The sequence below is a fragment of the Podarcis cretensis genome, assembly GCF_951804945.1.
Source record: "Podarcis cretensis genome assembly, chromosome: 17".
Taxonomy (NCBI): Eukaryota; Metazoa; Chordata; class Lepidosauria; order Squamata; family Lacertidae; genus Podarcis; species Podarcis cretensis.
The window spans coordinates 35,904,754-35,975,997 of record NC_137187.1 but is presented as its reverse complement, the minus strand read 5'-3'; the positions used below and the strand labels follow the sequence as shown (position 1 = coordinate 35,975,997).

General features: G+C 47.0%; 2 protein-coding genes across 2 annotated transcripts in view; both read left to right on the top strand.

Annotated features, from left to right (window-relative positions):
* The window catches only part of LOC307206772 (leydig cell tumor 10 kDa protein homolog), a 6,504-nt gene extending 1,604 nt beyond the window's left edge, over positions 1–4,900 (top strand). The window contains exons 2-3 of the mRNA XM_079960184.1: positions 790–845; positions 3,759–4,900. Coding sequence (XP_079816310.1) covers positions 790–845; positions 3,759–3,899 — 197 coding nt within the window. The 3' untranslated portion in view covers positions 3,900–4,900. The remainder of the gene's footprint in view (positions 1–789; positions 846–3,758) is intronic.
* Positions 4,901–14,658: 9,758 nt separating this feature from the next.
* On the top strand, positions 14,659–54,842 carry ZSWIM4 (zinc finger SWIM-type containing 4). The gene is made up of 14 exons (XM_079959990.1): positions 14,659–15,013; positions 23,816–24,017; positions 37,859–38,215; positions 39,472–39,620; positions 40,690–40,840; positions 42,203–42,382; positions 43,477–43,791; positions 44,254–44,391; positions 45,226–45,480; positions 46,797–46,932; positions 49,247–49,404; positions 49,556–49,719; positions 50,942–51,023; positions 52,191–54,842. The coding sequence occupies exons 1-14, from the start codon at positions 14,849–14,851 to the stop codon at positions 53,075–53,077; spliced, it is 3,339 nt and encodes a 1,112-aa protein (XP_079816116.1). The 5' UTR covers positions 14,659–14,848; the 3' UTR covers positions 53,078–54,842.
* Positions 54,843–71,244: the final 16,402 nt, after the last annotated feature.

Sequence of the window (71,244 nt, the reverse complement as noted above, 5' to 3'; positions counted from 1 at the left end):
ACAGTTTGCAACATAGCAAGATACATTAAAATCATATTATTTAAAAAAGCAACTTCTGCAGATGTAAGAAATACAGTTGACAGTCAGGGAAAGCCTCAATAAAGAGGTGTTGTTTTTAACAAATGTTGGAAGCACCCTACAAATGACAGCGAGGAGAGCATTCTCCACCACTGAGAAGACCCTGCCATCAGGTGACACTGGCATGCCATGGCTCTGTTGACAAGGCCTCCGCTGAATATTTAAACCAAGACTGATGCAGGGAAAAGGAATCATTTAGGCACCTCGGTCCCAAATTGTTCAAGGCTCTATATGTTAATAATAAAACACTGAGCTCAGCTCAGTGGCTACTTGGTGGTAAGTGCAGTTCTCTCAATATAGGTGTACTGTAATGTGTGGATGGCCAGACTCTCCATACAGCACTCTGGCTGCAGCATTCTGCGCCTGTGGCAATTTCCAGGCGAGTCTCCAGAGTAGAGCAACAAACACACTGTCCAGTGCAGCTGTACATGATCTTTGTAACTCTCCTGAAACAGCTTCTGCATTATTATTATTATTATTATTATTATTATTATTTTACAAATTATGTACTTTAAATATTTTGAGTAGTGACAGTGGGTTACATACAAATCTAGCCCAAGAGAAGGTTGCCCATCTAGTAAGAAACAATGATATTTGGTAGGCAAATTCTTTTCTGCATATCTGTATATCCTGCATAGCTTCTGCCTAGGAGATGTAGCAGCGTAGAAGTGAAAGATAATTTATTTCCTTTGTGTTGGGTTCCTATCCTAGGCCGCATAATTGCTCCCAAGAAGGCTCGGGTCATCCAGCAGCAGAAACTGAAAAAGGTGAGATGCTCCCACACTCCTCCGTGCCAAAGTGACACTCTGGAAACAGCAACGGCAGAGACCACCTTCTGAGGCTTGTGCTATGTGGGCGCATGTTTTCAACCCACGGACCAATCATCAATTGTCTTCAGTGGCACGGAGCACTTTTCCACTGGCTTAGCCTAAGACATGATGTGTAGCTGCTTCTGGACAGGGGTAGCCTGGCCACCATGCTCTATGCTCAAGTAGCTTCTCGGTTAGACTCCTGCAATACATTGCATTTGGTGTTGCCCCTGGAGACAGTTTATAACTAGTACAGATTCAGCTGCTGTGCTTTTAGCTGAGATGGCTCATCTGAATTTAAAAAACTTCTCTGGTTCTCTGTCTGGTTCTCAGACAGAGGGCCTTCTCGGTAGTGGCACCCGCCCTGTGGAACGCCCTCCCATCACATGTAAAGGAAATAAGCAACTATCCTATTTTAAAAAGACATCTGAAGGCAGCCCTGTTTAGGGAAGTTTTTAATATTTCATAGAATCATAGAATCAGAGTTGGAAGAGACCACAAGGGCCATCGAGTCCAACTCTGCCAAGCAGGAAACACCATCAGAGCACTCCTGACATATGGTTGTCAAGCCTCTGCTTAAAGACCTCCAAAGAAGGAGACTCCACCACACTCCTTGGCAGCAAATTCCACTGTCAAACAGCTCTTACTGTCAGGAAGTTCTTCCTAATGTTTAGGTGGAATCTTCTTTCTTGTAGTTTGGAACCATTGCTCCGTGTCTGCTTCTCTGGAGCAGCAGAAAACAACCTTTCTCCCTCCTCTATGTGACATCCTTTTATATATTTGAACATGGCTATCATATCACCCCTTAACCTCCTCTTCTCCAGGCTAAACATGCCCAGCTCCCTTAGCCGTTCCTCATAAGGCATCGTTTCCAGGCCTTTGACCATTTTGGTTGCCCTCCTCTGGACACGTTCCAGTTTGTCAGTTTCTTTCTTGAACTGTGGTGCCCAGAAGTGGACACAGTACTCCAGGTGAGGTCTGACCAGAGCAGAATACAGCGGCACTATTACTTCCCTTGATCTAGATGCTATACTCCTACTGATGCTGCCCAGAATTGCATTGGCTTTTTTAGCTGCCGCGTCACACTGTTGGCTCATGTCAAGTTTGTGGTCAACCAAGACTCCTAGATCCTTTTCACATGTACTGCTCTCAAGCCAGGTGTCACCCATCTTGTATTTGTGTCTCTCATTTTTTTTGCCCAAGTGCAATACTTTACACTTCTCCCTGTTAAAATTCATCTTGTTTGTTTTGGCCCAGTTCTCTAATCTGTCAAGGTCGTTTTGAAGTGTGATCCTGTCCTCTGGGGTGTTAGCCACCCCTTCCAGTTTGGTGTCATCTGCAAATTTGATCAGGATGCCCTTGAGTCCATCATCCAAGTCGTTGATAAAGATGTTGAATAAGACCGGGCCCAAGACAGAACCCTGTGGCACCCCACTAGTCACTCTTCTCCAGGATGAAGAGGAACCATTGATGAGCACCCTTTGGGTTCGGTCAGTCAGCCAGTTACAAATCCACTTAGTGGTAGCATAGTCAAGACCACATTTTACCAGCTTCTTTACAAGAATATCGTGGGGCACCTTGCTGAAATCAAGGTAGGCTACATCCACTGCGTTCCCTTCATCTACCAAGCTTGTAATTCTGTCAAAAAACGAGATCAGGTTAGTCTGACATGACTTATTTTTCAGAAATCCATGCTGACTATTGGTGATCACAGCATTCCTTTCTAGGTGCTCACAGACTGTTTGCTTAATGATCTGCTCCAGAATCTTCCCTGGTATTGATGTCAGACTGACTGGGCGGTAATTATTTGGGTCCTCTCTTTCCCCCTTTTTGAAAATAGGGACAACATTTGCCCTCCTCCAGTTTGCTGGGACTTCGCCTGTTCTCCAGGATAATTAATGCTGTATTGTTCTCCAGGATATTTAATGCTGTATTGTTTTTAATACTCGATTGGGAGCCGCCCAGAGTGGTTGGGGAAACTCAGCCAGATGGGCGGGGTATAAATAGTAAATTAGTATTACTATTATTGTTATTATTATTATTATTATTATTTGTTTCTGAGCCTAAGTGAAGGCACAATCGCTGACTTTTAAGGCCCTTGGCTCTCATGGGTATCTAAAGGAAGGCCCATTCCCACACTGACCTGCATCTACCAATACTTTCTGTCATGAGTGAGGTTGGTGGTGACCATGGGGAGAGCTTTATGTTTTAGGCTCCAGCCAAAAACGTTTTTTTATTCTCCTAGGCCTTCTACGTATGTTCGAACTCACCTTACTGTTCTTTTCATTAGGATGTTTTTGATCGTTGTTTCATGTGGATTGTATTGTTTGCTTTTATTGTAAACCAGCCTGGAGTCATATCTGATCAAGGGTAGTATAAAAAGGTAAAGGTAAAGGACCCCTGACAGTTACCGTAAGTCCAGTCGCAAACAACTTTGGGGTTGCGGCGCTCATCTCGCTTTACTGGCCGAGGAAGCCAACGTTTGTCCGCAGACAGTTTTTCTGGGTCATGTGGCCAGCATGACTAAGCCGCTTCTAGCGAAGCTAGAGCAGCGCACGGAAATGCTGTTTACCTTCCCTCCGGAGTGGTACCTATTTATCTACTTGCACTTTGACGTGCTTTCGAACTGCTAGGTTTGCAGGAGCTGGGACCGAGCAACGGGAGCTCACCCCATCACGGAGAATCGAACTGCTGACCTTCCGATCAGCAAGCCCAAGAGGCTCAGTGGTTTAGACCACAGCGCCACCCGCTAAAAAACCAGAAATACCTTATACCCACCACCCCATAAGCAAACTTCAATGGCACACCATAACATTGGGACATTTCAGGTACATAGCTGCTTAGTTGTCATATAAACTTCTTTCTCTGCAGAACCTGGAGGTGGGCATCCGTAAGAAGATTGAGCACGAAGTGGTGATGAAGGCCAGCGCTAAACTATCCAAGAAACTGAGTGTGCTGAAGGCCCCCAAAGCGGACACCACAAAAGAGCCAGGCCACTCCAGCAAGTCTTAGCTATGACCTGTGTACCTGAGTGGGTGGCGGAGAGCAGCCATATATGGCTGGACGACTGTACCCATGACACCCGCCTTGTAGTGTTGGAAGAGCCTACAGATTAATAACGTAGCAACATTTCAGTTGGTGGCGAAAGCTTCCCTTCACACGAGAAACCAGGTGGGCTGTTCTGTGCCTAGGTGAAGAGATGGGCTTTGTTTTTCAGCTCTGTTGTATGTAATATTGGTTCAAGTCCCAGCATTTCCCCTGTTTTATATTTGGATTTGTCTTCTCGTTAACGACCTCCATGGAAGCCATTCTTTCAAAGTTAGCTTGGACTGGGTAGAGTTTGTAGGAGCGACTGGAGCTGTTGCCCATTGGTGTTTCAGCAACATCAAGAATCAGAATCAGACACGGACTTCATGTGTTCATGTGGGTCTGCAGACATGGCATGTGTGACACCTATATCACATTGGTATTCACACATGTGGGTGTCTTTGCAAACATGGGAGTCCAGTGTGTGAATGTTGGGCAGGACCCAGCAGGCTAGGATGAATCTCAACCCACTATTTTCTATAGGGCTTGAATGTCTGCATGAAGAAGCAGAAATTCCCAACTGAGCTTTGAGGTTTTTAGCTGTTCCTGGAAACAAGTGTGATTTACTCACGTGTGTGTTGTGGTTTGAGTAAAAAGGATCCCTTCTGTCATCTGTCCCCTTTCTGCTGCCTTCTGAGGGTCCACACAGTGTTATTTTGCTGCCCATTTCGACCTTGTTCCTTTTGCAAAGTTTCTGAAATGATCTTTATTGATTGCTTTTGGAACCCAGAAGGTCCATTGTGGCTTGCTCATAGTGGCTAATTCTTCTACAGGGAGATAGCATAAAACCAAGGTATATGTTCTCAGATCAGGAATCCCAAATGTAATTTTAAAAGTTGAAATCCCTGTTCCTGTAACTGCTGCAGATGTTTGTTTATCACTATAGTATCTCCACCACATTTAATAAATATATTATCTAAAAAGTGCATTCTTAACTCAGAGCATTTCATCTTGCAGTTTTGTCAGTTGAACAGGTCTAAAAGATTTACAGTGGTACCTCGGGTTACATATGCTTCAGGTTACAGACTCCGCTAACCCAGAAAAGTACCTCGGGTTAAGAACTTTGCTTCAGGATGAGAAGAGAAATCATGCTCCGGCGGCGCAGCGGCAGCAGGAGGCCCCATTAGCTAAAGTGGTGCTTCAGGTTAAGAACAGTTTCATGTTAAGAATGGACCTCCAGAACGAATTAAGTTCTTAACCCGAGGTACCACTGTACTTGGAAATGTCCTGGAGTGGAGGCGAGAAGTTAGTGAACACAGAGGGCACGATCTGGCTAAACACAACCACTTTATCCTTATTTATTGCATTTATATATCCCTCCTTTTCCTCCAATGAGCTCACGGAGGTGTACATGGTGCTTCCCCTCCTCATTTCATTGCCACAGCAGCCCTGTTAGGCTGCAAGGCAGTGACTGGCGCAAGGTCGCCGGCGAGCGTTTTGGAGATGCAGCCCACAATCTGGGAGCAGGCACTGTTCTTTGGGTGAGGGGCAGGATACTTGCAACCACAAATTTTAAGATTTGCCACCTAGACTAGGCAAAATGTGTGGACTCCTTATGGCAACTTGCTTTATTAAATGTGCTAAAATGTAAAATGCATATTTAAAAGATCTAATCAGAAAACAATTGGGAATTCTGAAGTGTATAACAAGAGAAGCTGGATTCTGCAACATGTATAAATTATGCATACTAAGCAAATTTGCATGTTTTCTCTTATTTTGAATACTTTATTTTGCAGTTTTTGCATAATTCTGGTTATGCGGGTCTTTTAGGATAGACAAGGAACTGTGCAGGGCACTTAAACTAGGGTTGCCATATTTCAAAAAGTAAAAACCAGGACACCCTAAAAGTTGTTGAGCATTTTTTAGAAGGACTCAAAATTGTTGAGCTTTTCTTAGGCAAACCCGAAAGTTTTTGAGCATTTACAAAAACACAAACAAACTTGACTTGCCTAAGATCCAGGAAAAGACGCCACATTTCAGAAAATCCCCCCAGATGTCAATTCTGCCTTTCAAATCCCAGTAATGTCCAGGAAAATCTGGACGTATGGCAGCCCTAACTTAAACCCCACTCCCAACCAGTAGAAATCTGACATAGCATCTTCTTTGGGCTTCTGAGATTTCTGCAGGTATTGCTTGCTTACTTTGAAATATATTTATTTTTTATTGTGTTCCATTGTTAGCTGCCCAGAGAATCCTGTTGAGGGGCAGAATTATGCACTCTAAAGATATTGGCAGTCATGTTGAGATTGTCAGGAAGTGCACCTAACACCCCATCCAGCGGATTATCAGTAAAGGTAAAGGTTCCCCTGACCTGCTAGGTGGGCAGGAGCTGGGACCGAACAACGAGAGCTCACCCCGTTGCGAGGATTCGAACCGCCGACCTTCTGATCGGCAAGCCGTAGGCTCAGTGGTTTAGACCACAGTCCCTTTTGGATTATCTGTACTCCTGTTTAATTAAGGCACACGCACAAACACCACATGTTTTGACTAAAAGAGCATTAACAAGACACAGAGGAGGGGATTACGGAACGAGGGAGGAAATGCCACACAACAAAAGCCAGCTTTGATAGAGACATAGTCCACATGCTGACAACAATCTCAACTGTGTTTGTAATGGTGTTGGGGTGTGTGTGGAGGGTAGGGTAAACCTGAGCAGATTCAATGCGCCTTCACTTCTCAAGCTGTACAACATCTCATCTGAACTGGTCCTTTGGTGACAAATAGAACTTGGAAGAAGAAAGAACGGTAAGATCAATACAATATGATAGGGGGTTTGTCCACACTTTTGACTGAGGTGCCAAAAGCAAGAGTGTGGGAAACTCCCATTTGGACATGCTCCAAGTTCAGTGCTCCTATTTCAAAACTGCCCTGCCTCCTCTGGGGAAGCCCTGGCCTGATCAAATCCCATCAAGGAGAGGAAGTATCTAAGGTAAAAGCCTTTTCCTTGAGATTGAGGGATGACCCTCTTTTTTCTTTTTCCTTTCTTTTTTTTTTCTTTTTGAGGCTCCTTATTACCAGTTTTGGGGAGCAGACAGATAGATGAAACAGGAAGATAAGTCTAGTAAACAGCTGCAAGGATTTTTTAAAAGAAAGACTTGAGACTTCAAAAGGGATCTGGTAGCATCGTTTCTGGAGATATGCAGTGGTAACTGAATGTTGGCTTCCCTCTGAGCCTTTAAACCATCCAGTATTCTATTATTACATCCATCAAAACTTATTTACACTGTAATTTTTCTTTTTTAAATTTATTTTTATTAAAGATTTTCTTGATTTACAAAGGTATGTGCAATGTGTCTCGTTTTTTTTATGTACCTTTTTTTTTACAAATTGGTTTCATTTGTACAGACATTAGGAAGAATAGGGGGAAAGAGGTGGAGGGGGGAAAGATGGGTGGGGGTGGGGTCGGGTGGTGATGTTTCTATTTTGCTTAATATATGTGGGGGTTTCGTTGCTTGTGCAGGTTCTCTACACTGTTGAATTTATCTTAATGCTGCCAACATTTTCAAGTGTACTCAATTTCCCCCCATATATTCAATAAACATTTTCTAATCTTCTTTAAACGTATGTTCTTCTTGTTCTCTTATTCTATATGTTAGGTCCGCAAGTTGCGCATATTCCATCAGTTTAAGTTGCCATTCTTCTTTAGTTGGGACCTCGCTCATTTTCCATTTTTGGGCTAAGAAAACGGGCCGCTGTAGTAGCATACATAAATATTTTTTTTTAACACCTAGGAATTTCCATCTGAATTATCCCCAACCCAGAGGATTCTGGGTTTTTTTGGAAAGTACTTTTAAACATTTTTTTCAATTCATTATGAAATATTTCCCAATACTCTTTTACCCCTTTACAGGTCCACCACATATGAAAGAACGTAACCTCAGCCTCATTGCATCTCCAGCACTTACTGATTCAGTCTTATACATCTTAGCAAGTCTAAAGGTAAAGGTAAAGGGACCGCTGACCATTAGGTCCAGTCGTGACCGACTTTGGGGTTGCGGTGCTCATCTCACTTTATTGGCCAAGGGAGCTGGAGTACAGCTTCCGGGTCATGTGGCCAGCATGACTAAGCCGCTTCTGGCGAACCAGAGCAGCACACGGAAACACCGTTTACCTTCTCGCCGGAGCGGTACCTATTTATCTACTTGCACTTTGATGTGCTTTCGAACTGCTAGGTTGGCAGGAGCAGGGACCAAGCAACGGGAGCTCACCCCATCACGGGGATTCGAACCGCTGACGACCTGATCGGCAAGCCCTAGGCTCTGTGGCTTAACCCACAGCGCCACCCACGTCCCTACTGAATGGTTTAGTTTAAACTGAACATAAACATAAACTGAATGGTTTAGTTTATGTAAAGTATGCAGGGATTTATGTTATACAAAATGAACCATGGAAAGTGAAGAAGGGAAGTCATTGATATTTTAAGGTTGTTTAAATGAATATTCTAAAATGTAAAACAGAAAATTTAATAAGAGAGAGAGAGGGAGAGGAACTGAGCATGGAACCTGCAGGCATAGCATTTACACTCCCACTGAGCTATAATGCGTCACACAAGTGCAGGAGTTCAGGAGGAGTAAGAATTAATTGTTTCTCATAAACCTCACCCGATGTGCTTCTTCATGAGTCACTGTTTGGGATATTCCCCCCTATCCCTGATTGGATGGAGGCAGAGGCAGAACAGGGAACCTTCTCTGAACGCAGGTAATTAAGAAATTTCTCTGGTGGTGTGTATGCAGAGACCGGGCAGAATTGCCCATCTTGAGCATGGGCTCAGTGGAAGGAGCCAAGGTCAGAGCACTGTGTCATCCAGTGTAACAGTGGGCTGCCTCGGCTGTGAATGGCTACTTTGGCTCACAGGGGCTTTGAGTCTGTTATCTCTTTTCCTGCGTTCCTGTGTGATCATGCGGCACACAGTTTGGAAATTACTTCCCTTAGCTGTGACTGACAATTGGGAGGCTTTCCTCTATGTTGACCAGGAGAGGTCACTGTTGGAGTCAGAATAGTAGTTTACAAAGATCATAGAATTGCAGAACTGGAAGGGACCCCAGCAGTCATCTGGTCCAAGCTCTGGCAATGCAGGAATCACAGCAAAAGAATTCTTGACAGATGTCCAACCTCTGTTTAAAAACCTACAGCAAAAGAGAGCCCACAATCTCCTGAAGGAATCCATTCCACTGTCAAACAACTCCTACTGTCAGAAAGTTCTTCCTAATGTCAGAATGTTTTCCCCAAATCTCCTTTCTTATAATTTGAATCCATTGATTCAGGTCGTACTCTCTGGAGCAGCCAAAAACTAGCTTGCTCCATCTTCCTTTAAATATATATATATATATATTATTCTTTATTGCTTAAAAATTTACGTATCTATAGCGTGGTACCTCAGGTTAAGTACTTAATTCATTCCGGAGGTCCGTACTTAACCTGAAACTGTTCTTAACCTGAAGCACCACTTTAGCTAATGGGGCCTCCCGCTGCTGCTGCGCCGCCAGAGCACAATTTCTGTTCCCATCCTGAAGCAAAGTTCTTAACCTGAAGCACTATTTCTGGGTTAGCGGAGTCTGTAACCTGAAGTGTATGTAACCTGAAGAATATGTAACCCGAGGTACCACTGTACACACATTGTATGCCAGGCTTCCTCAACCTCGGCCCTCCAGATGTTTTGAGACTACAATTCCCATCATCCCTGACCACTGGTCCTGCTAGCTAGGGATCATGGGAGTTGCAGGCCAAAAACATCTGGAGGGCCGAGGTTGAGGAAGCCTGTTGTATGCTATCTCTTTACATATGAAGAAAAAGGAAATTATGTAAAGAATAGAAAATTTATAAAGGAACGGAAAAGAGGAAAATAAAAAAATAAAGAAATAACAAATATACGAAGTAAAAAAATCAAAAGAGGAAAAGAAAAGACAACATTATTTACACAATAAAAATGTTCATCGACACAATCCTTGCTCCATCTTCCATGTGACCAAAGCAACATATTGGAACTAAAGCAGATTCGAAAAGATAAACAAGTGGACCTTTTGCTCGTAACCCAACTGATTGAGCTTTACCCTCACTGATAAAGATTTGGCCCCTCTGTTTGTTCAGTTAACATTTTAGTTGAACATTCTGCTCACTAAGTCATAACTAAAATATACTGAAAATATCAAGTCCTACAGAACCTTGTGTCTCTGACCTTAGGGTATGACCCAGCCCAATCTAAGGACTTCCAAATCCCATTTGTTTTTGTGGAAGATATTTAAGTGCTCACCTCTGTCACTGAAATCAAGTGTTATTTGCATCTGAAAGTGTGTAACTTTGATCAGATTATGCCCCTGATATTATATTTGAAGCACACAATTCATTTATTATCCTCACTGTTGGTTTTTTTACATTTATTATTAAATAATGTATATTTGTGTATACTTTTTCTTATATTGGTACCCCACATTTCCTTTTTTTAAAGTTTTATTAAATGTTACAAAAAATGAATAGAAAAAAAAGAAATAGAAACAATACATAACCATACATAAATACATTTTGTCTACACAATTTTCCAGAATGCATACTAGAAAAGATGAAAGACAAAAGATAAAAGAAACAAGAAAAAGAATGAAGAGTAAAAATATTTTTTATAATCAATTATTCCAAATTCATACTTCGAACATTACAATATTTAAATCCTAGTTAAAATATTATAAAAGACTTCCACCGCATTCACCACACGTCTCTTGGTTATCTAATTCACCTTTACATCTGTTCTTCAGTCACTTCTTTCCATCTAATCTTTGTATTCTCAATATTCTTCACAAGGTTTGTCTAAGCACAGCCAAACTTTTGTGTTTGATCCCTGTTTGTGTAAATACTCATTTCAGCATTCCCATTGTTTCTGTAGATTTATGCCTTATTATATCCGTCAATTTTGCTAACTCCAGATACTCATATAGTTTACTTAACCGTTCCCTTTTTGTTGGGATGTTATTTCCTTTCCAGTAACTGGAATGAGGACAGCACAGACTTCCAGGCCCTCATATGCGGCTTGGTTCCTAGTGTGGCACATGTCAGATCTCTATGAAGTTGCTCACCCCAAACCATTTCGCTTCCGTGAGGAAAGAAACCTTCAGGGCATTCTTGCCAGAGTTGCAGTCTATTTCAAACGAGGCAGAATAGTATCAACCCGGCCCTGATTACTTCATTGGGTTGTCTTTGGAGGAATGAGCCCTATTGGGTTTCCATGCTGCAATCCATCTTATGACTAGTAGGAATGTTCCTGGAAGCCAGCTTTCCCACTGCCCATGTGCTGAAATGCTTTGGCCTTCATCATGCTTGGTTTCTGTAGAACAGGCTTGATTACACCAGATGCAAGCCATGGGTACTGTGAAGGCTGGTAGAGGGCGGAAGGCGTACCTGTCTGACCCACGGGGCACAATCCATCAGGAAGTTTTCCTGGGCAAGCCCTGCAGAAAAGGACAGGAGCTCTTGTGCAGTTTCCTCCCATTTCACTAAGGAGAACGTTCTGATTATTAATGAGCAGGAGACTAGTTGCCTTAGGCTGCAATCCTAACATACCAGACAGGTCAAACTCCCAGTTGGACTTAACTTTTCAGTCTGCACTATAAATTATGAAGTTATCAAATTCAGTGTGCAGCGCCATGTTGCTTCATCATTGCTGGTGTTTGTATACATTCAAGCTGTGTAAATAAATTCATATAAAGTTCAAGAGTTTAGGGGAAGAGGTTTTGGATGATAAACCTCTAGTGCAATAATCTGTTTTCTTTTCTTTTCTTTTTTTTACTTGTTCCCCAAAAATTTTATTGGTTTTCACAATATTATAAAAACCAAACAAACACACAAGACAAACAAACAAAACAAACATAAATCATAGCCTTATTGAAAATTACAGTTATTAACTTTGTTAAGTGACTTCCTCGCTTTCCCGTTAGTTGAATTTCATTGCATGTCCTTTTAACGGTTTTCCAAATCCCAATTTTTATGAAATTTAACTTAAACATTAACATCCTTAAATCTTCACCATATAGAATTAAACATATTACTTCATCACTTAACATAAATAAAATCCCAAACCCATTAAGTATCTGCAAGCTATTTCCAGTTAATTTAACTTAACAAATTTAACTAAATAATCATTAAATTTATTCATTTCTTCCTGATATCAATAATCTGTTTTCAATTTGCAGGACAGGAACAACCTGGAGCCCCTAGACCAGGGTTTCCTAAACTTGGGTCTCCAGCTGTTTTTAGACTACAATCCCCATCATCCCTGACCACTGGTCCTGCTAGCTAGGGATGATGGGAGTTGTAGCCCAACAACAGCAAAGGACTCAAGTCTGGGAAGTCTTGCCCTATCCCCTCAAGGGAGGGGAGGAGAATGGGAGGAGAAACATACATTAGGAATCTTGTGAAGGTTGTGTTGCAAGGTCCTTGACTTGAGGGGACTGGTATTGGTATAAATTCTGGGCAGTCCTAACTATTATTGCCTTTGCAAAGTTGGGATATCTGCATGGTTGTATTATGATCTCTTTGGCCTTTTTATGTGTGCTGTGGACAAGGTGGTCTCTGGTTCAAATTTCACCTTTGACATAAAGTGCTAAGTATTTATTGTATATTTTCCAGAGTTATAACCATGTTATCAGAAGTTGAATGGTCACTGAAAGCTGCATTTCCCTCACATCACCAGGCATGCATGTCATGTCCTGATCTTGAGATGGCTTCTGTTAGGAGGTTTGGCTTTATAAAGTTTAAAGACCTGCCTGCAGTTAATTTTATCGCGTGATCTATACTGCAATAATTTTTTGTATTGCAATTGCATTTGTATTGTTTATTTTGTATTTCAATGTACTCTTGCCTAGAGACCTTTGGTTATGTAGCAGCACAGAAGCATCAAGAGAAGCTTCTCCCTTCACTGACAGGACTATGGTAGCTAATATCCTGTTCTCTGTGAGTCTGTTACAAGTAAATGAGGGTTATATAGTACACCAATATCAGGGACACATTGTGCCTCTGAATACTAGTGCTCTCATGTCCTGCTTATAGCCTTCCCAAAGACATCTAGTAGGTTACTAGGAGACAGGATGCTAGAACATACCATGCATTTAAAGTACATGCATTTAAAGCTCCAAAACATGAAGGAGACTTGTGGCAATTTGAAGGTTAAACAAATTAATTATGGCATCAACTTTTATGGACCAAAGTCTATTTTATCATATGCACGAAGTGTTGGCAAGTATGTGGATGTAGAGAAATACACACACACACACACACACACAATATGAATTCAGGGGGAAATGAAATGCAAAAACAAATTGGGAGGGGGGAAACACTGATAATTACAGCAACCATTCGCAAAGCAGTGTTGAAGATAGTGAACATCCTGGCATTTGTAAGCTAATTGATACCTGTAGTGAGGTTAAAAACCCATTATGTTGATTCAGACCACAGGTGATAGAACCTAACTTCTTGTTAAGTTGCAACTCATCAGTTTCACACTGAGGATTCCCTTTGAAGTCCTTTTATCCAAGAAGGACAAAGGTCTGTAAAAGAGTATTGTAGGAGGTTGAAATGTTCTCCTGCTGGTTGTTGAATATTGCCCCTTTTGATGTCAGATTTGTGTCCATTATTCTTTTGCACAGAAACTGGCCTGTTTGTCCCTTGTAGATGGCGGAATGACATCGCTGGCAGAAGATGGAATCCCAATGAGATGAGCAGGTGACAGGACCATTCATGTTGTAGCTATCATTATCAGATCCTATTATAGTGCTGCCCTTTATACTGCCTTATTCCCACCCCCTCAGCAATACTTAGTGCTTATTCAGGGGAAGATTTAATATCACAAGCCTTTTTCTTTCAACTGTCGCTTTAAGAATGTCCAGGCTATATGGCAAGTCTGGAGACCGGCAGCTTTTTTGCAAAAGCGTTTGACAGGAATGGTGACGTGTGCGCATTCTTGGAGCAGATACTGAAACGGGATGCTACCTGGAATTGTCCTGTTGCTCTATTTAAAGAGCAAAAACGATTCAGTTAATATGATTAAAATCCCGCCCCCCCCCCGGATTATATGAGGGGGGTTGGGGTGGAGGAAACCCTTGATGTCCTGCTCCTTTAGTCCCAGAGGCAGGGCGGCTGAATTCTTCCACAACAGGCCTAGTTTAAAAGTTTGCTCCTTACGCTTTCACATCGGAAACGACTTTTCTTCCAGGTCCTTTTGTGAATGAAGGTGGTTCGCAGCAGAGCAGCTCGGCGGCTCCCCCGCCTCCCCCGAGTCCGGTGGGGAGGAAGGCGAGGGCGCGGCGGCGATGAGCCCCCGGGGAGTGACGGGCGGCGGAGGAGGCCCCTTCCCGGCTTGGAATGCGCGGCTCGCCACATTGTTGCCATTCCCAGCCGGCTCCAGAATGTTGTGAATGGAAGGCTCGCAGCGCAGGCCACGCCCACATAGAACCCCACCGGCAGGTCTGAGGCCGCCCCCGCCTTGCCTGATTGGCTGGGTGGGCCTCTCGACCTTTGATTGACACCTTTTCCCCCCAGACGGCCCTCCCCTCCCACTTTCCTTTCTTTCCTTTTTTTAATATTTATTTAAACCCCACGACATGGGGGCGTGCATTGTTTCCTCCTTGAGCGGCAGCCGAGCTCGCCCAATCCTCGCCGGTCTCTCCCTCGCCGGCCACCCAATGGGAGGCGAGCAGGTTGAAAAGGGAGGACCGGCGAGGCCGCGGCCGCCGAGCTCATTGTTGTGGGAGCTCCTTAAAGGGGCCGCATCCGACGCCGCCAGCGGAGAGGGAGGAACGGCCGACTGAGCGGGCCAGGCCCGGGCCGCCGCCGCCGCCGCCGCTGGGTTTCCGGGCAAGGCGAGCAGGAGAGGCCGGGGATCGGCCGGGCCTATGGAGCCCCCGCCCGCCAAGCGCAGGTGCGGCGGCTCCGGGGAGCAGCCCGAGCCGGGGCCGGGGCCGGGCGCCTCCGCCGCCGCCACCTCGGCCCCCAGCGCCGTCGAGACGCTTCTGGACCTGAGCGCCCGGCGGGTGGCGGAGACGTGGGCCTTCGAGCAGGTGAGGGCAGCAGCTTCTCCGCTCCCCCCGCTCCGGGCCGCTGCGTGGGCTCCCTTCGCCTCTCTCTCTCCCCAAGAGGTGCCGGGGCTCGCAGCTGCCCGGCAAGCCTTCCTCCGCTGCCCCCGAGGGCGCTGGACGGCGAAGGCACTCTGCACATCCTCAGGAGCGCGTCGCCCACCCCCGGCCGCGTACGAGTCCTTCCCCCTTCTAAAGCCCCCCGCTTTTCCTGCCCCCTCTCTTTTTCTTTTCTCCGACGGCTGCGGCCTGGCGCTGCAAAGCCGATCCCGGTGCCTCCGGCCGTGGAAGTTGGGGCTGCCCGCTCCTTCGAAGCTGCCCTTGTGGGGCTCGGCCCCTTCGAACAATGGCTCGGGGTGCAGGTGGCAGCGTCGTCGAGGGGCTTCCTCGGCCGGGTTTATGCAGGCAGGAGAAGGGAACGCAGGAATTCTGCGCGCCCCTTGAGTTGACAATCCTACTTACTAGCCAGGCTTGAACAAAGCCGAGCCTAATCTGTTTGTTTTTCTCTCCACCAATCTCTACCCTCTGCCATCTCCCTGTAGTCTTCGCTGAGGCCAACTCCTTTCTTCCTTTTAATTCTCCCCCCTCCTGCTGCTGCCACCCTATCATCTTGTCATCCATACTTAGTTTTGTATGCTCTGTCTCCTACCATCTTTTCCTGGGAGGTCAAATTTAGGCTGGCTGGATTATTGGGGGCAGGGTGTCCCCTCTAAGTAGCTTTTGAACCGGGGACAAGACGGCTGGTAGGGGGCTAATGGCCTAAATGTGGCCTTGCTTGGTACATTAACTTGCGATTTAGTAGACTTCCTCTAGGTCTCACCAGAGTGACTGACAATTACATTCCGGATCTCCTTCTTTCTTTAGTCCATACACCTTTGACTTTTTTTAGTTGTTGATTTGAGGAGAAGCTCCAGCATTTTTCTGACATCCCTTTTTGTGTGATCCCACCAGGATTCCAAGGTCCGTTAAGACTGGAAGAAAAACATGATTTTATCTCCTGGCTTTCTTTGCGTACTACTTGCGCATGCTGTGTTTTATCTTCATCTGTTTGTGATTCTCTCTCACCCACAACCCCTGCCCTCTCTTCAAATGATGCCTTTACGCAGCTTGATCTGAAGGATGTGGTTATCCTAGGGTGCCCTGTAAAGGCTTTCTCTGTGTGTGCCTGCTGAGAAATAGGTGGAGTGGGTGTTAATTGGGATAGCTGAAACTAGCTAACTTTGGGTAGCTGAGAGAGCCAGGACTAGTCTGGGCAAAGCCTAGGAGAAGGTAAGGTTGTGATACTGTGGCGTGGAGGGTGCGGGGAGGCTAGGCTCGCTACACACGTTCTTCTCCTCTTTCTGAAATTTGTCAAAGCCACACTTGCTCACAATTCTTGGAGATCAAAGCTCAGCTACTTCCTTCCCTCAAATCTAAGAATTCCTTGTAAGCAGCTGTAGTTCCATCCAGGGAGACGACAGGGTTTGATTTCTGTGTCAGGCTGGGAAACTCGTCAGACAAGAGTCACTTGTCACTGCCATCAATGAGTGAAACTTCCAAGTCCAAGCACTTGCACACCTGAAATAGGAGGGAATGCGGAGGAGCTCTGGGCTGAAAAAGCATATCCCCTCCAATCTCTTTAATTTTCAAGACTGGAAGGTTTCATCAGGGAACGGTAAAAAGGAGAGGGGTGTTGCTAGGGAAAAGGCTGCTGTGTGTGCGAAGAATCCGCTGAAAAATTCTGAATTCTGCTCATTTAATGGGCTAGTCCACAAGGATGACTCTCTGGATTACTGTAAGTGTAGACTGTTTATCAGTCAACCCCCATCTCCTCAATTTGCCTTGGCTTTGAGGCACATTAGAACTCTGGAGCAATGAGAGTATAGAACTGGGTATCCCCCCCAAACCCAACCCCCCCTATTTTGTCATTTGGAGCAGGCATAGTCCTCATCTTGCATGTGAATTTGAACTGAATAGCTGTTGTAAAACACAGCCAAAGTGTTGCCTTTTAACTTGGTACCTCGTCTCAAGTTCGATAAATGGAATTCTCACTGTGAAGGGAATGGTGTTGACTTGAAAGTGACAGGGTTGTAACCATGGTCTATAAATAAGCCTTTGTCTTGATCATTTCACGTAGACCTGTGTCTGGCCTCTTTCACTTAAGGCTGCAGGTGGTGGTGGGTGTATTATTAAATTCCTCTCTAAACAAATCGGTTTATTTCACAAGGAAGAGGAGCACATTTGGGAGAAGGTTTCTAGCCTATCTTTCTCCCAGATATATTCCATGTTCAAGGAAATTTGTGGATGAAGGAGTATTCTATCATAAGAGCTCCCAACTTCAATCTAAATAATAGCAAACAGGACATAGGTTTACTACCTTAGTGAAAACTAAGCTTGGTGCTCACTTAGCTACATGAAGTGGCAGAGTCTATGTAGAAGTTGCAGTCAGTTGTACAGTTGACTGCTTAAATTCCATTGAGGATTTAAGCAGGGTCTGTGAACAGGACTGCAGGTCCACTTGTCTGTAGCATATACCTGGTCAGAATTGGTTTTCTGTAGTTTCATACCTTGATTTTTGCCATAGCACACCATTCCTGACTTACTTTCTCTCATTGCTCTTGGGCTGTGTGTTATGGTTCTCTCCATCAAGTCACTTTATTAAACTCTGTTCCTAGCTGGCTGAAGTACAAACGGGAATAAGTAGAGGAAACCTTCTGGTCAGATGAGGTGATATACCGTAGCTGTTATCAGGTGATGAATTCTCTGGTGCAGTTTTAAGAGCAGTGAAGTTTGATGTGGACGAGTCTGATTCTTTAGGTGAAATCCACTGGGAGGTTTGCTGTGCAAGCCCCATTTATTTATTGAATTAATTATTTATTAAATTGTTAATTATTTATTGAATTTATCATAATCTCAAAGTTGCCCAGGGTGGCAGATGACCAGTGATAAAACATCTTTAAAACAATTCCAGTATAGATACAGACTGTGAAAGAAAAGGCTTGTTGGAAGGTGGAGCCCTTCCATAGGCGCCATAGACGGTGACTGTGCAATATTTAAGGGGAGGGAATTCCTAGGGGGCAGGTGCCACAACACTAAAGGCCTGATTCCTATATTGTGCGGAACAGACCTTCTCATAAGATGGTATCTGCAGGAGGCCCACATCTGCAGAGTCGTATAAGGATATGTAAGGGGCGAGACGATCTGTATAGGGTTGTATACATCAAAACCTTGACCTTAGCCTGGAAATTAATGGCAGTTGCTTTTATGAAGCTTACATTTGTTTCTATGAGGCTTGTGCAGGAGATCTTCCAGTGGGTTAGTGGGACACAATCTCTCCCCCATCTGGATTTCCCTCCCTCCCCCAGTGTTTGATTAAAGAATAGTCAGAAGGAGGGAAGGATACTAGAGGGAAGTTGGCACAGAAGAGATAGAAGCTTATTTATTTATTAAATTGATATACTGCCCTTCATCTGAAGATCACAAGATAAAAATACAAGATAAAAGCACAGACAAATAGTTAGAACAAAAGCAAAACAAGACAATAATTCTCCCCGCTCAAAAAACAACTACACCACATTTAAAAGGCCATAGAATATAAATCAGCTAAAGGCCTGGTTGAAGACAATCGTGTTTTCACCTCGTACCTAAAGATGTATAATGAAGGTGCCAGACAAACCTCCCTGGGGGTGGGGAGGGCATTCCACAAATGGGGAGCCACTGCAGAAGAGGTCTACTCTCTGGACCTCTCATGGAGGAGGCATGTGAAGAAGGGTCTCAGACGATGATCTCGGAGTCTGGGTTGGTTCATATGGGGAGAGGCGGTCGTTCAGGGATTGCAGCCCTAAGCCATTTAAAGCTTTATAGGTCACAACCAGCCCTTTGAATTGTGCCCAGAAACTAATTGGCAGCCAGTGGAGTTGGGCCAGGATCAGTGTAATATGCTAAAACCGTCTTGTCCCCGCGAGCAACCTGGCCACTGAATTCTGCACCAGCTGGTTTCCAAACATTCTTCAGAGGCAGAACTACATATAACGCGTTGCAGTAATCCTGCCTAGAACTCTCTGGTCCTTAGGGAGACTGTGTGTGAGATGAGTTTTGCCAGGAGGACTGGATGAAAGCAGGGCTGAAACTAGGCTTTATTACACCCGGGTCAAAGACCCAGTTTGGCAACCCCCGCGTGCGCATTTGTGTACACACACACACACACACACACACACTGGGAGCCTCAGTGGTCTGCCTCTGGAAGCTTCAACTGGGACAAAATGTCCAGCTAGCGCTCACCCCCTCCCCAGCTATGCCCCTAGCATCTGCTTCCTGTGTCAAGAGCAGTGTGAAAGGGGATGGGGGTGGAATTAAGAAAATGGGGAGTTAAAAAGAGAACCTGCAGCTTTGCGCAGTGGCAGTATCGTAGCCAGTGAGGTTAATCCGAGGCGCGATTATTGCTAAAAAAAGAGAGAGAGAACCTGCATGGAGACACAGGGAAAGCGCTGGAAGAGAACTTTGAACTAGAAGCCCGATGCTGAAAGAGCTGAAAATTTTGGCAAAAAAGGTGGTGTGAGAATAGCAATATGGTGTGTGGGAGATGAATTTAATGAAGGCATCAGAACAGATTAAGTGGGAGAAATTCCAGTAGTTAAGAGGACTGCATGGAGAAGGGGGCCGAAAGGGAATGACATATTAAGACCGTGTGTGTTTGTGTGTGTGTTTGTAAGGAATCTAGTTCTGCCCAAGTTTGGATTGAATCACAAGGTTACTTACAAATTTGGCACAAGAGGAGGATGGTTTAGTGAAATTTTGGAGTCTTACGACCATCCTCCTGTGCCAAAGATTCAGCTGCTGCTTGTGAGACGATTTGAGAATGCTCTGGTACCTGAGGTAACTATTGGGTAGAATTTAGGCAAAGCTTTAGGCTGAAAGATTTGCTCATTCTTTTATCTTTAATTTGAGAAGATTGGGCGAGAGGGCAAGGGGGAAAAGAAGGTTGGATGAGACCTGAGAATATTTGTAAGCAGACCATTGCTTAATATGGGAGAAAACTTCTGCCAGCGAGGAAGCTGCTTGTATTAACATAAATCAGCAAGAAGGGAAATAAGTTAGTTAAGTGGCAACATGTGGACCAGTTTCTGTTTTCTGGACAGAGTTGGAATTGTGTACCTATAAGCTACATAAACTGGACTAGGAGGAAATATCTGCGAGTGGACATTTAGGAGCCTGCCTGATCCTTGCTGGCCATTCTCTGAATACCAAGACTTTGTGTGGCCACCATTTATGCTGAAGTGAAGAAAACGTCTTTTCCTTGTGGCGTCAGTTGGTCGTGGCAACTGTGTGGGAGTCTGGAACCAGAAATAGAAGAGAAGGCCAATTTTGAGTATCCTTTGCATGGAAATTGGTGTATAGATTTAGAAGTTAGTGTGCCTGTTGTGATGCATTTAAGAGATCTGGTTGCAGCAGTGCTGAAACTTCTGGCACCTGTTGGCTGAGCTGTTCTGTGGTGTCTTGAGCGTTCCGAGAAGCGAGAATGAAATGGGCCATGCAGAATGTTTGCGCACAGTATGTCACAGATGTGGGGAAGTGGGAAGTAGGTTTGGCTGGGGCTGAAGTCACCTGCTGTCTCTAGGGCAGGAGGAGGTTTGTGAGGAAGGGAAGCCAGATGAATGAGAATGATCCCAAGAGATGGAGGCTGAAGGGCCAGGAGACTGTGCCCAGGCAGAAAATTCAGACAAAGTGGGAGAATAATCCATAGACTGGAATATGAGTTGGAGCTGGCTCCAGGTTTCGGAGGGTTGTTGGGCAAGATGCCCTCAATGCAACCCTTCCTTGGGAAAGGCCACCTTCTCCTTGCTATCACCTCTGCTTGGTTACACAACTTCTCCTTTTAAGCCCAGTCTGCGCAGCTATCCAGAGAGAGCTATCACTGTTCATTTGCTTGGGGACGGTAGGCAAGAATAGCAAGGAGGAGGAGCAGGAGGCTCCAGAGACTGGCATTTGGCCGCCTGTTGCAGTGTAGTCCATGGCAGGTGCCAACAACATCCCCATTCCCGATGCTGCCATTGGACCTAGAAATCTACTTTCTTGTAACTAGAAACCGTTGGTTCAAGTCCTACCTAACCTTCTGAGCAGGAGAAAACAAGCTTTCTCCATCTTCCATGTAACAGCTCTAAAGATAATTGAAGATGGCTATCATGTCTCCTCTCTCTCCTCTTTTCCAGGCTAAACATATCCAGCTCCCTTAACTGTTCCTCACAGGGCTTGGTTTCCAGACCCCTGATCATTTCGATCACACTCCTCTGAACATGTTCCAGTTTTATCAATATCCTTCTTTAATTTTGGGGCCCAAAACTGGACACACTATTCCAGGTGTGATCTGACCAAGGCAGAATAGAGTGGTTCTATTACTTCCCTTGACTTGAATTCTATACTTCTGTTGGTGCAGCCTAGAATAACCTTAGCTTTTTTTGCTTCTGCATTGAACTATTGACTCATGTTAAGTTTGTGGTTTACTAAGACCCCTAGATCCTTTTCGCATGTACAACTAAGCTAGGTGTCCCCCATTTTATATTTGTACAGCTGGTCATTCCTTCCTAAGTGTAGAACCTGGCATTTGGCCCTGTTGAAATTCATTTTGTTAGTTTGGGCCCAGTTCTCCAATCTGTTAAAACTAATATTGAATCCTAATTCCATCTTCAGTGGCATTAGCTATCCCTCCCAGTTTGGTGGTGGTGCTTTTGTTTTGAGAATGAGTGCTGGACTGAAAGGTTGAAAAACATGGACCTAAGGCATTTGCTCTTTGTCCCAGGGTGTTAGACGGTTTGTGCTCCAACCCTTTGGGGTTCCTTTTACCCAGAAAATCTTCCTGCATCTTCACAGCAGCAGCAATCCCGTTCTCTATTCGTGAATTCCCTTGAAGGAATAAACACCTCACCCGTTCAGTTCTTCTCCAAAGTATTTATTTATGTTACAAGTTGTGTAACACTATATCACTACTGGTCTACATAAAATAAAACACAACTGTATACAGAGATTTCAATCCTTTGCTCTGAGAGACAGGCTCACAGTCTCTCACAAAGGCCAGCACAGGGTATGCTGGGTGACAAGCCCAGCATATATTTCTGAATTCAGGAAATGGAGGAGCAATAAGGAGGTTAAGATATGGCCATTCTTCCATTCATATGCTGCTCTTGGTGTGCTTGGACTTTCCCATTAACATGCTGGGGCCTCCCTGCCTTTGGGGGGTTGTTATCAATGTGAATGTTGTTCAGGCTTGGTCTAAAGGGGGATGAGGCTCCGAGGCTCAGTGACCAAAATGGAGGGCGAGCGAGGGGAGAGAGGAAGGAATTCCAAACTTACTTGCATTAACTAGCCAGATATGCTATGACCAAAGGAAGTCAAGATGATTACGGGACCCAGCTCTCACCGGACAGGAGCTTAGCATGGTGTGTGGTAGTACCTGGCTTCACCCCCCCCTCCATTTTATCTGTGGCAGCAGGAACTCTCTGCTCTCTGGGAGGGATGGGTGCTATTGGCCCAGAGCAGGCTTCTCCATAGCTGCTCTCCTTTTTCTGAGCTACGGGCTACTGACAAGCCACAACAATGGCTTTATGCCTCTGGTTTACGGTAGATGATGCTTGGCGATCGCATCTTTGCGTAAGCATTTGCATTCCTTTCCCAGGCCTGTCACAATTCTGTGGCTTCCAGTATCATGTGGCTTCATGTCGTCTCCACCCTCAACCCCACCAAATACTTAGGAATTCCAATTCACTAGGCACCTTCTTATAGTACATAGAGTTCAGCGGGGTGGGTAGCAGCCCAGATAGCTGGCCATCCATCTGCTTGACCACATTGGTGTCTAGGAATTTGGAAATATTTTTAGTCATACCCTGGTGTCATGAAAATATGGTGTTTGTGCCCAGACAGCCAATGCAGTTTCTCTCCAGATGTTGCTGAACTCCAGCTGCAGTCATCCCTGATCACTGGCCCTGCTGGCTAGGGCTGATGAGAGGGCGTCAAGCGCCAGCTTTCCCATCCCTGCTCCATCAAGGCCGGGTTGGGGAATGCAGCTTTGCCTTGTGATCAAAGTGTATACAGTCGTACCTCCATTTACGTAACCCTCTGGTTATGTAAACTTTGGGATGCGCGCACGGCAAACCCGGAAGTATTTTACTGGGTTTCGCCGTGCACGCATGCGCAGAAGTGGTCCTCAGGTTGCGGAAACCTCAGGATCCGACCAGATCTCCGGAACTGATCCTGTCCGCAACTGGAGGTACCACTGTATCCGTTTATGGCATTCCGGGATGTCAGGCAGAGGGCCTCGCAGACTTGTTTGGGGGTGGCCAGGACTGAAAGATGCACTTATGTATTGTTTTAAACATTTAGATTCTCATCTTCTGTGTTAGGCTTGACAGTTGAATAGCAATAAAAGTAAAGCTCTGAATATAAAACATCAAAGTTTTAACAGGAAAAGGAACCAGGTCAGTCATGAAAAACCCAGTGATTGGCCCAGGGTCACCCAGTGAGCTCCACAGCTGAGTGGGAACTTGAACCTTGCCCCCCTAGCCCAACACTGCTATACCACAGGGCAGTGTAAAAGCTAAGAGTTGGTGCCAGGCAGATATCTAGGCGAGCGAGTTCCATCACTCAGGTGCCACCACAGAAAAGACTTGATCCTTGGGTCTAAAGGTTGGGCTGCAAGGGTGGCACCTGGAGGATGATCTTAAGAGATGAGTGGGTTTATACAGGAGACAGTTGTCATTCAGATCCCTGGTCCCAGGAAGTTATAGTCCTAATGGTGATCTTATTCCTCTCGTCCAGGTAGAAGAGCGTTTCTCCCGCGTCCCGGAACCTGTGCAGAAGCGCATTGTTTTTTGGTCCTTCCCACGGAGTGAGCGAGAAATATGCATGTACTCATCCCTTGGCTATCACCCTCCGGAGGGTGAGCGAGACTCACGTGTGCCCTTTAACCGTGGCCTAAATTTGTTACAGTCGGGTGCTGTTGACCGTGTCCTGCAAGTAGGTAAGTGGCTTTTATGTTGGATGAATCTTGCACACTGCTCCAGAGGGTTGGGGGAACCCCTGGAATAGATTTAGGGGGCATGCAGGGGGAGAGCTTTCTGCTGCACAAGCAGAAATCTTTGTGCTGATGGAGCAATGGGGGGGGGGAGGAGGGGATGTCCCATTGAGCAAAGGAAAATCCTTGTGGCAAAGTTAAAGCAGTGATAAAACTATGCTTGCATGCAGTTGAAAGGTCTGGAATGGCACTTCAGCATATGCATGTATGTGGGAGGAAATACTCTCGATTTCTGAATAAATATGCATTGGACTACGGGACGTGGGTGGCGCTGTGGGTTAAACCACAAAGCCTAGGACTTGCCGATCAGAAGGTCAGCAGTTTGAATCCCCGCGAATCCCCGCAGTGGGGTGAGCTCCCATTTCTCGGTCCCTGCTCCTGCCAACCTAGCAGTTCGAATGCACATCAAAGTGCAAGTAGATAAATAGGTACCACTCCGGCGGGAAGGTAAACGGCGTTTCTGTGCGCTGCTCTGCTGGCCACATGACCTGGAAGCTGTACGCCGGTTCCCTCAGCCTATAAGGCAAGATGAGCGCCACAACCCCAGAGTCAGTCACGACTGGACCTAATGCTCAGGGGTCTCTTTACCTTTACCTTTATGCACTGGACCAAGTGGCCAGTCTTATTTCTCACGTAGACAGGCTGGGGAAGCAAGGGTATGCAATCTTGCCATTTGTCGCAACCGTGAGTGAGGAAGATAGCAGCTCACTGCTACCATAGAGGTTTCCAAGGTAATGGGGCAAGCTAAGTTAACAGCTGCTCATGTAAGATCATGTGGCAGGTTGCTACACTCTTGCCATTCTTGGATTAACATACAAAGGGGATAATGATCAAGGCTATAGTTACTTGATGTCCCAAGTCATGTGCCTTTTTGTTTCTGTTGCTTTAAATATACCTGTGTTGTCTGTATGGGTTCAGAAACTCTGGGTTCAGAAAGTTTTAGGTGGCATGGGTTGAATGATGCAGAGGGAAAGGGGGATGGATTTCAGGACAGCCTGGGAAGGGAATACATCCTTTGTTGTTTGTTCCAAGATCTAGGTTGTAGAGGAAATGTTTTTGAGGCAATCAATACCGGGGTAGGGGATGTTTAAATAAAACAGAGTGTATCTGCCACAAAAATACAACTTTCCCCCCTATTCCAGTGACCCGATTTATGTCCAAATGATCTGTTGGAGCTTTCTGAGAATGCTTTAAGTAACCAAAGGTGGGGAATACTAAAATTGAAGGTCTGCTGTGGAAAGCTGCCTCCTCTATGTCCTTTCTTTTTATGCCCTTTTTGTATGAATTAATGAAGGGTGTGTTTTGGGTAATCATGATGAGGCACTGAGCAGCAGGCAACGCCAGCTTGGCCCTGTCTACTTGTATAGCGTCTTATGGGCAGAATTGGACTCTGGAGCTCTGCATAGCATTTGCTCCTGACAGTTGCAATCTCTGCCTCTTGCTTTGTTGTTGATCATTTCTGCGCAAACATGAGGCTTAGACTTGCTTGAATAAAGAAAAGGCTTCATTAGGTTGCCAAACTGTGGCCTCAGATTCTGTAGTTGGGCAGTAAAGTTGCGGAACTACACGCATCCCTGATGAGACCAGACACTTGTTGATGATCTTGAGCAGAAAAACGTCTCTAATAACAGGATTAGTTGTGGGTGGATCCTTGATGACTGTTGCTGAAATATTAATAGGCTATCTGTGAACTGGGCTGGAAGGGAAGTGACTAGCTCAGCCGACTAACTGGCTTTCTTTTGGCTCAAGAAAATCTCTTCACTTTTTAACTTTACAAAGTCATCAGTTTGATAATGTATTTCTGTTAATACCAGCACTTGCTTCTTGTATACACCCCTCATAAAGGTAAAAGGTAAAGGTACCCCTGCCCGTACGGGCCAGTCTTGACAGACTCTGGGGTTGTGCGCCCATCTTACTTAAGAGGCCAGGGGCCAGCGCTGTCCGGAGACACTTCCGGGTCACGTGGCCAGCGTGACATCGCTGCTCTGGCCAGAGCCAGAGCCAGAGCCAGAGCCGCACACGGAAACGCCGTTTACCTTCCCACTGGTAAGCGGTCCCTATTTATCTACTTGCACCCGGAGGTGCTTTCGAACTGCTAGGTTGGCAGGCGCTGGGACCGAACAACGGGAGCGCACCCCGCCGCAGGGATTCGAACCGCCGACCTTTCGATCGGCAAGCCCTAGGCGCTGAGGCTTTAACCCACAGCGCCACCTGCGTCCCTTTTATATACACCCCTCATAGAATCCTATAATTATTGAGTTGGAAGGAACCCAAGGGTCATCTAGTCCAACCCCCTGCAATGCAGAATTCTGACGCTTGCAGACTTCTATCAGCATCCTGCAGGGGATTGGCCCCATATATGTATGGCCAAAATGGAGCCCTCGGCATTGATAAACATGAAATCCTTGCTATGTTTGTGTTCCCTGAGCCTTGGCTGCTTCCTATCTCTTCCTTGTGTCAGCCCACGATAGAACACACACGCTGCTGACTCTTCCTGCTGCTTCGTTAACAGAAGTGCATTGGGCAATTTCTTAACAGCTGTTTTATTTGAGCTCTGCTTTAGTATCCCAGCACTTATTACTTTACATCTAAAAACAACAACAAACAATAACATTACCTTCTCAAATGTCACATAGTTGAATTTATGACTTGTAGTTCAATCCTATATATGTCCGTTCAGAAGTACCAGTACGTCTTATTGAATTCAGCTGGTCTTACTCCCTGGGATAAGTGGGATGTATGGGGAGGAGTACTACCTCTGGGGGGGGGGAACCACACGTCATGCTCTTTCTGGGTAGTTTGTCCACCCTTGGTCCCTGCACTCAGCTCTCACCTGTGGTTCCTAGAAGCTGTTAGTGTGCGACAGCGGCCACATCCTGCGAATGACTTTGACTGGCTGGCTAAACCAGGTGAGGGTAGCCGATGGGTCTCAAACCGTCAGTGAGTTGGGGACTTCCCCTGCGTGTGAAGACAGGCTCAGTGGATTGAGTGGACGAGACTAATGGTTGGGTCCAGTAGTCAAGAAGGCGGTTGCTGTAGAGGGAAGTGAGGGGCAGATGGGGCTTGTCAACCTCGGAAGGGAGCCCATCTAGGAGAAGGAAAACTGATCCTAAACCTCTGCTGCCTTGTGGGACATGTTTGGGAGAAGAAAAGGCTAAGGACTAAAGCCCTACACAAATCCGGAGTGGAGTCCCTTAGATGGTTGGATGGCGCCTTGTACACCTCCTTCCAGCAACTCTTGCAGCCAAGCTGGTGCCAAACGTATTGTTCTGCTTTCCTTTGGACCACATCAGCGTAGCCGAGAGAGGGGTCTTGTCATCTCCATACACACTGCCTAGGCTTGTGCCCCAGAGAGGTTGCTTCAGTGCTGCTAATGCAGCAGTTTGACTTCACCCCTGGAGGCACACTCCATTGTCTTTTGCGACAGACGGGTGTCAACCAATTCCCTGGTTAGGTGGACCTAGGATTGCAGCCTCATGAGGTGCAATGAATTGGAAATACCACGTTGAAAGTCCTGTTCTAGGTTTTCTCATTGATTTAATTGCATGGAATGCTTTGTGTGTGTGTGTGTGTGTGTGTGTGTGTGTGTGTAAGCCATGAAGTATTTTGATAATCTGTGGCTGTGTCTTTAAGGCAGAGACTGTGGCATGTGGTTGGTGCTGAATATCCTCCAGTCCATGTAATATTCTTGACAACCTCTTGCTCCAACTGCGTTTCAGTAGCCCTTAGTTTATTAGAAGGGTATTTAGAGGACCACAACACTTTCCTGTCTACTTGAGCTTGCACCATATGTTGTGAGTGGCATGCTAGCATTTGAGAATTCATATTCTATGTTCATCTGAATGCTTAGAGAAATAGCATGTTTTACAGTGAATGAACCTCGTGAATGTTACACCCAAAACATGCTGAGAATATAGAACTAACATTAGGACTTGGTCTGTTTTTGTCGTAAGACTTGTTGGCAGCAGCTGTGTTCTGTGTTGGTTCTAGCTCTTCTGGTCCTTTCTTGCCCATCTTCAGTCTGCAGTTGCGGTACTCCTACCACCTGCCTGATAATAATCTGCTGACTGCTGGTCATATAAAAGCAAACAGAACATTAAATATTCTGTAGTGACTAGAACTCGAGATTTTGGCATAATTTAGTATCCCAGTGATGCGACCTTGAAATGCAAGACTGGAGGTCAAGGGGTCAGATGTAACAGGTTCTCTTCCTCCCTCCCCCTTTCTAGTACAGTGGTGCCTCGGGTTAAGTACTTAATTCGTTCCAGAGGTCTGTTCTTAACCTGAAACTGTTCTTAACCTGAAGCACCACTTTAGCTAATGGGGCCTCCTGCTGCCGCCGCACGATTTCCGTTCTCATCCTGAAGCAAAGTTCTTAACCCGAGGTACTATTTCTGGGTTAGCGGAGTCTGTAACCTGAAGCGTATGTAACCTGGGGTACCACTGTACATGTGTGATTTTAAAAAACAAACAAACCACCATGCCCAATAAAGACTGAAAATTATTTTAACATTTCTGTACAAGAGATGTGAAGCTCATCACCACCCACAGGGTCATTCTGCTATGTAACAGTGCTCAGGAGACAGGCTTCCACTTTCAGATTTCTGGCCACCAATACTAGATTTACATTCCTTTCCCCTCTTCCTGCCCTTAGCCTAGCACTGAGTCTTTTGGTAACAAAAAGACCAACATGGTATTGGGTTTCCTGCCTGCAACTCCCCCTAGCCTGTTCAAGGGATCTTGGAAGCTGCCTGAGCTAAGCAGGCTGCCATGTCATCAAGTCCTCAGAGCTGCCCCATATGACTGCTGCAAATGTTACAGACTTGCTAACAATGCTAAGCCAAAAGTAGGACTGATGAGTGGGAGCTGTGTGCCAGGAAATCCCAGTTCAACTTCCACCTCAGCCATAAACTAGCCACCATTCCCTGGGGCTCGGCACCCACAACATAGGCATGATCCTGGCCTGCCTTGCAGGAAAGGCTGTAAATACATCGAGACAGTATGTGCGCTTGGAATACTTGAAATCTGCTCTGTGAATACCATGGGCGGACTTAGTTTGGCTGATTTGCAAAACTCAGTTTACGAACTTGGGACCCAAGTTCAGCTAACTTAGTTTGGATCTAAGCCGTTGCTTTATATAAAAGTAAAAGTGTGAACTGCTTGTTGCAACATTTATCGGACAGAGTTAAAACAGAAGCAAGACTGTCTGGAACTCATGCCCTTCTGGTATGAAAGCCATTCTTAATATTGGATCTGCGTAGTGTATAGTGCTGGCTCAATAAAGGAATGGCATTCTGCACCTACTGTTTTTTAAAGTAAAGCCATGCCACTGGAAACAAGTTCTGGAATCTTAGCTCTGGGTCACATATTAAGTCCTAAAGTTACATCTAAAGCAGGAGTGGTTCTCTATATGTTGAATGATCTGCACTGCTCGTTGGCACTGAAGGGAGTCTAGAACCGTCTGGAGGCCAACCCTGAAGGGAGTCTAGAATCCCCAACCCTGATTTTCCCCTCCTATTCGGTGTTGTTTTGACCAAGCAGTAGGTAAAGTGCTCTCAGTTCTCTGAAAAGAAAGATGAAGTAACTTAAACAGCTGGATCTTGTTTAATAAAAATGACTTAGTGCCGTCTTTCCCATAAAAATCACATTTCCCCCCGAAAGACAACAAATCTGGAACTTATGTACTGGATACAGACCAAACATAACATTTTGTTAAAGTCTTTCTTTTATCTCAAGATTCTTCACACATTTACAGTTCCAAAATAACGTGTTGAGCTCATGTCCAGTTTGCAGGCTTCCCACAGGCCTTTGGTTGGCCACTGTGAGAACAGAATGCTAGATTAGATGGGCCATTGGCCTGATCAGGCGGACTCATTTTATGTTCTTAATCATGCAGGCTGTAAATATGCTTAGTTTTTCAAGCTGGATTTAGTCCTAATGGAGCACAATCTGCTCAGAGTAATCAGTATTTCTCTTGGGAGGGTACTTGCACATGGGATGGGAGTGGGGAGATAACATGAGGGTGGTGGTCAAAATTCAATATTTTAAAACCAGCGTTCAAAACTCCCATTGTTCTAGGCGCGTTTTGTGACAATAAATTTCATAGGCGCAAGCCGTTTCTGAGGTCCAGGCGCAGTGGTGGGCCTGAGATTTCAGATTAAAACTGCAGAGTGGAAGGTAAGGGGGACCTTTTTCTGCCTCCCCACTTCCAGCCACTCTCTGAAGACTGGAGAAGAGACCCTCTTAAGAATATTAGGGGGGTGGGCAGAGGAAGCATGGCTTTATTTTTTGCATGTGTAAAATGAACGTAATATTTTAGCTGCAGTTTATTCATTTTCAGCTTTGTATTCTTGTTATTTAAAAGTGTGCTTAGACATTCCGTTGTTGCGCCAATAACCTAGGTTTAAGGTGTCATTCAGCTCCTAGCTTTCATATCTCGGTTTCTAACACTGTTTAAAATGCTGTGTAAATCTGGGGTAAATAACTAAATGCCCTCCCAATGTTTTGAACTCCCAAATGCCATTGGCCCCAGACAGCATGGCTAATACTGAATGGTGCTAGCATCTGTGTTTCATCAAGATCTGGAGGGCAGCACCTAGCCAAAATGTTCTGGTTGCCTCTTTTCAATTTCTTTTCTAGAACTAAAAGGGTAGTGGGAAAAGAGCAATTAAATAGGGGTAAAGCCTATTACTGGAACAGGTTGAAGTGTTTGGGGCTTTTCATTTAGAATAAAAGACTAATGGGAAAGGTATTTCTGTCAAAATCCTGCATAGCATAGAGTAAAATGCGTCTCATTGTCCTAATATTGGAACTCAGGGCTTGTCCAGTGAAACTGGCTGATAGACATGGTAGACAAGTTTTTCTTTGCATAACGAGAGTTCAGTGAGTAAGCTATGGAATTGTGCCAGTGATCACTTTAAGGAAAGAGATTTCTACTTGAGAATTATTCTTGCGATAGCTGTGAGCTGGATAACTTAATAAAACCTTCATGTTCAGAAGTGTATATGTCTGAGTAGCAAGTGTTGCTACCTGCTGGTAACTGATCCTGACCCCTTGATACAGTTTCTAGCTGCCTGCCCTCTTTAACTGCCCATTTTTATAAAATGGGGGTGAGGGGACTTGAAGCCACCTCCCTGTTCTTTGGTCAGCTCAGCTATGTGTGCTCACTATTCATTGCAAATGAGCACGCATGCTTGCTTCATTTGATAGCATAAAGGTAAAGGTACCCCTGCCCGTACGGGCCAGTCTTGACAGACTCTGGGGTTGTGCGCTCATCTCACTCTAGAGGCCGGGAGCCAGCGCTGTCCGCAGACACTTCCGGGTCACGTGGCCAGCGTGACAAAGCTGCTCCGGCGAACCAGCACCAGAGCAGCACACGGAAACGCCGTTTACCTTCCCGCTATAAAGCGGTACCTATTTATCTACTTGCACTTAAGGGTGCTTTCGAACTGCTAGGTGGGCAGGAGCTGGGACCGAACGACGGGAGCTCACCCCGCCACGGGGATTCGAACCGCCGACCATGCGATCGGCAAGTCCTAGGCGCTGAGGTTTTACCCACAGCGCCACCCGTGTCCCCTATTTGATAGCATGAACAGTGCCTATCTTTGCTCAAATGTTGCCTCAAAGACAGTGCTTATAAATGGAGGCAGTCTGCATGCTCAGTGGAGAGTCGCTGTGTGGTGTGTACGCACGTTTGAATAATTCTGCCTCAAATATGAGTTTGCCTCTCGAGTAGTTGCAGCACATGGATGCCCATTGAGGTGCCCTCTAGATGTTGCTGGAGTAAAACTCGCACCATCCCTGAGCTAGTGTTAGAAATTAGCCAGGCGCCAGGTGCATTTTGTCAGTTGCAACCGCATGGAGATCTCTGGATGCCAGGTTGACAACTCCATCTGACTGGCTCCTCCAGCTTTCTTAAGCAAATAAGCAGATGAGCTTATTTATTGCATTTATCTTTTTCTGCAAGGAGTGTATGGTTCACCCCCCCCCACTTCTCACCCCCTACCCTGTGAGGTAGGTTAGGAGGCTGTGACTGGCCCAAGGTCACCCAGTGAGTTTCATGACTGAGTGGGGATTCGAACCCTGATCTCTCAGTTAATAGTCTGACACTCTAACCACTAGACCACACAGGCTTCCTAGAGTTCTGCTACGGGGCAGCTATATAAATTAAGTAGGTAAATAAATATGGGGTAAGCAAAATGTCACTTAGAGAAGGATCTGAAATATTTCCCCTGAAGCGTGAATTTGTTTTAGTCTGGATTGTTTTATTTGATGTTTTAACTATTTCATTTTTATTTTTTTTTGTAACTTGGGTCCAAGCAGTCTGCTGGGAGTATGACGAATATCTCCCTAAATAAACTTAGATATAAAAGAGAGCAAATGTGCTGAGAGCATGCTGATTAATTTGGATACTACCCCCACACATTATTTGAATACAAAAGTCCTTTCTGTCCTTTGGAGTTACAGCTGTTTTGTTATGCATGCAGCAGGTATTGCTATTCAAGCAAGTTGTTGAGCTGTATGAGAGCAGAGCTTGGCCTTTTAATGAAAATGAGGCTTTGGAGTTGGAGCTGTGCTTGCAGCATAGCGAAAAGGGATCACGGGCTGTACTGCTCTGGTGCAGGTGACTGGAATCCTGCTTCCAAATGCTCCTGTGCGTTATAAACTCTCTGCTAGTTAAAAAAAAGAAAGAAAGCAAAAAAACCTAACACAATAAAGAGAATTCTCGGCAAACAGACACCAAATCAGGTGTAAAGACTTGCCAAGAGAGTTAAGAATAATAAGAATTGGGGGGTCCTTCAAGATGACATCCCCATCCGTGTCTGAAGTGGTACAGTCCACCTTGTCACCTTTTTCTTCTGCACTGGTAGACCTAAGATGAGATTTGCCTTGCCACTAGCATGTTTTAAAGCCTCCAATCAAAACCAGAAAAGTTACCACTTCAGATTAGACTTTGGAGTTGAGTCATACAGAAGCAGAAAGGATAACCTACCCTGCAAGGCTTCAGTTACCGCTTATAGTATAACGGATGTGAAATCTGTGCAAGTCAAAAGGTTGCTAGCTTCAGGTGGGCTGGAGTTTAATGGTTCACTTTAGTAGTTCTCCTGATACAGCAAAAATAGAAAAATGCTTAAACAAAATATGATGAGCAGTGGCATGTTTTTTACCACTGTCATCTTGCAATCACCATACTCCAGGTAGCTAAATAAGCTGTAGTAGTAGTAGTAGTAGTAGTAGTGTTCCATTGTGCCAGAAGCGGTTTAGTCATGTTGGCCACATGACCCAGAAAGCTGTCTGTGGACAAACGCCAGCTCCCTTGGCCTGAAAGTGAGATGAGTGCCGCAACCCCATAGTCACCTTTGACTGGACTTAACTGTCCAGGGGTCCTTTACCTTTATGATAGAGTCCTAGGGCTGGGATGAAGCAAGAAGTCCTTAAGCTCACCCCATAGCTCCAAGCCAGGGTCTTCCATTAATGGCACCATCAGTTAAATGCATGCAGCAAGGCGCAGTAGTTCACTTTGTCGCATTAAACAGTAGCTTAAAGCTGTGGTTTATTGTGAGCGGGCTATTCCCGTGGCATTTCACCCCTGCTCCTGCTTAGCCACAGATTAAAAACAACTCTGAGGCTGGCTTGTGGTCTCGTCTGAACATGGACCCCTTGTCAGTTCCCCCCCCAAATAAACATCGAGCAATAACCATATCCTTGACGTACTGGTTTGGATCACGTGCTGCTCGTTCACGGTCAGTCTTATGCAGGCATCCCCAAAGTTGGCCCTCCAGCTGTTTTGGGACTACAACTCCCATCATCCCTAGCTAACAGGACCAGTCGTCAGGGATGATGGGAATTGTAGTCCCAACAACAGCTGGAGGGCCGACATTGGGGATGCCTGGTCTTGCACAAACCAGGCCAGTGTGTCTTCAGGTGATTCTGGAGCAGATAATTCTAGGCAACTCACAAAAGTGAAGTTAAATATGGGATGCTGGAGAATCCTCTACCTCTTCCCATCTTTCAGCACCATCTCCAAATTGCTGGTCTAGATTTATCAATTATATTTTAACATATTGTTTTATAGTTGCTGTCGCCTTAAAATGAGATAAATAATTATTGATTGACTTCTTCTGTTCCTGTTGGATTTTTTTCCTCCTCGAAAAGAGTGGTCAGGTTCGCCTTCTAGATGACGTCTTGCCAAAGGCTTGTGCAAACTCATTAATGCTTCCTGCTTGAAAGTGCTCCATCTTGTACAGCGAAGAATTACATTTGTCTCCTTTACAGCTGCATCTCATGGGTGGCTCATAGCCTTTTGTGACTGAGCAGGATCTGCCCAGTTCTTTCCTCATTTGTTATTTGCAGCTGATGAGTCCTTTGCTAATAATACAGAAAACTGTGGTAGTTTCAGCGTATGACTCCAACTCTTTCCGCTGTAGGATTTCATTCCATTGCTCTGCTCAGTGAATTAATCCAGTTTGGCCTCCTGGTTCTTTAGAAGCAATGGCTTTTCACCTCCTTTCATTCATAGACTTTATCAATGAACTCCTCCTACCTAATAAAAAAATATTGATTAAAATATGTCCCAAGACCGATTCCTGATGCTTCAACAGGTTTCTGTTTTATCACAACTTTTAATCAAAGCTGCTCCTTTTCCATCTTACTGTAGATGTTTATGCCAATGATGGGGCAACACTCTGATGTACAGAACAGATAAAGATTTTTTGTGGCTATATTTAATACAAGATTCTCAATGCATATCGTTTTTCAGGAGCAAGTGGTAGCACAAACCTATGGAGACTTCTTCAGAAGTAAATACCGCTAAGTTCAATGGGGCTTAATTCCCAGTATTTAGGATTGCAACCTTAAGGCTTGTCTACACTGCCACTTGTCCCGTGGCTACAAGGCATGGCTCTCAGAGGTTTTCCATTTGCCCCGCTGCTTTCTGCTCGAAAACCTGCTCTTTGCCGCTGAATTGGAGCATACGTCAATCCGCGGAAAATCCAATTGATGTTTGCTCCAATTCAGTAGTAAAGAGCAGGTTTTCCCTGGGGGAAAGCAGCTGAACAAGGGGAAGTATAGATGAGCCCTGTGTGTGAGAAAGTTGTTTGAAAATACCACTTAAATGTACTTCTTCTCTTATTTAGCTATTCTAATGTTTTAGAAGGGACGTGGGTGGCACTGTGGTCTAAACCACTGAGCCTCTTGGGCTTGCCAATTGGAAGCTCGGCGGTTCGAATCCCCGTGACGGGGTGAGCTCCCGTTGCTTGGTCCCTGCTCCTGCCAACCTTGCAGTTCGAAAGCACGTCAAAGTGCAAGTAGATAAATAGGTACCATTGCGATGGGAAGGTAAACGGCATTTCCGTGCGTTGCTCTGGTTCACCAGAAGCGGCTTAGTCATGCTGGCCACATGACCCAGAAGCTGCCTGAGGACAACCGATGGCTCCCTCGGCCCATAGAGCGAGATGAGCACGCAACCCCAGAGTTGCTCGCGACTGGACCTAATGGTCAGGGGTACCTTTACCTTTAATGTTTTAGAGCTGATGTTCAAAGAGCTTTGACAGAAGTTCTGTTGTTTGGAAGTTCTGCATTGTCCAGTTTATTAATTTCCTGGGGGCTAGCTATTTTAATTTCGTTCCCTTTTATTATTTGCCCTGAATTTGAGCTTATAGCTCTGAAGTCATCATGACATGTTTCTTGAATATAGGGCTGAAGATGGGCCTACAGGTTACATAGCATTTGGAGTTTCAAGGAAATGATTCCACTGAATTATTATGATGTATTTACTTTGTTCCCTGTTTTTCTAGAATAGGGGTAGCCAAAGGGGTGTCTTCCAGCTGTTGCCAGAGACCCCAGCCCCTATCAGCCCCAGTCAGAATGACTGATGGCCAGGGGCAGTGTTAGAAATTTATATACAGTGGTATCTCAGGTTACATACGCTTCAGGTTACAGACTCCACTAACCCAGAAATAGTGCTTCAGGTTAAGAACTTTGCTTCAGGATGAGAACAGAAATCGGGCTCCGGCGGCGTGGCAGCAGCAGGAGACCCCATTAGCTAAAGTGGTGTTTCAGGTTAAGTACAGACCTCTGGAACAAATTAAGTACTTATCCTGAGGTACCACTGTATATAAGTTTATCACCAAATGGCACCATAAACCTTGGTTGTGGTGGCCACAATGGAATGTCCAGGAGCCTTTGGGGGGATTTTTTATATTTATATTTTTATTATTAGTAGTAGTATTCATTTCATTTCTATGCTTCTTTATATTTTAAGGGGGGGGGATCTCAGAGTGAATTACAACACATGAAAACAAAGATATTTACAAAATTGAGCGTTATCTATTCTGCTGCACCACAGATGTACATATTGGTGTTGTGATACAAACATGCTGTTAACAGGACTGGGAGTACCAAAGTGCCAAATACCAAAACGGGGCTTGTGATCTCTGAAATGTGGGCTTTCTAGTAGTGTCCTTATGAAGCCCTATACCTAAGGCTTTTAGTAACATTTCCCCTGCAGGCGCAGTTTGTTTTTCTACTTTGCCTATTATATTGTGCCTGGGCTGTGCCAGGGTGGAAGTCCAGGTGAATTTGTAGTGCTCTAGGTCTGCTTTCTCTCTCTCTCTCTGTGGTTGAGGACAGGGTTGTGCCTGGCTGCTGTCTGTGTAGCCAGTAGCTTCCCCGTGCCAGAGGGCTGAGGACAAGCTGCAGGGTGTGGGGCCAGTTAGAGTGAGTCACCCTACTGGTCCGTATGGCCTAGCTGGCACTACCGGCAAGGTGTCCTCCTTGTGATGCACCAGGGTCTACAGGTGTGGCCTTGGGCCTCGCCTGCTTTGTCAGTGTGCCTGCTTTCGTCATCTGTGTGTGACTCACCCACTTGGTCAATGCAGCTGAGCTGCACCTCCCAGGACTTCCTCCACCTCGCTCAGGTGTGTGTTACCTGCCTGGTACCACTTCCAGGTTAAGCTGGAGGTGCAGCCAAGATCAGGCAGGTCTGGGCCAAGCTCACCTATTTTTGAGTGGGCGGGATTTCCTCTGGCTTTTCAGCAGCTCCTTATGATCTTTGGATGAAGGACGGCCTGTCCGTTCAATGAATAATAATTTTCAAAAACCACCTGCTTCAAATTATGCACTACGGTCACCCCTGAAGGGGGCTGACTGAACTTTCTGAATAAGGATTGTGCTGTGGGTTGGGCTCTTTAGATTTCTGCATTGCAAAGGGTTGAACTAGATGACCCTCAGGGTCCCTTCCAGCTCTGCATTTCTGTGATTCATATTTGTCCTGTTCCTTTTTCCAGGCATGGCCAAACTTGGCCCTCCAGATGTTTTGGGACTACAACTCCCATCACCCCTAGCTAACAGGACCAGTGGTCAGGGATGATGGGAATTGTAGTCTCAAAACATCTGGAGGGCCAAGTTTGGCCATGCTGTTCTAAGCTAAGAGGACTGTTGCGCCTTGCTCAAACTGAACAGGATGAAAGTTAAGTGGTTGGACTCCTAGCATGTCAGTTTCCCTTAATTTCTGCTCGCTACACAGCTGGTTTCAGGGCAAGGATTTGTGTTCATGGCCAAATGTTAGTCCCCTAAAAATGTCCCCATCAGGCTGGTTTTCCCTAACCCCCTTGTGTAGCTTAATTTGGTCGTGCTTGCTGTCTGCGAGGCCTTTACCTTCCCTGCTGGGGGAAGACAGGGGGAATGGTCCTCGTTTTTTGGTCCTTTAGTCCTCTTGGTCAGGGGCAGACACTTTGTATGTTCACTGACTGTTTGTTTCTTTTTTCCCCTCCTCTTTAAACACACAGGTTTCCACCTTAGCGGGATTGTGACGGAGCCTCCAGGCCCCAGTGAGCCTGAGCACAGTTACCATGTCTCCATCAGTTTTGACCGCTGTAAGATCACGTCAGTGAGCTGTGCCTGCGACAACCGGGACATCTTCTACTGTGCCCACGTGGTGGCCTTGTCCCTGCACCGCATCCGCCAGGCCCGCCAGGTGGAGCTGCGCCTGCCCATCTCTGAAACGCTGTCCCAAATGAACCGGGACCAGCTGCAGAAATTTGTGCAGTACCTGATCAGTGCGCACCACACGGAGGTGCTGCCGACCGCGCAGAGGCTTGCTGATGAGATTCTGCTGCTTGGCTCCGAGATCAACCGAGTTCATGGTATGAAACTCTGTTTGGGTCCCCAGGGGAGGCAGAGGAAGCAGCAGGGAGGGCACAGGACAGCTGCAGATGTGGCAAGGTCTGGACAAGGGATGCATGGCAACATCCCTTGCTTGCCCGTTTCCTCCTTTTGGGCATGGAGTGGGTGGTTGGGTGTTGGGGCTCTTCCATGTCAGCTGCTGAAAAGGAACTGCCTAAATTCTCCTTGACTGCCGAGTGAAGGCCAAAAATCTGATTCACCATGACCGCCACTGTTACAAGGGGACAACACCTCTTACACAGAAAAGAGAGGGTGTAGAGAGAATCTGTATTGTAGACTAGCAGTGCTAGGTAAAGGGACCCCTGACAGTTAAGTCCAGTCGCGGACGACTCTGGGGTTGTGGCGCTCATTTCAATTTATTGGCCAAGGGAGCTGGTGTTTGTCTGCAGTCAGCTTCTGGGTCATGTGGCCAACATGACTTAGCTGCTTCTGGCGAACCAGAGCAGTGTACGGAAACGCCATTTGCCTTACTACCGGAGTGGTACTATTTATCTACTTGCACTTTGACGTGCTTTCGAACTGCTAGGTTGGCAGGAGCAGGGACTGAACAACGGGAGCTCACCATGTCGCAGGGATTCGAACCGCTGGCCTTCTGACTGGCAAGCCCTAGGCTCTGTGCTTGAGACCACAGCGCCACAGTGCTACACTGCTGCAAATGGTGCAACAATTATCTAATGACATATGAATAAGGCTAGTTCCGCATGGGTGATACTCACATTCCGTGAGCATCAGATAAGCTTTGTATTTCTATTCCTTGCGAAGATGCACAAGTAGCTCCTCTGATGGGCCTGTTGTCTTATCTCTTATCATTCCAGCTCTGCTTCCAAGCTCAGCTCCAATGCCAGGACACTGCAACTCTCATAATTCAGCTGCACAGGCGTGTTGACCCATTTCCGTTTCACTCTTGTGCATGAACTTTTATACATGTATATTCACAAACCTTTTATGTTGAGGGGATCAGGGTCTATATATGCAAACGTCCTCTTTTACTTTTGAAGTTCAGAAGAACGATGGTCATACTCTCCCCTCTCCCAACTCCCCAAAGGCACCTTGTTCAGCCGCCGTTTGCCCCATTTCACTTTACTGCACAGGAGGTTGAACTCGACTCACTTTCATTAAACTGGATTCATTTATTGTTACACACAGTCGTGGGTAACGCTGCTGGGTCAGGTCTTGGGTGTGTGTAACAACGGAAGCTTTGGCCGTCTCTTGCCAGGTGCCCCTGACCCCACAGCTGGTGCTGGCATTGAGGATGCAAACTGCTGGCACCTGGATGAGGAGCAGATCCAAGAGCAGGTGAAGCAGCTACTCTCAAATGGCGGCTACTACGGGGCAAGCAAGCAGCTCCAGTCCATGTTCAACAAGGTAAAAGCCTCTTATTTGTGGACCCAGCCCTGCTTCCTCCTCTTACTCATCATTGTGGGCACGATTCGAGCCACATCATCTCTCTGGTCATCCCCTGCCTGGTCGGTGGACTCTGCCCATTCACTTTGTTCTTTAGGGCTGTCTTTTTGCCTGGGGGGGGGGATACAGTGTGTGGCATGGAAAGTTGCCATTGCTTGGGCATAAGAGTTATAATGTTCCTTCAACCTGTTCCTAAAGAGACCAGGTTTCTCGGGAAGCACCCCCCCCCCTGACCTCTGGTTCCTGCTAAGACAAAGCTTTTTAAAAGTGTTGGGTTGCTGACATTTGGCGATATAGAAAGATGTCAGCAGCATGGAGAAGATGCTGATACCATCTTTCCCCGAAAGTAAGACATTCCCCGAAAATAAGACCTCCTTCCAGTTTTGCCTCTCGCTGTAATATAAGGCATCCCCCGAAAATAAGACCTCCCCGATAATACGGCTTCTCCCGAACATAAGGCCTCCCCAGAATATAAGGCCCCCGAAGCTACCATAAGGCGCCTGACTCCTCTGGACCGTAGCGGCAGGCGCCGCCGCGCAGCTCACTGATTGGCCGCAGCGCAGCCGGAGCTGTTCAGGCGGTGCGAGGTCTCTTTAAATCAGAGAGCCAGTGCCACAGCCAGGACAAGCTGCCGCCTGCTGCCTGCTCTGGCTGACTCACAATTAGACAATAAATGTGTACCGTATTCTACTTCATGGAAAAATAAGACATCCCCTAAAAATAAGACCTAGCGCATCTTTGGGAGCAAAAATTAAGATAAGACACTGTCTTATTTTCGGGGAAACAGGGTAACTGATAACTGGGCAAAGTCAACTGGCCGTTTTGACATGCAGGACTCTTGAGTGCTGAGGTGTCAACACAGCCCAGAGGAGGAGGGCAGGGGGCTCAGGGTAGCTGGGCTCAGTCAGTAGGTGGAGAGGTTTGTGACAGTTGTCTGCACATGGCTTTACATCTTTGGGAGAGAAGATGCAGTTTCTTTCTGGTTCCCTTGGCCTTCTCCTTTCCAGTTGTGACCTCTCTCCTTTCCCAGGTGCGGGAAATGCTGCGAATGCGAGACTCCAATGGGGCACGAATGCTCATCCTCATGACCGAGCAGTTCCTGCAGGATCCACGCCTGGCCCTTTGGCGGCAGCAAGGTGCTGGCATGACCGACAAGTGCCGGCAACTCTGGGATGAACTAGGTGAGTTCATCTTACGCGAGGGGTGGGCCTGCCCAGGAGAGTCTATGGCCAGGAGCTGTGTGCTTCATGTCAGTGGAACTATTCAGCTTTCTCTCCTTGCCTTTTTCTTTTTAAAAATGAAGTTTCTAGTCCTTAGGATTGCAAAGAGAAGTTTGGAAATACGGGCAGAGCCCACTGAAATCCCAGGTGTTGGAGGTGGGACTTGGTTTGCCTCATTTGGGGGTTTTTTAAAGCTCATCCCATGCCAAAATGATGTGAGCAGTTTGCAGTGTTGAAATGCGTTAAAGAAGCAATATTTTTTAAAAAAGATAACATCCACTGATTCCACGATTGGCTGAACTCTCAGTTGAAATTGCTCCCCTCACTCTCTCCTTTCCGTCAGTTCCATGTTTTGGGCAGAAAAGAAAATCTGAAGCGGGTTTTTTAGCCTGCAGGCAGAACTTAAGCAAAGATGGTGCCAGAGGTCCTTCACAAGATGATTAACAGCTGACTTCTCAGCTGTTTAAAGACTGACCCATGGCAGAGTGCAACATTATATGGAGAGATTTAAAAGGAACTACACAGTCTGTAGCCGTGTCATTAATACCCCAAGCCTGCCTTCTGATGACTGTGTTGGATTTGGGAGGAAGAGAAGGCAGTTTCTTGGGGTGTGCTGGCCAATACTCCTTGAGCAGAATTCTGCCCTTAGAGGTGCCCCTATATTTGCCTTTAAACTGCCTGGCCTTCTTCTGTATCCCTGCTTTGGTGAATCCTCCCCATTCTGCTGCAACCTGTTTGCTAGATACTCTGATATTTTGTTGTTTGTTGCCGTCTGTCTTTCATACTGGAGCTCAAGGCAGCAATATGTGTGGACCCCAGCGCAATTGCTGCACCCTGTGGCCCCAAGGCAGTGAGCCTGATCCCTGGCTTATCACACAGATTTGTTGCAGTTCATAGACCCAAAATACACCGTTCAACAATAGTATATTATTATTGAGGTATAAAATCAGCCTCCCTAGCCAACAGAGGAGCTTTAGCCTGTACATACCGATTTCTCATTTTTACTGCCTCCGAGAGGAATTTTGCTACAGACAGTGTAATAGTATCAAACTTATCCTCAAGGAGAACCTGGACATTCCAGGTTGTTCTATTAGTATTGGATTGATTAGATGTTGCCTAGCCCTGTTTATACAGACTGCAATGCAATAAAATGTGTTCCATACATTCAACACCCTGGGAACATAGGCACAGCCTATCTTGATATGGGACACCAGCCAATCTTCCCCATAGCACTTCAGAAGGGAAAACATTTAACCCAGCTTTAGAAAACAGACGGAAGTTAACCTGGCTGTTCTCCCTGCCCCCTTTCTCCTTGTGCCCCAGGCGCCTTGTGGGTTTGTGTCGTCCTGAGCCCTCACTGCAAGCTGGAGGAGCGGACTCTGTGGCTGCAGCTTCTGAAGAAGTGGAACAAGCTGGACATCTGTCCCCTGGAGGAGGGAAACTACTCCTGCGACAGCAGCGGAGCCAACAGCACTTTGCCGCCGAACCCAAACCGCAGTGCAGGTAGGGAAGCCCACGCCAGAACGTCAGGGGCTGGGGAGGGGGGGGGGAAGGTCACAGTTCCTGGTCCTGGGCTTGATTGCCTTCCCCTACAATCTCTTGGCGATCATGGCTAGTGGTCAATAAAGTCATTGTCACAGGCAGTATGCTGGGGGAGTGTTTGGGGAGAACGTTATTGCACCCAGGACTCTGCATCTAACACTCATGCAGTCTATCTCCTGTGACCAACAATATAGGATTTATTGCAGTGATCTATGGTACAGTTGCCATAGTCCCAAAAGTGAAAATCTGGACAAAATTGTAGACCTTTTTTTTAAAAAAAAAACCCAGCTTTTTTCTTAAAAAAATCACCCTAGTTGCCATACGTCTGGGTTTCCCCAGACATTTTGTCGATTCGTCAAAAATCTGTCAGGACACCATTTTGACAGTCCAATTCCCGGATGTGTCCAGGAAGATCTGGACATATGGCAGCTCTAATTTATAGAGGTAACATACCTGAAGTGCCATATCACCTTTAAGATCTTACTGAGATATGCAATGACAAGCAAGTTTATGAGAATTTGGTATGCAGCTCTTGCTGACAAAAGAGAGAAAAATAAGGAGGATTGTATCCTTTTTATTTAGGGAAGTTTTTAATGTGTGACATTTTAATGTATTTTTAATCTTTGTTGGAAGCCACCCAAAGTGGCTGGGGAAACCCAGCCAGATAGGCAGGGTACAAACATAATAATAATAATAATAATAATAATAATAATAATAATAATAATAATTTATCTGTGCACATCCATAGAGCTCCTGACCCCATTGTCCAGGTGCTCCTTTTGGAGCACCTGCCCTGTCCTCAAATATATCCCCACTCCAGATTTGTGCAGCCCACATTTCTGTGATGACGAAAGCAAACAAAATTTAGCACAGAGAATAAGTTTCTATTTTAATTTGAAATGTAAATTGTTATTGATTGAAGTTACGTTTTAGAAAAGCGTTCTAGTTAGATTAAAACCAGTGTTCCTGTCGGAGGAGGAGCCTGGTGCTTTTCTGGGCCCAAACTCTTCCATAATTTTCACCTGCCCTGCTCTGGCCTGTTTCCTCCTTGGCAGCTGGTGTTCGGCAGACCGTCTTTGGCCGCGCTATCAAGGCTGCAGAGCTTCGCTGGGGCGATTGTCACCTGCAGAAGATCCTGAGCAGTGACTGCTACGGTGTCTCCTTGAAGAGTGGAAGCGACAAGCTGGGCTTTGACCCCCAGGGCCACCCGCTCTGGCTGGGTGATGCCTTTCCCATGGCCTGCGCACGAGTGGACGCCTTGCGCTCCCACGGTTACCCCCGAGAGGCCCTGCGCCTGGCTGTGGCTGTGGTCAACGCCATGCGCTTGCAGCGACGCCATCAGCTGGAGAGCTACAAGCAGCAGAAGAAAGGTAAGCGGGGCTTAGCACACTGGGATGGGAGGGAGGGAGGGAGGGAGGGAAGGAAGGAGGCAAAGTTTGGCAGCAGAGCCCAGGCCTCACCATCGCGGCATGACTGCAAAAGAGACACTGGAGTTTGGAGAAGGACAGGGGTTCTCTGCTACTTTCAGGGTGCTGCTGAGATCAGGTCCCAGAGTGGGCAATGGAGCAATCCTGGTCCAAAAATGCACTTGCTGGTGAGGAGCTGGCACGTGTCGCAGTGGATTTCTGTTCATTGAAAGCAGCAGAGAACAGTTGAGACACACGGTCTTGTGAGTTTGAGCAGTGATGGTCCTGGAGGAGGCAGCTGCCGGCCTTTTCCACGACTGCTTAAGCACACAGCCTTGTTTTCGGAGACTGACGTTTGGGGTGGGGCTGCTTGGGCTTGGGGCTTGGTGTCTGAAGTATCCCTTCCTCTTCTCTTCCGCCACCCAGAGCTCTTGCACAAAGGCACAACCAGCATCACCAACCTGGAGGGATGGGTAGGGCACCCCCTGGACCCCATCGGTTGTCTCTGCCGCACCTTCCTGGAGGCCTGCCGGATGGATGATGAGGTGCTGGCCCTCTACCCAGGTAATGTGGGCACATGGGGGAAATGAGGGGGGGGGCTGCAATGCCCTTCTTCATAGTTGAGCATCGCTGGAGCCTGGTCTATAGAGCCACCTGAGATTAACTGACCGTAGGTGAGGTTCTGATAGCCAAAAGACCACTTTGGGCAAATGATTTGGGCCATGGTGGTGTGAAAGGGGAGGGATTTAATTAGAAGTCAGACTATCCTCCACCAGGGCCAGGGCCTTTTCAGTGATGGCTCCGACCTGGTAGAATTCTCTGTCCCAGGGCCCTTCAGGATTTAACCTCTTTCCGTCGGGCCTGTAAGACAGAGCTATTCCGCCTGGCCTTTAATTTCAATTCAGCCTGATCTTTTATTTCCCTTCTCTTCCCTCCCCTTTTATGAAGATCACCTGCTCTGAGACCCCACAGCTAATTCTCCCCTGGCCTCCTCGCTGGCCCAAGTAGGACCAATTCAGCCAGCTAGCCCTGGGGATTATCTAATTGATTTTTGATTTTTATTGTTACTCATGTTTTTATACTGTATTTTATGCTGCTTTTATAATTGTTTTAAATTTGTGGTTAGCTGCCCTGAACCCGGTTTTTGAAGGGCGGGGGTATCAATAAAATTTATTATTATTTTTTTATTATTCTGTGGCCATATGAGGAAAGGGCTCTGCACATGTTGGGTTGTGCCTGTGCAGGAGCTTACCCGTGTCTAGCCTGGTTGCGGCATGGCCACATACAGGCTTGCTGCAGCAGTGGGGCAGCTGCCTTATGTGAGCACAGCTGTGCTGGCAGTGGGGGCTGGGGGCTCTGTTCCTGCTCTGTGGTCCTACCTGTGCCACCTCTCCCCAGATTCTGCATCCGAGCCCAAGAAGGCACTCTACCAGCACATTCCAGTGCCCTCAAGTCCTGGTGAGTCGTACTTCATGCTGGCCCTGGAGGTGGCGCTCCTGGGGCTCGGGCAACAGAGGTCCATGCCGGAGGGGCTCTACGCCCAGGACAAAGTGGTGCGGAGTGAGGAGCAGCTGATTGGACTCCTGGACGAGATGGAGCTGGATGAGCGGCTGGTTCCTGTGCTCCGCAAGCAGGTGGCCCTGCTCCTGGATGGTAAGGGGGTGATGGGCTGGGCTGGGGGTTCCATGGGTCCTGTAGACCTGACACTCCCCCACCATGCCTCTGAAGGGAGCGGAGGAGGTAGCGAGGGTCTCCCAGGGTGGCAGCAAGGGAGAAGTGGATGGGGTGAAGGGATCTTGAGCGTCTCTTGAGCTCCTTCAGCACCGGGTGCTTAAGAGAGAGCCCGTGTGGTGCAGTGGGCAATGTGACGTGTTGAACTAGGACCTGGAAGATCGGGTATGAAAGCCCCACTCAGGTGTGGAGGACTCCCTGGTCCTGAATGGGGTAACTGTGCCCCTGAAGGACCAGGTGCACAGCCTGGGAGTCATTTTGGACTCACAGCTGTCCACGGAGGCGCAGGTCAATTCTGTGTCCAGGGCAGCTGTTTATCAGCTCCATCTGGTATGCAGGCTGAGACCCTACCTGCCCGGAGACGGTCTCACCAGAGTGGTGCATGCTCTAGTTATCTCCTGCTTGGACTACTGCAATGCACTCTACGGGGGGCTACCTTTGAAGGTGACCCGGAAACCACAACTAAGCCAGAATGCATCAGCTACACTTGTGACTGGGAGTGGCCACCGAGACTATATAACACCAGTCCTGAAAGACCTACGTTGGCTCCCAATACATTTCCAAGCACAAAATGGTCTTCTGGCGGTTCCCTCACTGCGAGAAGTGAGGTTACCAGGAACCAGGCAGAGGGCCTTCTTGATAGTGTCGCCTGCCCTGTGGAACGCCCTCCCATCAGATGTCAAGGAAATAAACAACTATCTGACTTCTAGAAGACAATCTGAAGGCAGCCCTGCTTAAGGAAGCTTTTAATGTTTGATGTTTTATTGTGTTTTTAATATTCTGCCAGGAGCCACCCAGAGTGGCTGGGGAAACCCAGCGAGATGGGCAGGGTAGTAGTAGTAATAATAATAATAATAATAATAATAATAATAATAATAATAATACTAATACACTCCCTGGGTGACCTTGGGCCAGCCACTATCTGTCCCCATCACTTGCAACATGCTGACATTTGGATGCAGGCTCAGATGTTGAGTCGCTGGCAGAGAGAAGGGTTGGTTGTGTTGGGGATGCTGAGTCCCCTGGGGATTGGGGCCCTGCGTGATGTTACTGCTCTGCGCTGGCGGCCTGGTGGGATACAGAGAAGGGCCAGTGATACCAGCTGGTGCAAACCAGCCCCAGGTGGCTAGCTGTCTGCTTTGGAATGGTTACTTGCCCTTGTTCTCCTCTCTTCTTGGGCAAAGTGCTTTGAGCTGGCTAATCAATCTGTTAATCGCCCGCTTGCCTGTTCCTCTCAGGGGGACCCTTCAGTGGATTTGGGGAGGTCGTCTTCCGCGAAACTGTTCCCATGCACACCTTTGCTCGCTACCTCTTCACGGCCATGCTGCCATATGACCCCGAGCTGGCCTACCGCTTGGCCCTGCGAGCCATGAGGTATGTAGACCCTGCTTCCCCTTCGCTGGGCTTGCTTTATTTGTAGAGCCACACTTCACAACAAAAGTTTTCCGGGTGGCTCACAACCCATTTCTTTTTGAAACATTGAAACGTTGATTAAAACACAGTTTATTGTTGTATTATTTAATTATAGTTTTTATTGGTTTTCAATTACAATCCAATAATAGCCTCATTATAACAATGCCAAATTATAATACACTTTCCAATACCAGTTACAGATAGGTAGCCGTGTTGGTCTGCCATAGTCAAAACAAAATAAAAAAATTCCTTCCAGTAGCACCTTAAAGACCAACTAAGTTAGTTCTTGGTATGAGCTTTCGTGTGCATGCACACTTCTTCAGATACACTGAAACAGAAGTCACCAGACCCTTCTATATACTTATAGAATACTATATACTATATATAGAATTCTATATACTTATAGAAGGGTCTGGTGACTTCTGTTTCAGTGTATCTGAAGAAGTGTAGCACCTTAAAGACCAACTAAGTTAGTTCTTGGTATGAGCTTTCGTGTGCATGCACACTTCTTCAGATACACTGAAACAGAAGTCACCAGACCCTTCTATATACTTATAGAATACTATATACTATATATAGAATTCTATATACTTATAGAAGGGTCTGGTGACTTCTGTTTCAGTGTATCTGAAGAAGTGTAGCACCTTAAAGACCAACTAAGTTAGTTCTTGGTATGAGCTTTCGTGTGCATGCACACTTCTTCAGATACACTGAAACAGAAGTCACCAGACCCTTCTATAAGTATATAGAATTCTATATATAGTATATAGTATTCTATAAGTATATAGAAGGGTCTGGTGACTTCTGTTTCAGTGTATCTGAAGAAGTGTGCATGCACACGAAAGCTCATACCAAGAACTAACTTAGTTGGTCTTTAAGGTGCTACTGGAAGGAATTTTTTTATTTCCCCCCCCCCCAATACCAATCATTCAGATACCAGATTATATAATTTAGGTGCCCCCCTCCCCCCGGTGTGCTAGAATTGATGATTTACTTTATTTCTGCATTCCAAAATCTTATTTATTTCAATTACACTCTGGTCAAAACAACAATCCCTTATCCAACAGCTTCATATTGTCACATTAAATAATTTATAATACAACAAGTGAGGCAATCAAACTATATCCTTGCTCTTCATGTGTGTGGCAGTTATTCTGTCTGTGATGTTTCTTCCTGTTTAAAGCTGAGAAGATGTTTTTAAAAGGTCTGGCTGAGAAGGGTGCTGAAAAGGCCAATAAAGATGGCACCAGTCGAACCTCTCTGGGAAGGCTATTCTATAGCTGGGGAGGGACCAGGACCAATAAGGCCTTCTCCCTAGCGCCTACCTGCCTCACCTTCGTTTGGAGGGGGGCATTCAGAGTCAGGCATCTGAAGAGGATATTGAGGTTCCAGATGGTACATAGGGGAAAGTGCTGTTTTCTAGTGGTGGAGGAAGGGGTTGCGGTGGGGGCTGTCCTACCCAGGTGTCATCCCTGATGGGGGTTGACATTGCCGCGGGCGGCCCCCTGGGATGCTTGCCGCAGGCGGCTAGCCCTGCCCCCCCCCCCAGGTGCACAGCATGTGCGCCGCTCCAGGTGCCAGAGCATCTAGCTCTGTCTCTGCTGTTCTCCTACCTTTTGCTGTTCCTCCTCCTCGTTCTTTGTGGCCAGAATCCAGTCCAACAGGCCTTGTACTGTGTCCTGCTTCGCTGTGTTTCTCCACTTCCAACCCTCTTCCTCTCCCAGGCCATCTCAGGCTCTTTTCCAGCTGCTGCCAAATACCATCAACCGGAATCATTGAAAGTACTGTAGATTCCGGCGTATAAGATGACTTTTTAACCCCCGAAAATCCTCTAAAAAGTCGGGGGTCGTCTTATACGCCGGGCATGGGGGTCATCTTATACGCCTGGCTAAGCTGGCTTCGCTGGGCAGCTTCCTCCCAGCACGGAGCGGAGCCCGCCACTCACTGCCACTGCCCAGCGAAGCTGCTGTGTATAAGACTGGGCGTATAAGTTGACCCCACAAATTGGCAGCTGCCAATTTGGGGGGTCGTCTTATATGCCCAGTTGCCTAAAACGCCAGAATCTTCGGTAGTGCTACCCAAAGGGAAGGGTCCCTTGCCGCTTCCCATTTCTGGCTTCTCCACCCTCTTTCCAAATTCTGTTTCCCCCAAATATCTGCTTGAGCCTGGCCTTCCTTTCCTGGGGTCCTCTGCTTCTGGCAGGCAAGGCTACCGGTAGTCCCCCTTTTTCTGCCACAGCGACAACCTCACCCAGTTTCCCTCTCAATTCCCACAGGCTGCCCGTGTTGGAGACAGTGCTGCCAGCCAGTGACATCTTGCACCAGAACCCCCTGGACTCCATGATGGCCAATCGCTTTCCCCGCTGGTTCACCCTCGGCCACCTAGAGACGCGGCAGTGTGAGCTGGCATCAGCCATGCTTACAGCAGCTAAAGGTAGCCCCAGCTGTGGGTGGAAGTCAGATCTGGGAGCCACAGGTTTTTCTCCTGCTCCAGAAGGGAGAAGAGCGTCCGTGCTCAGAGCAGTGGGGTCTATTCTTGGCTCTGAGAAGAGTATAAACACTTTCCTTTCCTTGGCTCATTCTAGGGGACCCCAACTGGCTGCGCATGGTTCTGGGCTCCATCCAGCAAAATATCCACTCTCCAGCCTTGCTCTTCAAGCTGGCCCAAGATGCCTGCAAGACGGCCACGCCAGCTAACACGCCCCCAGACACCACCTTGCTCAACATCTCCCTGGAGCTTGGCCTGCAGGTGAGGGCGCGTTTGAGCGGATCCTGCCCCCTACTCTCGGTGCAGGGCCATTGCCATAGCCCAGTCCTCTCGGCTCTTCATTTTTGTTTGTTTTTCTAAATAAATGAATGGAAATGTTTTATTGAAGATTTACAAATAAACTGTAAACAGATAAGAACATTGGCAGGATTATTGGAATAACCTGCTGTTTTATAAGAGTATATATTTAAAGTAGATGAATAAATGAGTAAATTAATTTGGAATAGGCAGAAAATATTTTAAAAAAACGCTTTATCAGTACAGAACATAACATTTTACATAAAAATAAAGGATAACCCTGTATCATACAGGACAGGTGGCAACCCTAGCTGAGGCAGACTTATTGAGGAACTGCCCATCAGCCAAGTGCCTAAATGAATAATTTTTCTTTTTATAAATTAATGTTTTGTTTATGAGCTTCAGTTTTATACATTTCAATAATTTATAATATCTTCAACATTTTGAAACTCAACTTCTCCCTCTTTCTGTGGTTCCTTAAATTTGTTTTTTAATATTTTCTGCCTATTCCAAATTAATTTTAGGCTCTTCAGCTTATACTCAGCAGATGGAGGATCCTGAGCGAGAGAGTTCTGCTCATGATTTTTGTGCAGGAAAATAATAGATTCCTTTAGGATGTGGATTCTCACTAACCAGGGACACTGAGCTTTTTTAAAAAAGGAATTTTAAAACAGTATCTTTGTACCATTTGCTCATTTCCCACCCACTATCCTTGCTGAAATCAAGTTCCTGGATGAGCAAGAGGTTTCTGCATTCTTGAAAAACTGTATAATTTTTATGGTAAATGCATGTTGAACTTTGATTGGTAGAGTTGAAAGGGACCCTGGGGTAGAAAGTTAAGCGAAAGTCTCCTGCATTGTCTTTGTGCTGTTCTTTTCTCCCCTGGGAGCCAGCCGTATCACAAGGCGCTTTCTTGGAGTTCTTCCTGTCCTTTGAAGGTCTCCTTTTGCAGGTGGGGAACTTGAGAGGGAATGAATGGTTTCACCCTAGGGGCACGCAGGGTGGAAACTGCCTCTTTCCATGCCTACCACTGGATTGTAGTGCTGGATGCTTGTCTGAGACTTCACTTAATAGTAGGAACAGCCATCCTAGGAAGGGAGGGCATCCCAAGTGGGATTCCTCAGATTCCTCATGGCTCCTTCCGCGCAGTCTTGCAAATGCCTGTTTCCCGCTGCTCTTCCCGTAGGTGATGCGAATGACGCTCAACACCATGACCTGGCGACGAAGGGAAATGGTCCGCTGGCTGGTCAGCTGCGCCACTGAGATTGGTGAGTGCTTGTCATGTGGCTGCTGGGGCAGGCGGTCACTCTGCCGCAAAAATGTCCTTGGTGGCCACAATAAGGAAATTTTGTCCGTGGCATGATTATTTTCCACCTAGTCTTTCTCAAGATTGAATATACTGCCTTCGGCTGCACTTGAGAGTTGGTTTCAAAAAATTCCACTGGAAAAACAGTTATGTCTCTGTGGAGATGGCAGTATGGAGTCAGTGGCTCATGTGCTTCTGGCTTGCACTCTTTATGAAGATTTGCGGTTATTACCCCTCTATTATTGTCCATGCCGGGTCCCTCAACCATTGCCACTGTGTCCTTTCTTCTAGCAGATCAATAATAATAATAATAATAATAATAATAATAATAATAATAATAATAAATTTTATTTATACGTGCCCTCCCCAGCCAGGGCAGCTAACAAGCAATAATAAAAACAAGTTGATTGAAATACAACTTAAAAAACAAGATTAAAATGCAGCATTAAAACATTAAAATGCAGCCTCATCACAGGAGGAGAAAGTAAAAAAGAAAGAGGGGGAGGGAATCAAATTGATTCCAAGCCAAAGGCCAGGCGGAACAACTCTGTCTTACAGGCCCTGCGGAAAGAAATCAGATCCTGCAGGTCCCTGGTCTCATGAGGCAGAGCGTTCCACCAGGCCGGAGCCAGAGTTGAAAAGGCCCTGGCTCTGGTTGAGGCTAATCTAACTTCCTTAGGGCCCGGGACCTCTAGGGTGTTGCTATTTATGGACCTTAAGGTCCTCCGTGGGGCAGACCGGGAGAGGCGGTCCCGTAGGTACGAGGGTCCTAGGCCGTGAAGATGATCAGGTGACAGCAAAAACTGCAAGGGCAGTTAGAATAAGATCTATTATTTGATGATTGATGTAAACCCCGAAAATGTATTTTCTGTAGTTAAGCTTTTACCTCTATCTTCAGTACATTTTTTTTTAATTGCCATGGGCAGTGGCTGATGCAAATAAAGATTTTTCTGATTCCGATTCCTTGATGGGTCCTGCTTCTTTCCCGCCAAAGGGACGGCGACCTCTTGGGAGCTGCACCTTCCCTGCTTCTGCTTTGCCTGCAGGGCTCAGGGTCCATACCTTGGGGGTGGGTGCCCTTTGCTTCGTGACTTTTGCGCTTAACCCCCCCCCGCCCTTTCCCTTTCAGGTGTGCAGGCCTTGATGAACATCATGCAGAACTGGTACACGCTCTTCACGCCTATTGAGGCGACGACCATTGTGGCGGTGACGGGCACCACGCATGCGACGCTGCTGAGGCTGAGCCTGAGCACAGTGCAGCGGGAGGATCTGTGCAGCTGCGCACGGACGCTGGCGCTGCAATGCGCCATGAAGGACCCGCAGAACTGTGCGCTGCCGGCTCTGACGCTTTGCGAGAAGAACCACGCAGCTTTCGAGGCGGCCTACCAGATCGTCCTGGATTCGGCAGCCTCCGCCGGCATGGGCCACTCCCACCTCTTCACCGTGGCCCGGTACATGGAGCACCGCGGGCTTCCCTTGCGTGCCTACAAGCTGGCCACCCTGGCCTTCTCGCACCTCAGCATCGCCTTCAACCAGGACACCCACCCCGCCCTCAACGACGTCCTCTGGGCCTGCTCCCTCAGCCAGTCGCTGGGCAAGAACGAGCTGGCTGCCATTGTCCCGCTGGTCATCAAGAGCGTCCAGTGCGCCCCCATGCTCTCTGACATCTTGCACCGCTGGAGCCTTCCGCCCCCGGGCCTTGCCTCACTGGGTGGGGGGCGCCGCGGGGCGGGGGGCGCCGGTGCCGGAGGGAAGCTCTTTGCGATGGACAAAGCCCCTCTTTGCCAGCTCCTGGAGGCCGCCATGGCTGCCTACATCAGCACCACTCACTCGCGCCTCACCCACATCAGCCCCCGGCACTACGGCGAGTTCATCGAGTTCCTGGGGAAAGCCCGCGAGACGTTCCTGATGGCGCACGAAGGGCACATGCGCTTTAGCCAGTTCCTTGACAACCTCAAACAGACCTACAAGGGCAAAAAGAAACTGATGTTGCTCGTGCGGGAGCGCTTTGGCTAGGGGCTGCTCTGGGGCGCGCATGCTTTGGCTTGGGGGGAGGGTGTTCAGAGGGGCACCTCTCTCCCCTTGATCAGAAGGACTTTAGCTTGGAGGGTGGGGTGGTAAGATCTGTTCCCCTTGGGGCACTAGTGCTTTGGGGGCGGGGTGATGAAGCGGAGCCTGGACTTCTGCCTGGGTTCAGAAAACCTTTTACTTTGGAGGCGGGAGAGCAGCGAGGTCTCTCCTTTCTTCGGCGGAGGTGCTCCGGGGCTGTAGCAGATGGGCCTGCACTTCAGCTGGGGGTCCCATGTGGAGGCCCTTGGGGTGGGGAGGGTTTTTTCCCCCCTGCAACACCTGGGCTGAGCATAGCCTCTGTTTGAAGCCTGAAGCCCCAGCTGCTCCCTCGGCTGCCTCAGTGGGGCAGGAAGGAGTTGGGCTTGTTCTTTGGCTCCAGGAGTTGCCGGTTTTTCAGTATTAACTTGCAGGAATGCAAACAGGAACCCCCCCCCCACTTTGGTTGAAGGGTCCAAGCCCTGGCAGGGTCTTGCAAGTGGTGGGGGGTCCAGTCCCATGGAATTTCACAGCTGCTGTTCTGATGTCATATTTCAAGCCTAGCGAGTCGATTTGGGCTTTGTTTATGCAAGCTCAGGTGGGATGCATGAATGCTGATCATCTTCCCTGCTGAGACCCGCACGGGCTCTCTCGGTCTCCCCCCCCCCCCGATCCCTTTAGGTCTGAAGTCCCAAACCTGTGTGTTGAAGTCTGGAGACTCAAAAGAGGGGCTTGAGTGTCCTTAACAGGGCTGGGGTAGGCGACTCGTCAACTTCTGATACCTCCTTGCACTGATAACATTTAAGTTGCTCTCCCTTCATGTCGAAAGCACCTGGAGCAGAGCCCCTAGTGCCAGAAGAGGGGGGCGAGGAGTGTGCTCGCTGCCGGAGCTGCCTAAGTTTTTCTGGTGCAAATGTTCTCCAAGAAGTTGAGCGACGAGGGGAACAGCTTCCTGCTGGATGAGCCAGTAGAAGAGTTGCTTGCTTTTGGTCTGCTAGTGGTAGGTGGGGCACATTCTGGGGTTCACTCGGCCCGCTCTAATGAAGCAGGTAGTTGCCCACATCCACTGAGGCCAGGAACCCTGCTGCATCCCTTTTGTGGAATTTCACCTTTGCAAGAGACCAGGAAGGCATAAGGCATCTGTCTCGGTCCCCAAAATGGGGTGTCTCGCATACGTTACATTCCCCCACCCCCTACCCTGCTGCCACAGAATGCAACCTGTCACTCCAAGCCAACGGGTTTCTCCAGTCCCTCACCCATTCTTCTAATTCCATTTGTGCATGGGGGGGGCATCCTTCTCCCCCCTGCTCTTTCCTTCCCAAGCATGACTCCCTAACTTCCCCCCACCCCTACCAAATTTGTCAGTATTTCAGCTTTCCCTTCGGCTTTTAGCTTAGCTTGTCGGTTGCAGGTTGGCGCCAGGCCCTACTTGCGGGGGTTGGGGCACTTTAGCCATTTTTGGGGGGGCCCAGTGTCCTCTTCTGTCCCAGTCCCTCTAGAACTACCTTTGTTTCCAGTTAATGGCCCTCAGACTCCTACAACTGAAGGATTCCCATTCTCTGGCTCCTCCAGTCTAGAATTCTGGAGCTGCTGGTGGGTAGACAGTTCATACCTCAAACCTCCTTCCCTGTTTCAGGATGATGCTGTGAAGTGCCAGGCATGCCAGAAATGTTTTGCCCTTCCAGGTGGCTGTGCCACAGTGATCCAATAAACACCCCCCCCCCAAAAAAAAAGCCTTTGGATGCTATTCGGGAAGATCTTGGGGCTCACCCCTTGCGCCACACATGACTTGGTTGGTTGGCGCCTGTTAGATCTTGCCACCTGGGTGTCTTGCGCAGCCGGTCCGGTGTTTCCCGTGGAGGAAGGCGGGGGGGGGTCTCTAAGTGGCCCTAGTGGGGTGCTAAATGGTATTTCCAGAGACATCCCGCTCCAAAATCCCACTTCTTTTTTCTGCTGGATAAAATCTACTCAGGAACAAACCACAACAAGCTCATGCTACTAATTAGATTATTGTGATGACAAGATAATGTTTTAAAAAGTTAATATATATGAAGAGGCCAGGGGTCCCGAAGGGGCTCCTTTTCGTGCGCATGGGGCCAAGGGGGCTGCGTCCTGCGCCCAGCCCCTCTTGGCCCTTAGTGTTGGTGGAGATGTTGGTGTGTTGCACAGCTCCACTTTGGAGCCAGCTAGTCAGTTAGTTTTAAAGTTTCTGGGTTTATTTCTTTGTTTCCCTGTATTAAAAAAAATCCTGTAATTTTGTAATTTTTTTTTCTATTTATTGAATCATTTATTGTATTATTTTGTAAAAGGTTTAACATAAACCGCAACATTTGTTTTTTTGGCTTCTCTTTTGGAGATGGTGTGTGTGTGTTGTTTCTCACTGTTTTCTTGCAAATGATCCTCAAATGAATTGACTCACCTTGGCTAAAAAGGTAAAAGGACCCCTGACCATTAGGTCCAGTAGTGGCCAACTCTGGGGTTGCGGCGCTCATCTCGCTTTATTGGCCGAGGGAGCCGGCGTACAGCTTCCAGATCATGTGGCCAGCATGACTAAGCCGCTTCCGGAGCAGCGCGTGGAAACGCCATTTACCTTCCCTCCGGAGCGGTACCTATTTATCTTCTTGCACTTTGACGTGCTTTCAAACTGCTAGGTTGGCAGGAACAGGGACCGAGCAACAGGAGCTCACTCCATCGCGGGCATTTGAACCACTGACCTTCTGATCAGCAAGTCCTAGGCTCTGTGGTTTAACCCACAGCGCCACCTGCGTCCTACTTTGAACCAAAACCCCCACAAACACTGACTTATATGTGGATGCCCAGGGTGCTGGGGCAACGCTGCTGAAGTTGGTGCTTCACTGCTTCCTTCCACTCTTGCTGCTGCTGCCAAGAAAGACACTGTGTTCTCACTGAGCATTACATCCAGCCTCGGCAAACAAGGTTTGCTTTGGGCTTTCTACCCATGGTTTGTTTAGAGGAAAGAAACCACGAGCCAGGGTTGAGACACGATGCTAAGCAAGACCATGAATTCTTTCCCAGAAGTACAGGGGAGGATCAAAGCACCTGCGATCTCAGCAGCACATGCACTCCTTTAAAGCACAATCTATAGCTATGGCTTAAAGCAATGTGCCAATTAGATCTTATTTGTACCTCCAGGACTAAAATGCACATTAAACCTCCCAGCTTTCATATTTCCCAAATGCGCCAACACCATTCTTTGGTTAAAAGGCATATCAAAAGATGCTTAAAATATTCAGAAATATGTGTGCTCAGAGAAAATACATTTAGAGATACAAGTACAAATGCATACTTTGTGCGGGATGCATGCTGGAAGAGGACAGACCAGACTTTTGAGTAAACATACATGCACATGGGTGACATGGGATTAGGCTGATTTGCCCATCCCTGCCCTTAATCTAGGTTTGTCCCTGTTCCATGCCTTCTTGAGCATTGATGGTTCAAATGAGCTTCTTCTCATGTAACATCCATGTCTTCATTTGGTACAGGATTCCATAATCAGGTTGGGTATAGTGGCTTGTATCACAGTGTGATCATGAAGTGTTCCTTCATGCCCTGAAAGACAGAAGTATAAGGAAAGCATACTGAATTTTTTTTGCACAACCTGTCCCAAAATATTGCTGTGCCTGTGGCAGAAAGTCTAAATAATAGGACTTTGACAAGTATATTCAAAGGTAAATTTGAACACCACTGCTATCAACCTCCAGTCACTGAAATGGTTGCCTAGCTCAAGCTACCTATTTCTCAACAAGTTTTGGGGTGAGGTCCCTGGCAAACCTGCAGGGCAGTTGTAGCACTGAGAACTCTAGTCATAATACAAGCCTTGAGTGAAACCCAACAGTGCTGGTTGGGACATTTACTTCCAGATTACATAATCCTGAGTCACAGGGAGCAAGTAACGACTGGCACACAGCATTTAATTATTAGCAGCATGGTGGCAGTGCCCCTGAGCCCCAGCCTTGATACTGGGTGCCGCATGGGCAGATAAAGAAAGCAGCCTTGCGCTAGATGAGTAGCGGCTGTTTTGTGGGTCTTTGAAAGCTTTCTCTGAAAGCTGATCACCCAAATTTGAAATGCTTCTTGGGGTGTTTTTGCGTGTGAAAGACTGAGAGAGACAGACAGACCCACCTGTTCCCACCTGTTTCCTGATTGGTTAAATGCACAGGTGACACTAGTACAAAAAGCATTTGTTGCATGGCAGCTGTTGGGTTGTGGCTGTTGTTGCACTCTGTGTGTCCGCATATCACCCAATCAAAGCGATGGTACCAACTGACAACATGAAGTGCCAATCAGTCAATGAAACCAAACATGAAAATTAAAACATTCTGCCAAATGTTTGCATAGAAAACAGCAGTGTAATATTTGGCACCTATTTACGCAGGAGAAGAGGGGTGGCAAACTGAGGTCAGCTCTAATTCCTGTAACACAGATTTCACATGGGAGCATTGATGAGGATGTCCTTGTGTCCCTCTGTTAATGGGGCTTCAAGCAATAGTCCTCTCTGGGTATCACTACTAAAAATTTGGAGAAAGACTCCTATGGCACCTTGAAGCTGGGAGCAGAGGAGGCACACCTGTGGCCTTCCAGAAACAGATTGTACCTTTTTGGTACACCACTTAGAGACACTGGTGCTCAATAGTACATAAGTTGTTCAAACAGGAGATTAAAAACCAGCTCATTTTAACCATACAATCAGAACAAGTTTGCTGTTCAAGTGCTGGAAGTGTGATCTCAGCAGTGTCTTGAGTGCCACAGAGTAGGGTCCACTGTTACTGCCCACTGGATGGAGGGGAGTTGGAGCCCAGTGGCCTCTGTAGGGCCACACATTCCCCACTTGGGTCTGAAAGGGGATCAGGTTTTCTTGTGGCGTAAAGGACTCTATGTAGCCTTTAGCCTTCAAAGAGGAGAACCACCAGGAACATAACAGCACTCTGGGGCAACTGGCTATTCCTTCTTGGGTTTATAGCTTTCAGAGCCACAGTGGCATTTCCAGAAGGCGTAAAAACAATAAAACCAAGGACAGTGGCAGAACATCCGAAGAAGTTGGATCCATTAATCTTTGAGGCTCGGTTTCTGCTCTAAAAGACTAACCCTGCCTGCTGTGTAGCAGAAGTTAGACATGCCTGAATTTTAATTAACCTAAAGGTCAACAAAGCCTGACTGACTACAGTGCCACAATAGGTAAAGGTACCCCTGACCGTTAGGTCCAGTCATGGACAACTCTGGGGTTGTGCGCTCATCTCGCTCTATAGGCCAAGGGAGCCAGTGTTTGACCGCAGACAGCTTCCGGGTCATGTGGCCAGTATGACTAAGCCACTTTTGGCAGACCAGAGCAGCGCATGGAAACACCGTTTACCTTTCCACCGAAGTGGTACCTATTTATCTACTTGCACTTTGACGTGCTTTCGAACTGCTAGGTGGGCAGGAGCTGGGACCAAACAACGGGAGCTTTACCTCAGGTTACAGACACTTCAGGTTACAGAGTCCGCTAACCCAGAAATAGTACCTTGGGTTAAGAACTTTGCTTCAGGATGAGAACAGAAATCGGGCGGCGGCAGTGGGAGGCCCCATTAGCTAAAGTGGTGCCTTAGGTTAAGAACAGTTTCAGGTTAAGAATGGACCTCCGGAACGAATTAAGTTCTTAACCCGAGATACAACTGTACTAAGTAAAGCGAGCCACAAATGTGCATGTACTGATTTATATGTATCGGTGCAAAATTATAAATAAATGCTATAATTTAAATATAAATATACGTGCCCACTCAGCCTGCTATTGATGGGCAACTTTATATTTGAACTGGACTTGGATCAGATAGCCCTTCAAATAGAGGAACATCTTCAACTCCTGTCGTTTCTGCGGACACCTGACTATCCTCACAGTCTGTCTTACATCTTTAAACAGAAACACTGTGTTGGAGGGCTGGGCTGGTGGTTCTTCCAGTGGTGCATGGGCTGAGTCAGCTCACCTGGATGCTTAGTGTTTGTTTTCCTCTTGCATGATAGTAAAGGATGACTCCCGTCCAGGTTGGCCAACTCAGGTAGGGCCATGACTGGCGGTTCCGTTTTGCAATCGTAGTTTCTTTCCCTGGAGGTAGTTGCATGGATAGCACACAAACAGCCAGATGCAGCAAATTTAGGAGGAAATAGATACAAGCTAGACCATAAGGAAGGGTGGGGCTGTGGTCTAAACCACAGAGCCTGAAGGTAGGCGGTTCAAATCCCTGTGACGGGGTGAGCTCCCGTTGCTCAGTCCCAGCTCCTGCCAACCTAGCAGTTTGAAAGCACGTTAAAGTTCAAGTAGATAAATAGGTACCGCTCTGGCGGGAAGGTAAACAGCATTTCCATGCACTGCTCTGGTTTCGCCAGAAGTGGCATAGTCATGCTGGCCACATGACTTGGGAAAACTGTCTGTGGAGCAGACAAACACCAGCTCCCCCATCCTGTAAAGCAAGATGAGCACCGCAACCCCAGGGTCGTTCACGACTGGACTTAATTGTCAGGGGTCCTTTACCTTTACCTTTACCTTAGACCATAAGTAAGGGTGCTCAGGCAGGGACAGGTCATGTGCAAAACTCAGCCGGATGAGTCACCCAAATCAGCGCTGCCCACACAGAGGTTGATTAGCTGGGTGGGGTGGCCCTGAGCACCTGTTTCTCAGCACCAGCCTGACTGTACCAGGCCCAAGGGAGGTCGCCTGTATCATGGAGACATGAATGTGGAAGATTCAGGACAGACAAAATAATGTGGAATGTGGAAGATTCAGGACAGACAAAATAATAATAATAATAATAATAATAATAATAATAATAATAATAATAATTTTTATTTATACCCCTGTCCTTCCCAGCCAAGGCTGGGCTCAGGGCGGCTAACAAGCAATAATAAAAACAAGTTGAATGAATACAATTTAAAACAAGATTAAAATACAACAATTAAAATATTAAAATATTAAATGCAGCCTCAGAAGAGAGTACTTTTTCACTAGCAATGGACCAATCCAGCCATGTCAGTTTCTCACTAATTTTTCCAACCACAATTTTAAAATAGTAACTTCGTGAAAATTTGCCAGCATTTTTGTGCAAATCTATCCTACTATAGGGTTGCCATACATCGGGAATTTTCCAGGCATAGCTGGTATTCAGCTCCCTTAAGCAGCATGCAGGCAGAAATCGCTGAAATGCCCAGCAAAATCAGATGTATGGCAGCCCCTGTCGGTAGCGTAGATTTTGGTGATTTTCATTTAAAAAGAGCTCAAAAACTTTTTGTTGTTGAGATTTTGCAAAAAAAGCTGAAAACTAAAAAAAAAACCTCAACAACTTTTGTGTCTGGATTTTCACTTTTTGAAATATAGCCACCCTAATGTACTATATACCTTTTTATATACAATTCTGCCTAATAGACCCATTTTTGCAGAGCGATTTCCCCAAATAGAAAACGCTTTTGTATTTTATTTCACTAATATATGCATTTGTTAAGTACTCTGTTTCTTAATGTATGTGTTACCTGGCTGGCAAACTGCTTTGCAGCATTTGCAGAAGGGGGCATTTCCAAGGATGGCCATGTTTGTTTCCTTATCATTTTAGAAAGTGAATTAGGTAGCTTGACTTTTTAAATGCGAAATGAATCAAGTTTCTGCTCTGGCCCTGTGCAAACTATGAATCTCATTCCCCCAACCGGTAATGATGGCCACCAATCTGGATAGATTCAAAAGAGGCCTAGACAAGTTCATGGAGAACAAGGCTATCAAGGACTCATAGCCATTGTGGCTCCATCCCTTTCCAACTTTTTTGACCAGGAGAGCAAAATCTTACACTAAGCTCCTTGGATCAAAATATAAGCATCACAGTTCCGATTTCATGTGCTGTTGTAGCCATTGGTGTCACAGAATAGTAGAGTTCGAAGGGATACACAATCTCTCTGTTGCCTATTTTGGTGGCGCTGTGGCCTAAACCACTGAGCCTGTTGGGCTTACCAATCAGAAGGTTGGTGATTCGAATCCCCACAATGGGGTGAGCTCCCATGGCTCTGTCCCAGCTTCTGCCAACCTAGCAGTTCGAAAGCATGCCAGTGCAAGTAGATAAATAGGTACCCCTGTGGCGGGAAGGTAAATGGCATTTCCATGCGCTCTGGTTTCCCTCGTGGTGTTCTATTGCGCCAGAAGCAGTTTAGTCATGCTAGCCATGTGACCCAGAAAACTGTCTGTGGACAAACGCCAGCTCCTTCAGCCTGAAAGCGAGATGAGCGCTGCAACCCCAGAGTCGCCTTTGACTTGACTTAACTGTCCAGGGATCCTTTATTTTGTAATATCAGTTGCTAGGAATCACAAGTCTGGACAGTGGTGCACAACATTGCCCCTTGGGAATGCAGGATGAAATAACCCAGGGAACCAAAATATCTCAGCTTCTTGGTCTCTGGATTTCTCTTGGGTGGCAGGGAACACAAATGTCCTTTCCTCCTCCTCACTAATGAACACAGCACAACCCCCCAGAGAGGGGTCTCTGTGCAAGTCCTACTGAAATGAACGGGCTTGCTTCAAAAGGTCAGAGCTTCCCACCACCCTCTCTTGTCCTCATTGATGGCAGCCTAAGATCTGCCATCACTCACCTCACCTCTTGGTAATGCTGCCCTCTGCTGGCTGCTGCCATCCACAATGGCATTACTGGACTTCTCAATAGGCCACTTGGGTTAAGGAAGGACTCATGGGAGTCTCTTTACCCAGTTGGGAACTGGAAAAGGGGTGCCTGCCATTTGGCATTTTGCATTCACTCGTTCCTGGTGTGTGCAGGATGCTTCACTGAGGTTCTTCCCTAGACGCTGTGCCCTAGTCAACTCAACCAGAATGCGCACACATCTGGGCTTATTATTTTTATTTCATTTCTATACCGCTTTATAGGGACATGGGTGGCGCTGTGGGTTAAACCACAGAGCCTAGAGCTTGCCAATCAGAAGGTCAGCGGTTTGAATCCCCGTGACAGGGTGAGCTCCCGTTGCTCGGTCCCAGCTCCTGCCAACCTAGCAGTTCAAAAGCACGTCAAAGTGCAAGTAGATAAATAGGTACCACTCTGGCGGGAAGGTAAACAGCGTTTTTTGTGCACTGCTCTGGTTCGCCAGAAGCGGCTTAGTCATGCTGGCCACATGACCTGGAAGCTGTCCGCGGACAAACGTCAGCTCCCTCGGCCTATAGAGCGAGATGAGCACCGAAACCCCAGAGTCATCCGCGACTGGACCTAATGGTCAGGGGTCCCTTTACCTTTATACCGCTTTATATTTTTATATATAAATGCCCGGCTGGCATTGCAAGAGCCAGGCAGAAATACACTGAGGACCGCCAGAGTCAGCCAAGCCAGAGTTGCGCTTTCCCTCTTCCGCACACCTTTGAAACAAATGGGAGTCTCATTCTTCTACAGCAGGCATGGCCAAACTTGGCCCTCTAGATGTTTTGGCACTACAACTCCCATCATCCCTAGCTAACAGGACCAGTGGTCAGGGATGATGGGAACTGTAGTCCCAAAACATCTGGAGGGCCAAGTTTGGCCATGCCTGTTCTATAGTTTATAACTGTATTATAAGAAAGGGCTATAAACTCCAAGTTGGAGGAACATGGCTTATAGAAGCAAGTAGTTATACGACATCAATTTATCCATCGTTTCCAGTTGTGATTATTAAGACCTGTTCCTAGCACGTTGCCAATTAAGAACCTGAAGGCTGAAATCCACAAACCTGGATCCAAAACGAGCGACCCTCTGGCTGCGGGCGGCGAGGGTGTGTGTGCTTAGGAGATTCAAAACTCCACCCCCCCCATGCTTTGAAATGGGAGTTTTGTGTGATCCTGGGTGACCAACTCATCCGAACAGCGACGCCCCGCGGCAGCCGCGCCTTCCCTCGCGCGGGATCCTCAGCGGCAACGCTCAGCCTCGGCCGCGAGAGGGCGCCGCGCCCCAGCGCATCCTCGGCCCGTGCGCTACGTGCGGGCGGCGCGGCTGCTTTTCCGCCGGCGGCTGTTCCCGAGCAGCCGCTTCGCCCGCCTTCCCGGCCCACGCTCGGGCGCGCCTCATCCGCCGCTGGGCGAGGAAGCCGCCGTTGCACGCGAGGGAAGCGCTTGCTGCTGCTGCGGCGGCGGCGGCAGAAACAGCGCCCGGCTGGGCCGAGGGAGGCGAGGGAGGCGAGGGAGGCTGGGGTCCCCCCCCCCGCTACAACATCTGGAGACCCATCATCCCTGGCCACTGGTCCTGCTAGCTAGAGATGATGGGAGTTGTAGTCCAATCTCTGGGGGCCCCAGGTTGGAAAAGACTGGCTTAGCTGCATGGGTGTAGCCAGGATTTATTCTTTTGTTGGGGGGGGGGGAGCAGGTTTTATGTGGCGGCCAGAACCAGGGTATCTGTGATGCAATGGGTCACTTAGTTAAGTATTTTAATTTACTTGATTTGAGCTGAGCGGCTTCCCCCTTTCCCCCCTTACACTGCAGAATCTTAAATAAAAGGTTTTAACTTTTTTTTTTTTAAAGGAAAATCACTGAAAAAAATCAACAGTTCTAATATGGAACTGCCATATGCCTAGGTTTTCCTGGGCATTTGAACGCTTTGCAATAATTCTGCCCGGACGCCATTTTTGATGGACGAATCCCAGCTGTTTCCGGAGAGTTCCAGATATATGGCAGCCCTAAGCTATGCCCATGCCTAGCTGAGGTGGAGCCCCTGCCCCATCTGGCTGGGAACACAAGACTGGCACCAACAGGCCGCCTCCTCTCTTGCCCTGGCGGCCCCCTGGCTGACCCTGGGCCTGGCTCTTTGGACCTTCAACAGGAGGACATTTGCATTGCTCTTTTCAATCCCAGTTCCCCCTCAAATACTTCTGCTTGGGCCTTGACTCATTTCCTTTGTGTGCTCGCTTGCTCCTATTTTGGAAAGTTCCTGGGAACTGGGGTGCCTTCGAGCTGCTGGTTAACAGTCCTGTGCAGTCCTAAGCCCCCATTTCCTTTTTTTAAACTTGCAACATATCCTTGCCACAGAGGAAGTATGGGTGGCTTGTGGGTGCTGCTTAGTCCTTGCCCGCTGCCCACTACCCGCCTTTCCAACCCTGTGGTTGCATTGCAAACATGGCGTTGGAGCACAAAATGCCTGGAAGGGAAGTTCGGGAGGGGGGCAGGGGAGGTGACAGGTGGCTGAATAAGAAGGATTAAGCATCTTCTCCCCTCCATGAGGCCTAAGAGCCTCTAAGGATAGCTGGGCTGGGCTGGGAGGGCCCGGGCTGGGTGCAGCCGACAGGTATCTCTGCTTAACTTCTAAAATGGGAGGTTGAGGTCAGCGTTCAGACCTCTCTGAACATCATACTCTTTGGCAGATGAAGGTGATGGACTATATGGAACTGGTGGAAATGACTGGCAGAATCCGAGACCAGGGAGAAGAGTCGGTGGAGGAAGATTGGAGGAAATTTAAAGATTATTTACAGAAACATTGTAAAATTAATAACTGTTAGAAGGATGTTGGAATAATACTATATGATTTTAGCAGGAATGATATAAAGGATTTGGGAATAACTGACTGTTAATTGGTGAAAGGAGGAAAAGTAAAGTTATATCAAGATAAATTACAGGACTAAAATTTTAAAAGAGGGAAAGGATTTGCTGAAATGGATAATTGATTTAGAATACAAAAAAGGGAGGTGTGAGGAGGTCAAGGAAATAAGCTAATGAAAGATAAGTAATGAGAAGATTTGCTGTACTTTTCTTTGTTTTTTTGTTTCTGTTTAATGGATTTTATTTTTCTGTTTTTTTCATATTGTGATGTGCTGTTTTGTTTTTGTTTAATGTGGTATTTTTACTTTTTCTTTCTGTAACCTTTAAAACTTTAACAAATATTATTTTTTTAAAAAATGAACATCATACTCTTTCAATGGTTTGCTCTTCCCCCAGTCCATTGGGGTGGGGGTGAGGACTACAGTTCTAGATTGTGGGTGGGATAGAGATTCCTCATTAGAGAATTCATGGCACCCTGTCCAAACTGCAACCACAAGCATTCTTTGGGGAAAGTTAAAGTGGTATAAACATCAGGTTAAATGTTCCTGGTAGGTATGTTCTTAGCAAATGAAAGAGCAGGCCTAATTTGCTCTGATAACCTGATCTTCTTTATCGACCCAAAGAGGAATAGAATCACAGAATTGTGGAATTGGAAAGGACTCAGAGGGTCATCTAGTCCAAACCTCTGCAATGCAGAAAATTCAAGCATGGACACGCATCCCAACCTCTGCGTAAAAGCCTCTAAGGAAGGAGAACCCATCATCTCCCGAGAGAGTCTGTTCCCCTGTCTTACTGTCAGAAACAGATAGGTAGCCGTGTTGGTCTGCCATAGTCAAAACAAAATGAAAAAATTCCTTCCAGTAGCACCTTGAAGACCAACTAAGTTAGTTCTTGGTATGAGCTTTCGTGTGCATGCACACTTCTTCAGATACACTGAAACAGATACACTGTGTTATCTTCAGTGTATCTGAAGAAGTGTGCATGCACACGAAAGCTCATACCAAGAACTAACTTAGTTGGTCTTTAAGGTGCTACTGGAAGGAGTTTTTTTATTTTGTTTTTACTGTCAGAAAGTTATTCCTGATGTTTAGTCAAAACCTCTTTTCTGGTAACTTGAAGCCACCAGTTCGAGTCCTACCCTCTGGAGCAGGAGATACAGTGGTGTGCCGCAAGACGAACGCCTCGCAAGACGGAAAACCCGCTAGACGAAAGGGTTTTCCGTTTTGGAGGCGCTTCGCAAAACGAATTTCCTATGGGCTTGCTTCGCAAGACGAAAATGTCTTGCAAGTTCCTGCGGGGTTTTTTTCCTCCCCCCCTTTTTCTAAGCCACTAAGCCACTTATCAGCTGATCCGCTTATCCGCTAAAAGCCGCTAATAGCGCTAATCTGCTAAGCCGTCAATGGGCTTGCTTCGCAAGACGAAAAAACTGCTAGACGAAGAGACTCGCGGAACGGATTAATTTCGTCTTGCGAGGCACCACAGTAACAAGCTTCATCTTCCACGGGACAGCTCCTAAGATATTTGAAGATAGCTGACATATCTCCATTCAGTCTCCTCTTCTCCAGGCTAAACATACCCAGCTCCCTCAACCATTCCTCATAAGACTTGAATTCCAGGCTCCTGATCATCTTGGTCTCCCTCCTCGGCACACGTTCCAGTGTGTCAATATCCTTCTTAAATTGTGGTGCCCAGAACTGGACACCGTATTTCAGGTGTGGTCTGACCAAGGTAGAATACAGTGGAACTCTGACTACCCTAGACTTCTGTTGATGCAGCCTAGAATAGCATTAGGGTTTTTTTGCCGCTACATCACACTGCTGACTTGTGTTAAGACCCCTAGATCCCTTAGAACCCTGGAGAGACGCTGCCAGTCTGTGTAGACAACACTGAGCTAGATAGACCAAAGTTCCTCCTATGTTCCTATAGTATGTTGCATTTGGGTGGGGCTCAAATCAGCCACGGAGGTACTTTGCTATTCTACATCCTCCTAGGGTTAGTGTGAGAATACAATAGGCTAGCCCTACTTGGGGGACCTTGGAGGAAGATTGGGATATTGCTGTGATTAATAAATAAGATGCTGACATATATTTATTCCAGGGCATGGAGTACTGTCTCCAAGGATCACATGAAACCTTGAAAGACTCCCTTTTCTCCACCAGGGCTGTCATTTGGCTCCCAGCAAAATGAGCCTCCAGCCACCAGGAGATATAAATAGCAGTCGCTTTAGAGTGATGTCTCTCATCTGGCTGTGGTGATGACTGTGTATTTTAGTTGCTCCGATCAAGGGAGGGAGAATTGCTGAGCTGTAAAAGGGGTGGGGGTATTTGCAGTGCCACTCTCCCTCTGGGTTTTATCCTAGAGCTTGGCTGTTTTGACTGCTAGGTTGGAGGAGAAATTCTGTTATGTTAGAATTTTAATAAGAAATTACCAAATTCACACACCAATGAGAAAATAGTATACAGTGTCACTTCAGGTTAAGAACTTAATTCGTTCTGGAGGTCCGTTCTTAACCTGAAATTGTTCTTAACCTGAAGCACCACTTTAGCTAATGGGGCCTCCCACTGCCACTGTGCCACTGCTGTGCAATTTCTGTTCTCATCCTGAAGCAAAGTTCTTAACCCGAGGTTCTGGTTAGCAAAGTCTGTAACCTGAAGCGTCTGTAACCCGAGGTACCACTGTACAAAAAAGCCTATCAGGGAAATTGGTTCTAAGTGTATATAATAGTCAAAAATGCATGTACAAAAATGCTAGCGGATTTTCATGATTAAAACAAATCGCACATTGCTGCGGAAATGTGAAGATCTGCAAAAATGAGAAACTCGGAGAACTGAAATGGCCAGGGTTGTCTTTCCTTAGCTATGGGCTCAGCTCTGCTTAGCCCTGGAGTATGTGAAGAGAGTGCCTCCGAGCATGTGCAGACTGCCTGGCCTCCCCCTCCATAACAAAAACCGGCCCCTGCAATCTCTGAGGTTGTTGGTGGCCTTGACTCCAGGCTGCACTCGCCACTGGCCTCTTGACTGCAGAAATTTCTTTGCTGGGTTTAGATAAGACCCAGCCAGGCCAGGGGACCCAGATCCCCGCTGCCCCCTGCCTGTCTTTCTGCCCCCCCCCCCCGCCCAGACTGCAGCTTAACCCGCTCAGCATGGGTGTGCAGTGGGTGTGGAAAAGGAAGGATCTGCTTCCAGGATACCTCCATTTCCTCCAGGCCTATTTATAGTGGAGCATACATCAAAAAGCTCTGGACAGACAAGGACTTCCTGACGGGGTTGTTTCAACTGCCGGGCGCCCTCACGTCACCCCCTTGCCTGCCCCCTCCCACTCCATGCGCTTACAACTGCTAAACAGAGCTCGCTGGGCCAGAGGGAGCTTGCCCTCTCTCCACACAGCAGCATTGTGCCTTCATGGGGACACAAGGTCCTCCAAGAATGGCCTGTGCTCCCAGAGATGAGCTAGAGACAGACAAGCCCCACAACTCTTACTCTGAGCTCGTGGATTTGCACGCAGTGTGGCTCCCAGGGGGAAATGTCCTGGCAGAGAATGTCCCACGTTAATTATTGTTGGGTGTAGGGCTTGAATTCTCCTGCATCAAGATATCATGAGCGGGCCTTAACTTGAGGGTCTTGGCGTAGGGTTGCCACATGGCCAGAATTCCCTGGACAATGCCGGAATACGGCAGTCAGAAACAGTGTCTGGGCAGAAATTGCTGAAATGTCCCAAAGTCTAGATTTTGGTGAATTTCCTTTAAAATAGCTCAAAAAGTTTGGACAAAACTAAAACAAAAGCTCAGCACCTTTGCTACTCCCCCCCCCCCAAATGCTGAACAACATTGGCCAATAAAAGCTCAACAACTATTTTCATTTTTGGAAACCCTGGTCAGTCCTATGGCAACTCTAGTCTTGGGTAGACCTTGCCATGCTTGAAGCAGCCCTCCCCCAAAGAGACCCTCATCGCCCCCCTACCAATTTCTTCTCTGAACCTGATGAGCTTATTTGTGATAGGTGCCTATGTGTGTTCCCTCGTCCCTCTCTGGACAAACAGGTGCTGCAGGTTTTCGTAGTGTGCTTCCAAAACCTGGGGAAAAACCCAACTATTTGCCCAGAGATAATAGTGAGACAAAGAAATGTGTGTGTCCACCACACAGGCATGATGGAACTATCACACAACTTCATCTCGCCTTAAAAAAATGTCTTCTGCAACTCTGTAATTGTTTTGTGGGGAAATGGGGCATACTTATGAGGTGCAAGAAAGTACAGGAAAATACAAACCTATAAATACTCCTTGGGACATTGTTAGTTACTGAAGAGTGTGTGTGCACACAAACACACACATTCCATTTAGATGAACATGTAGTTCACCATTATTATAGTTTTCTCATTCTGTTATATTATTACCTATACGGTGGTACCTCAGGTTACAAACTCTTCAGGTTACAAATGCTTCAGGTTGCAGACTCCACTAACGCGGAAGTAGTATCTTGGGTTAAGAACTTTACCTCAGGATGAGAACAGAAATCTTGAGGCAGTGGGAGGCCCCAGTACCTCAGGTTAAGAACAGTTTCAGGTTAAGAATGGACCTCTGGAACGAATTAAGTTCTTAACCAGAGGTACCACTGTACTTCTCCCTTAATTGTTATTTGTATTTTGATTTTTACTGGATCTCTATTGACAGTATTAAATAAAATTTACTTTTCAGGGAAAGAGGAATTTGTCGTCTGTCTCCAGTTTTGGACTAGCATGGGAACTCCAGCTGAATTCATATATTTGAGTGGATATATCTGGGTAAATGGAGCGGTGGGGACTTGGTGGGCCGTCAGCTCTGCTAGTGGCCGACTTGAGCTATCAAATTTCAGCGACGCTAATACTGGCACCCCTGCCTCTTGTGCTCTGTTCTACATCACTGTTGTGGTGACCCGTGCGATGTGGTGCCCAGTGTGGCCGAACCGGTCGTGGTGCCCTGCAGCCACCTCTGGCCCTGCTATGAGGCAGCTCCTGCAGATGGTGGATTTGGAGCAAAATGAAGGGAGGCGGTTGATCAGCCCAAGGGGGACACAGCCTGGCGGAGGTTGCATGGGAGAACTTCCTGGTCGGTTGTGCTGGGTCTTCAGGTGCTAAAATGTCTTTGGTTGACCTCAAGGACTTTGGACAGTTCTTGCCTTGGGCATTTTCACACCTGAAGCAAAAAGTCCATCTGCGGTGAGAAGAGGGTGACATGAATGCTGGGCAACCAATCCCATCTCCTGCAATCCTGATATTACAGCATCAGATTTGAGCTAATTCTCTTGGGAGCGAAGGGGCAGCATGTGAGAAAGCTAGTGACAGAGACTGAAGTAAACCGCAACATTTTGTTGGCAAGTTCCAGGGCAAATCGTCCCCCAACTCCCTGCACCCTTGGTTTTTGTTTACATGGACCAAAAAGGGGGACCAGGACATGCCCAGCTGTCTCTGCAACGTGGATTAATACTCAGTCCCCCAACAGGCTGCTCATTGGCTACTGGGCCAGGTTCAAGGCTCTTGTATAAAGGTAAAGGGATCCCTGACCATTAGGTCCAGTTGTGGCCGACTCTGGGGTTGTGGCACTCATCTTGCTTTATTGGCCGAGGGAGCCTGTGTACAGCTTCCGGGTCATGTGGCCAGCATGACTAAGCAGCTTCTGGCAAACCAGAGCAGCGCACGGAAACGCCGTTTACCTTCCCACCAGAGTGGTACCTATTTATCTACTTGCACTTTGAGGTGCTTTCGAACTGCTAGGTTGGCAGGAGTTGGGACCGAGCAACGGGAGCTCACCCTGTCGTGGGGATTCGAACCGCCGACCTTCTGATTGGCAAGCCCTAGGCTCTGTGGTTTAACCCACAGCACCACCCGCATCCCTAAGGCTCTTGTATACAGATCCCCAAACAACTTGGATCCAAGATAACTTGTGGACCGCCAGAGCCCTTATACCCCAGCTCCATCACTGAGATCATCAGCTGTTCCCCATGCTACAAAGGCCTCAGACAGAAGTTGGGCACGTTGTGCCAGCACATGCCTGCTGTGGAACACTCAGTCGAGAAGCAACAGGCACCCTTACTTTTCATATTCAGTTGCCTCTTTGAAGACCTTTGTATGTATAGGCCTACGTTGCTGCTTAATTTTTTATTAGCCAGTCATTTAATGATTTTTTTTAAAAGGTGCTTTACTGCATATATTGTTTACCCCACCATGGTATATTGTATGAATTGGCACTGTATGAATGCTTCTGTAAATAAAAGAAACAAAGGGATTTGATCGGCTGGGACAGTAAAGGTGCCTGGCAGCTGGTTCCCAGGAGCCATTCACAGAATGTGTCCTTTGTCTCAATGGACAGGATGCACTCCCTCTCCATAACAGGTGCTGCTGAGCAGCCACCAAGGATCACCAAGTCCCGTCTCCAACCCTTGCGCCCTGGGCTACAACCAGGTGTACTTGGACCCCACCCCTTCTGTGTTTCACCTCCCCTGCTACCCCAGCTGCCCTCCCCCGTTGCGCCTTGGTACACTCCAGCATTAACATTCCAGCTGTACCATCTTACACCTACTGGCAGGGGTGCGCGGTGAGGGGCTCCCTCACCAGCTGCCCTTCCCTGTTGCGCC

Excerpts from the sequence above, each read along its gene's own strand:
- ZSWIM4 (XM_079959990.1), top strand. The coding sequence starts at position 14,849 with ATGGAGCCCCCGCCCGCCAAGCGCAGGTGCGGCGGCTCCGGGGAGCAG. Across the intron at positions 40,841-42,202 it reads GCAACTCTGGGATGAACTAG|GCGCCTTGTGGGTTTGTGTC; the intron begins GTGAGTTCATCT and ends CTTGTGCCCCAG. Across the intron at positions 44,392-45,225 it reads GGTGCTGGCCCTCTACCCAG|ATTCTGCATCCGAGCCCAAG; the intron begins GTAATGTGGGCA and ends ACCTCTCCCCAG.